General features: G+C 33.5%; 3 protein-coding genes and 1 pseudogene across 3 annotated transcripts; 3 read left to right on the top strand and 1 right to left on the bottom strand.

Moving 5' to 3' along the window:
* The first annotated feature begins 13,377 nt into the window (after window positions 1–13,377).
* Window positions 13,378–15,579, top strand: LOC139887794 (uncharacterized). Its single transcript, XM_071870852.1, has one exon. It carries the CDS (start codon window positions 13,420–13,422, stop codon window positions 15,577–15,579), a length of 2,160 nt encoding a protein of 719 aa, XP_071726953.1. The 5' UTR covers window positions 13,378–13,419.
* A 5,261-nt stretch (window positions 15,580–20,840) lies between these two features.
* LOC139863706 (uncharacterized) lies at window positions 20,841–24,716 on the top strand (annotated as a pseudogene).
* Window positions 24,717–26,656: 1,940 nt separating this feature from the next.
* On the top strand, window positions 26,657–28,975 carry LOC139887799 (uncharacterized). Its single transcript, XM_071870857.1, has one exon. It carries the CDS (start codon window positions 26,657–26,659, stop codon window positions 28,973–28,975), a length of 2,319 nt encoding a protein of 772 aa, XP_071726958.1.
* An 18,850-nt stretch (window positions 28,976–47,825) lies between these two features.
* On the bottom strand, window positions 47,826–48,514 carry LOC139887808 (uncharacterized). The gene is made up of 2 exons (XM_071870863.1): window positions 48,224–48,514; window positions 47,826–48,137 (listed from the first exon to the last, which is right to left on the bottom strand). Exons 1-2 carry the CDS (start codon window positions 48,512–48,514, stop codon window positions 47,826–47,828), a joined length of 603 nt encoding a protein of 200 aa, XP_071726964.1.
* Between the last annotated feature and the right edge of the window lie 23,575 nt (window positions 48,515–72,089).

The following is a 72,089-nucleotide window of genomic DNA, read 5'->3' on the forward strand; positions in this document are numbered from 1 at the left end:
TGATACTTTCCCATAAAACATGTGGATCTTTGATAGTGAGATACATAAGTTTTAAGGTGATATCAATATGTTTGCGAATAAAAGCAATTGATTTTAATTTATCTTGATCAGAACAAGTATTGTTTTCTTTTAAAGTTTCTAGAATACCCAATGATCCAAGATTTATTTCTATATCCATGACCCATGATGTGTAGTTTGTTCCCGATACGTCTAGGGCATCAAACTCAATCTTTGATAAGTTTGACATTTTCTATTTTCAGAAAGATGAACAACATAAATTATAATCATAATCAATTTCTAACAACATGAAATTAGAATCATTTTAAATTCATAAGTAGCAAACAACAAAATAATGGTATGATTACAAATAATAAAACCACAAAGGCAGGATAGAATATAGGTTCACCCGGTGGTATATTAGCAACAATGATGATAGTTAATATGACCAATACAATAGGAAAAATCATCCTTGTGTGAATCATCTTTACAAAAACTTTTTGAGAGTGGTAATCTGAGAAAATGAAGATTGATTTGTGAAAATGTGAAAAACGGAGATGTTTATTTTATATTTGAAAAATGTAGTCGTTGTAACGTCGTCAGTTGATGTTAACAACCGTTATGTATTCGTTATATTAATAATAATTTTAATAAAAGAATTTAATTAGTATAAATATGATTACTATAAAATACATTTAGTATAAATACGTTTAGTATAAATACGAAGATTAAGAGAATAAACATATTATGCATAAATAATAAATTTAAGAATAAACATTAGTATGCATGAAATAAATAATGATTAATTGCATATAAATGTTAGATAACATGAATATAAATGTTAGTGAAGTTAATAAGAGTTAGATTACAGAAATATAATGCAGGCGGTATAACCGACCATATATAACTTAAATAACATAAATATAAATGTTAGTGAAGTTAATAAAAGTTAGATTACAGAAATATAATTCAGGCGGTATAACTGACCATATATAACTTAAATAACATAAATATAAATGTTAGTTATGATGATAATAATATTTACCTTACTAATAAATAATAGAAGATATCGTTAAAGAATATTTTTTTTACCTTGATTATACGGAGCACTTCGTGCTGATAACGTGTTATAATTCAGTAGGCTTATAACTACCTTTAGTGACGTGTTATAATTCAGTAGGCTTATAACTACCTTTAGTGACGTGGTTTTTGACTGTGGACTATTGATAATTATTAGAAGATATAAAGAGAGAGAGAGAGAGAGAGAGAGAGAGAGAGTATATATGAAATATATATCATTCAAGCATGTTACATGATTACATTTGATAGGGTATTTATAATACATGATTTACTGTGCATTATTTGATTTATAATTAGGAGTAGCTGTCATCCATATTTACTTTATCACAACAAAACCCAAATTTGAAAAACTAATAAATAATAATGTAATAGTGTAAATAACATCACTTCAACTTCTGGGTACAAGTACAATCTCACAACAAAAACAATTCAAACTTTCAAAGATTAATAAAATTACATACTATAAAGGTGTATATGAAAAACGTAATAATTAAACGTTAACGATTATAATCTAAATGATTCAAAATATACAATTGAACCATGTTATGATTGCTTGATTATTATTTTGAATGAGCATTATAAATGATACAAATTACTATCATTGCCTTTTACATAAATAAATAACAGATTATAAGTCCTTGATAACTGTTATGGATATAGTTTAAAGATGGTATTTGGGTGTTCATTGATTAGATTTTCGGTTTATTTAATTTTGAAATTTATTAGAGCAAAACCAACTAAATGCTTTTACCCGAATATTGAACACCATTAGATGGTATTCAGATAAAACAAAGACGCTTAATAGTTAAAAGAGTATTTTAACTATAAATGATTTGTCACGTATATTTTTGTTTTTTCAGAATCATTTATCATCCAGAAGTTATAAACATACTTTGAATGTTAATACTTATCTACTGGTAAATTATTTTATCATGAGACAATAAACACCGTCTAAGTATTAATTGTTTTCAATTTGACCATAGTCGAGCAGCGTGTATTGTTTTGTTTTTTTTTTTTTTTTTTGAAAGGCAAGAATTGTATTATAGATAAAAAAAAAAATGAATTACACACTAGCAAAAAGCTAGCAAGCAAATACAACGAGACTGTGACAACCCGGAAATTTCCGACCAAATTTAAACTTTAATCTTTATATATTCCCGACACGATAAGCAAAGTTTGTAAGTTGAATCTCAAGAATTTTAAACTGTGTTCATACACTCATTTAACCTCGACCAAATTCCAATGATTCACGAACCAATATATGAACGAACATGATTATATATGTATATGTGTATATATTATAACTTGAAAACATTAACAAAGTATTAGACGTATAATACTTTATATAAACGTATTTGTTTCAAAATATATTCTAATAGTTATCAATGGAATTAAAAGATGATATCAAATAATTAAATTATTAGATACATTGAATTATAATTACAAGTCTCTGTTAAGAGGTCCACTATGATTTGAGAAATTTATTCTTTTTAACGGTATTCGGAATAATTGGTAAAGTGATTTATTAGAAGGAACAAAAGTGTCAATTAATGGGAACTAGACAAGGGCTAGTGGAGATTCCCGTTTGATTTTCAATTTATGCTTTACAATAATTATCTCGTGACTTTTGATAAGTTAAACTATTAAACTCTTATATTAATTAACGTGGAAGTAAAATTGTAGATATAGATAACTTAGAAGATGGATATTGACAAGTTAAACAGATCGACATTTTACATTAAGATGATTCCTTACGTTTGATTTTTCCTTTAGACTTAATCCTACGAGTCATGATAAAAATCGAAATTAAAACCTTGAAACCTGATATGATTCATATATGATTTTACTTTCTTAAACAGAAACGTCTTTTCGATATAATAGACTTTTATTATTAAAAACGTCTTATGACATAACAACTTCTACTATTATAACCTTTGTAATAAAATGATTTTTGAATATAAAATAATTTGGTTATTAAAATGTTTTATGAACGATTGTATATAAATGAACTATATCAATTTTAAACTTTAAAATACAAATGTTACGAAATAGTAATTCTTAATATTTAAAAGATTTCTAAATATATAAGTTTTTAATGACATTAGTTTTAAAAAACTATATTAAGTAAATAGTTCAAATTTATATTTCGAAATGAAAATATAAATATATATAACTTAGTCATAAAATGTACTGATATAAAATAATATATTTTGATAAACAACGAGTCACTGATTTATAGAAGCAAATGACCACAACGCTCAATTTTATAAGTTACATTTTTTATAAGGTAATTTATTGATGAGTAAGTCAAATTATTAATAAGGGTACACGTCGCGTAACGTAAAAGGCTAGTTTTCTAAACGTATGAAAGTGCGTTCGAAAAACCTATTATGAATATATATGATTCTACTTTTCTAAAACGTTTTATGATATAACAATTTCTATTATTTTAACCTTTAAACAAAATGATTCTTAAATATAATTAGTTTTGGAAAATAAAATTATCATATTTATTTGATTTAGTTTCAAACGTACAAAAACGTTTTCAGTTTAAAAAAAGAACTTTATTATTAAAACGTATATAACTTTTATAAATATCTAGAACCACTTTTGACAACTCATTACTTAACCAGTATGATAAAGATAACGATATTTATATTTTATTTTATTAAATATATATAACGATTTAAATTAATATTATATATATTTATATGCGTATTATACGTACATAGTTTTATACTTTTACTATACTTAAACTTTACCTTTACTTTATTTTTACTTTATTTTAACTTTAATAATTCACTTTAATAATTCATACTTTAATAATTCACTTTAATAATTCATACTTTAATAATTCACTTTAATAATTCATACTTTAATAATTCACTTTAATAATTCATACTTTAATAATTTACTTTAATAATTCATACTTTAATAATTCACTTTAATAATTCAAAAATCTATTATAAATAGAATTCAATAGGTTTCATTATTTCATAGAAACTTGAAAATATTTTTCTCTAAACTCTCTCAATCGATGTACATATATATATTTACTTGATATTATTTCAAGATATTATTAGTATACATAAAATAATACGACGGAGTGCTGTTCGAGTGATTTCGAAATTGTTTTTCGAGCGGGATAGAGATAAGGAAATTATGGGTTATAGCTATGAGGTTATGGGTATGGTTCGAGAGTATTGCTCGTGAGTCAAACTAGTATTTATCATCTCCGTTGCGTCTACGTACCTTTCCTGCAATATTGAATCTCAATATTGATACGTGAGTACTCATAATTTAATTTTTTACATACTAATAGTGTATCCCTGACTAGTGCTCGAGAATATAGGATTATGCATGCTTGTACTTTTGATATTGCCATTAGATAGGATATGTTGAATCCTGAATTAGTTACGTATGCGGTTGAGATAAGGTATAAGATATGCATGTTGTTGGAAAGCTAGCGAAAAATTAAGAACTTTTCATTTAGATATCGAACGGTTTCGATGAACGGATTTGAAGTTATAGTCAATCGAATTTTTGTATTATTATTAAAAATAATTATTATTATCGTCGTTCTAGTTTTATCTTATTATTATTATTATTATTATTATTATTATTATTATTATTATTATTTTTATTATTATTATTATTATTATCTTTATTAATAAAAGGATTTATCATTAAAATTGTTATTTTTATTATTATTACTATCGTTATTATCGTTAAAGTTATAATTAGTATTATTATTATTATTATCTAATTATTATTATTATTATTATTATTATCATTATTAATATATATATCATTATTTAAAAATGGTTATTGTTATTGTTATTATTATTATGATATTATCATTAAAATAATTATTAGTATTATCGTTAATAATGTCATAGTAATTATCATTATTAGTATTATTGTAATTAAAACTAATATTAGTAACACCTAATTATTTTGGTTACTATTATTATCATTATTATGAACACGATATAAAAGACGATTAAAAGCTATTAAACGAAACGATTAGGAAATAATAAGTAAGAGTATCTTGATGAAATTAAAATATTATAAGATATTGATTTAGATAAAATTATCGTTCTTATTATTTTTATCATTACTATTATTATTAAAAGTATCGTTAGTATTAAAACTATCATTTTAACAAAAATTATCATTTTAATGGAAATGTCATTGTTATTATAAAATACCACTATTATTATCATTTTAAATAGAATTATTATTTTAAAGATAATATTAAAAAGTGTCGTAAATATTAAAGTTATCATAACTAGAATTATCATTTTATCATAATGTCATCTTAGTAATTATAAATATTGATATTTTTATTAATAAAATAATAATAATTATTATTACAAAATAATACAACTTTTACTTACTATTATTATGAATATTATTTTATCAAATAAATATGTGATACAAACATATTTTACTACGTGTAATAAAATTTCTTTAATAATACCTATCATATTATCTTTATGATATTAAATGAACTCTATAAATCTTATTACTTAATATATATAAAAGTATATTTTATTATATAAATTTTAATATAAAATTTTATTTATTAATAAATGAATTATATTATTTACTCTAATAATTTTTTTTAAATATTTAAAAATATAAAATGACGGCATTTAAACTATATATTAATTATGTATAGATTTTGGAAATCGTTTTGAGTCAAATTGACTTTTGTTGACCTATGCATATTAGTCTCGAGCATTAGGATTATGGTACACTATGACTTGACCTAATTTGTTAGACAAACATTGATCAACACATAAATATATATAATTAATATAGGTTCGTGAATCCGAGGCCAACCCTGCACTTGTTCAATGACGTTATATGTATTTTTACTACGAAATACAGTATGGTGAGTTTCATTTGCCTTTTTTACCCTTTATATTTTTGGGCTGAGAATACATGCGCAATTTTTTATAAATGTTTTACGAAATAGACACAAGTAATTGAAACTACATTATATGGGTGAATGATTGAAGCCGAATATGCCCCTTTTGCTTGGTAACCTAAGAATTAGTAAACCGATCTACTAATTGACGCGAATCCTAAAGATAGATCTATTGGGCCTAACGAACCTCATCCAAAGTACCGGATGCTTTAGTACTTCGAATTCGTTTTTATCATGTCCGAAGGATTTCCCAGAATGATAGGGGATATTCTTATATGCATCTTGTTAATGTCGGTTACCAGGTGTTCACCATATGAATGATTTTTGTCTCTATGCATGGGACGTATATTTATGAGAACTGGAAATGAAATTCTTGTGGTCTATTAATATAATGGAAATGAATGTTTATGATAAACAAATGAACTCACCAACCTTTTGGTTGACACTTTAAAGCATGTTTATTCTCATGTGTTAAAGAAATCTTTCGCTGTGCATTTGCTCATTTTAGAGATATTACTTGGAGTCATTCATGGCATGTTTTGAAAGACGTTGCATTCGAGTCGTTGAAATTCATCAAGATTATTATGAAGTCAATTATAGTTGGATGTATTATGAAATGGTATGCATGTCATCAACTTTCATTGTAAAGAAAGTTTGTCTTTTAGAAACGAATGCAATGTTTGTAAAATGTATCATATAGAGGTCAAATACCTCGCGATGTAATCAACTATTGTGAATCGTTTATAATGTATATGAACGGGTTCTTTCAGAGACCACGAGCAAGACACACCTACAAAGCAAAATGAACTAGCATAAACCCACGATAGGACTAGACGAATCACAAAACAAAAGACGGAACTACCCAAACACACCACGACAATATAACCAAAAAACTGACCAAGATTTTCAAACAGACAACTACTAATGCACGAAAAGAATCCCAAAAATAAGCCTACTATGCATCTGAGTCCGAGTCCGAGCATAAGCATGAATAGTCTTCAACATCCTCCTTGTCCACATCATGGTTTTTCATTAAATTATCGAGAATAACCCGATCAAGCCACGCAATTTTCTCACGACATGTTTTATGTTTCAATTTTTTTCTTCCTAGAACGAAATTAATAAAATGGTTTTTAATTAGAGGCCTAAAAATCCTTTTCTTACATCAAAAACGATACACGGATCTAGACCCAAATGAATTGAACTCCTTCTCATTAACCAAACCCGCCTCTGAAATACACTCACTAGGCCCAAATGAATTGGACTCCTCATTAACAAGCCCACCATCAAAAGGGGAAAAAAGGGTTCCTGGATCATGCCTTTCTTCATGAGGCCCCACTGGATTATAATTATCAATATTGTTATTTAATCCGTTCATATCCCCAACTCGATTTTGAAAACCAAAAGGACCCCTCAAATCAGCTGCACGCGTGCTATCTTTAACCTCGGGAGCCACATGGCCGTCATTGGAATTCACGTCATTAATGCTTGCATTGGAACCAATCGACTTTTGGATTGCCTCCACCTTCTTACCATCGTCATGAGACAACACCGGAGAAGAGGCCAATATCAGCGAATCGATACCAATACTATCGACGGCCGTCCGAACTTTGATCTCATTATCAATTTGGTTCTGATTTCCTTCCAACACAAATGATCGTTGAATCCATAATATTATTCATGTCAGACACTAATTTGGGTGCCGGAATAAACTCCCATTCTTCATAATCATTTGTCGATGAAGGAAGTCATCGAGACATTAGATACTTTTTCCATATTCACTTCATCGCTGGAACATTTGTTCCCGACTAAATTTGTTGCTTCATTGATCGTCGTTGTATTGTCATTGACATAGTCTAAATGACTCTCGAACAAAACATCACCGGAGGTGTTGTGTGAATCCTCGTGGCAGAAGGATTGTTCCGATATGATTTTAGCCTTAGATTCAAACTCGACATCTTTGTGTAAACCTTGTTTATCATCTACCGGAAAGGACTTACAGTACACCTCTGTCAAGGTTCAAGATAGACTCTCTTTGCTATAAATAAAAACAAGTTTATGATTGTTCAACGAATCAGGTAGATTAAACACGAGATGTTTACCACCGACCTGAAGTTCGATACGATTAGTCACCGGAAACTAAAACTCCTTGGTGTCTTGATTGTTACCCGTGAGCGTATCTGCATAAGATCTTTCCTCCCATTTTGTTGGTTTAGATGAAACATGGTTCCATGGAGGAGTTGGGAAGTCCACATTTCTATCAGCATTCAAGGAGCTTTTTCCATCATAGCACTATGAACGATTAGCAGCCCCTTACTTTCTCTCCAACACTTTGAAAGCTCGAATCCTCTTTCTGTTTATTTGAATGGTATTTAAGACCTTAGAGAAGCTTTCATCATCACTAATGTCCTCATATCTTACGTATCCGAAGCGTTGGCCGCTCGATAATCTCTTACGAGCTAGATACACATTTGTAAGAACACCACACTCTTCGAAAACTCCCCGGCAATCGGCTCTAGACCGAGTCTCCGGGAAGTTGAAAATCATAAACGCTGAAATACGAGTATCACGCGACTTGGTACATGAATGGCCATTCGACTTTGGAATGAAGGCCACCGTTTTGTCCTTCCTCTTGTCCATCTGGATCTCAGACCTCACATTCTATGATAAAGTATGAGCTGATGAATGTGGCAGTATGAGAGAAAAATGGGTATTTTTGTGCAAGATTGTTATAACTAGCAGCGTGTATTCTGGATTTAAAAAACGGATAACTAGGCGTTCAAGTATTTTTCTTAAATTGCTAAAGTTTCATCAGATCCATCCCAAGTTATAAATTAAGTAATTGTCTATGTCAATTAGCTAAGACCTCATATATTTTTTCCTTATTAAGTCGCGTTGTCTGTATTTATATAAAATATCTGTGGAGAATAAGTGAAGATAAATAGTTAATTTTTGTCTTATGTGCTGAATAACCGTCTGAATAATTGATTAGAATGTAATTTCACACTTATTTATAAAAAAAATAGTTCGTAATTAATTATAAAAAATTGTGACTAGAATATAATTTCACGCTTTATTTAAATTTTTTCGTATTAAAACACGTCTTATCCAATAAGTGAAAAACAAACACCCTCTCCATATTAAGTTTTATTCTATTCTATTAAGTTCATTTCAAATCAAACATGGCCTAATTCTCTTTTAGTTAACGGTTAAAATTTTATATAAATATAATAATAAATAATAAACTATATTAAATATTAATGTTAATTAATTAAGATAAATTTTTTTTTTTTTTTTTAACGAGGAACCCCACTATGGGCCAGAGCACATTGGCCCCCCCACCGCAGGTAAACCCCGGGTAAACGGCAAGCCAACCCTCCACCGCTACCGGGTAAAGCATCCTCCAGCTTTGGTCATTAAATGCAGGCACCCTTTGGAGTTGAACCCGAGACCTCCACCTTCATGGGAAGTGTTGGTGGTCACCCAGGCTAGGCCTGGATGGTTAATTAAGATAAAACTTGAAAGACGGCTCATATAACAATTTAAAAGTAATGAAACCCTTTTTTCTTATATTTCTTGATAGTGACCAATGTCTTTGTTATGACTTTATCAACCTTATAATTTTTTCTTCGTATGCTATTCCATGCTTAGTTATTTCAATCTTGCATCTTGATCTAATAAAAAACAAACAAATGACATGACGTCGAAATAAGTTGTTTTTCTTAACTTTAGTAAGTTATCGATCTTCACCAGTACATGGATTTAACACCAAATACAGGCCAACACAAACCGACGACAAGTTGATTAGATGACTTTGTTATCGTCTAAATTTAGGTGATTTCTTTTTAACCCGGACCCACTTCATGTCGCATGACGAATTGAAAGGTATAATTAACCGGAAATCATTTTAAATTCTTAAAATTGCGCTAGGTCATAGTAATGTAATGATTTATACATTATGTAACCCATTATATAACAAAAGAAGAATGTGGTAGCAAGTAGAAACTAGACAATTAAGCTTAGGACATCTGGTTTTTTTTTTATCGGCGGTTAGAGTCGCTAATGGGCGTCCAAACGATATGTTGGAACCCACTCACCCGATCATTTCCCTGAACGAACCAATACAGTCATACAGCCCCTCAGAAGGAATCTCTCACGATGAATTCATATGGCATCTCGTGTGATAGAACCACCTAAGGTGAGACTTAAACACATAAATGTCTTAAACCTCCGAGGTCTATGAAATGGACGAGTTCTCACAAAAAATATATTTTTGCAGCAAATGAGAGTCGAACATCTGACCCCTTATGGGAAGTCAGGTCATAACCAATGCACCAACAAACGTTTGCGAGTGTTTAGAAGAATGAATACCGAAACATACAATTCCAGATGCCCTCAGACAGATCCACTATTGACTCTTGGTTTTGCGGTTAAGATTTATGCTTTCAATGGGGTTGAAAAACCTTTGAGTAAATACATACATGGTATTATATTAAGCGAGTGAAAACCCGCTCTAAAATAATAACCATTTAGAGAGATTTGATCAACAAATATTCAATAACTAAAATTTCACTTTAACGCAAAACCACTTTAATCAACAATTTCATCAAGTGTGTGGTGTACTGCTGTTCCACAATTTTATCTTTAGGGCCTCTATTAAAGGAAAGTTAGTTGGACTTAAATGATCATAATTTTGTCTTTTGGGCCTCAATTTAATTATAAGCCTCATCACTTAAGTTGTGATGTACCTATAATCAGTAGTTTTACGAATCTGAGAAGCCCAAAGGAATCTACTTGAAACATTCTAGTTATTTCGTTTATATTGACCGAAAATGAATCTTACGAATGTTTGTTGATGAATATTCGTTGGTGAATGTTGGTTAATCAGAGAAGTGTGTATTACTGTTTAAATATGTCCAAGTTTATAATTTTACATGGCAGATTTTTTTCGTGTTTTACATTTTCAATAACTAGTGTTGCAGTAATAAAACCAATGGATGAGATAACTCTAGTGGTTTACCAATGTTACATTCAACGAGAGGTCGAAGAGGGTCTTAACACCTTTGCTTACATTCAACGAAGCATGAACTTGAGAAGACAAGTAGAGCAGGGCGGAGGTACATGTTAGATTGTGGGGGCCTGTGACCCCATTCACTACCCCGTAAACATAGAAGCCTATAACCTTTTTAATGTAAAGTTGTAGGTTTTTATGTGACCCCATGAAATTTAGACTTAGTGACCCATGCTTACGTTTCTTAAGCCCAACAGCCACACAATTGATTTCTGAAGCCCAAATGTGTGAAAGTGTGATTTCTTTTATTTACTGGCGATGATTATTATTAGAAGCCTTATTTATTTAACTTCTATAAATTATACCCAAATTAAATTAATATATTGAAAATCGCATGCATACTTCAGCGGCCGTTGTTTTTTTATTAATAAATTATTATACTCCAAATTTTATATTGGAGAATTACTCAAGTTTCTAATCTTTCATATTCACCAGAGGTAATTATTAACAAATTTTTTATTTTATCATTTATGCTATCTGATTAATCTGCACTTTCTTAACTTTTAGGTTTTATGTTTATTAAAATTCAGATTATATCATGTTTAATTTATTCTACGTATTTGTACATTCTATAGCATGTTCTAGACTTATGCACCAACACTAAAATTGAGTAAATGTACATTATAGTCTTACAATTTTAGTATTGGATTTTATTAATGGAAGTCCCAGAAGTTAACTTTATATTGACGGTCACTAAAATGTACAACAGTCTGAGGTGACTTAACGACAACCCTTAGGGCTATCGTTAGAAAAAAATCCGTAAAGATTTTGTGACCCCAATCACTTTTAATCCTGGCTCCGCCCCTGAAGTAGAGCGGAGGACGAGCCACAGTGCTGAGACAACATCGACAAAGTGACCCGACCCCAGCCCATTTAGCTTCAACCTGCATAGCCCATTTGAACATTATAGAGCAGCATGCCATCGAAAATAGATAGACAAATATATGATGCGAGACTGTGTTCCCAGGTATCCGCAACAATAATGGACCGTTGCAGAATCTATGCAGCATGTACTAGGAAACCCAAAACGAAGAAAAAACTGGTGTATGTGAAGCAAAACAAAACACTGACATCTATCATCCAATACCAACCCTAGTTGAAACGCCCACATATACAAGAGGTTGTGAGATCCATTTCTGCCAATCAATGTTTAATTTTTTGGATCTATTTGTTATCCACTTAAAACTTTTTAGTTGAATTTCACATAGGATAGAAGCACACGTCGATTTCTTTATATTAAAAGGGGCCATGTTTCTATATTAACGGGTGTATGTGAAGCAAAAGTAATATTATATATTAATCAATTTTTATAGTCATGGATTATTTTTGCCCGAAGAATATAAATTTAAAATTGACATGATCTAAAAGATCAAGAAATACAAGTGAAACTTGTTTGAAAACATATTACAATCTAATTGAACTGTATTTGAATATAAGAGTCGGTCCCTAGGGATCTACAACATACAAATCAAACCAAACAACACCAAAACTATTAAGACATCCAAACATTCACATCTTCGCGCAACTTGAGCCAAGAAAATTGCCAGATTTAGGGCAGTACAAATTGAAGGCACATACAAGTGACATTAAAATGAATCTGTCAAACCACAACAAGACCGCAATGAAAATGTCGAGGGATGTAGTTTGTGGCTTTGCAAAAACAAATCGACAACCATTCAAACCAAATGAAGATACGTCAAATTATAAACACTAATATGGTTCGTGACGACCGTACTTATTGACTTAATTATCAGTATCACTCACCAAAAGGGTTATATTTCTTATGTTATTACGAGGGTTTATGGACGGTTTTAACGTATCGGGTGACGCTTCCTTATTTGGTAACTAATATTGCACTTACATGGCAATTAGTTTTACGCCACTTATCTTGAGTAGGAACCAAACAAAAGCGATTAAAAGGGCTTTTAGAGTTGCTACTTTTACAGGTTTATATGGTAATGGAAGTAGTAAGTTAGAGGCCTTAGATGGAGTTACCAAATGCAGGCTGCCTATTCAGGTTATTCTGTGAGTATTCTTAACCATTTTCTCAGACCATGCTATTCTAGTGATGTTCAAACCACATGATAGCTCCATATTTATTATTCTATTAAATTTAGAGGTCAAACAGAGATATTGGAAATCAAATCTATATATATATAATATTTTTTTATAGATACAATTAAAATTCATGCATCATTAAAACATAAACAATAGAAGGATTCACCCACTTACTTCAAAAGTCATACCCTCAAAGTGACTAAAAAAATATTCAATCATGTTCACCAGTGGCTGCAAGGCAGACGGATCACTGAATAACTCGAAATTCAATGATCCGATGCCATGGATCGGAATCTATGTAGCAGCAGCATCCTTTATATGTGCCATAGCTATGGCCATAGATGCTTTGCATGGTTTCAGATACAAGAAATTTTGGTTTCCATGCAAATTCTTCACTCTTAATGCCACAACTCTTACTGTTATTGCAGTTGCAATCAAATTTTCGGTCGATTTAAATGCATCGATGCCTCGACGCCAAGATCAGTTAGCGAAAGTTAGTAGTACGGCGTTCATATGTATGGTAATGGGGAACTTATTGCCTTCTATAGCTACTATGGAAGATACTGAACTTTTGATGAACACTATTGCTTTAGGGATACTTGTGGTTACTGCAATAACTAATATTTGCATACAAATGGGCACTGGTGTAATTTTTGAGTTTTGGTTGGAACATGTTTTTATTATGGTACTTATGCTTGTTTTACTTGCAATATATTGTTCTTTGACTTTAGCTGTTCCTACTACAAAGTATCATCTGAACATAACATATGAAAATAAGTTGAAAAAGGCGATTAAAGTTTGTTTCAGTCAAAAAAATTTAACGGTAGCCGATAGGTTAAAGAAAGATTTGGGTAAATATTGGATGATGGCGCATACATCGAGCCCTCAATTTGTAATAGGGCGATCTGCACCCTGTTCGGCTTCTGGGGCGTTTTGTCTTTTTAACACGCTGATATTAGCAGAAGCCATTGTTAGAACACGCCTCATGCCTTGGTCTTTTAGGTTTTGTAATGGTGATTCGGATTATAAATGGTCAACGACGTTAGTTTTGATGAGTCAAACGGTTGCAGTTGGGGTAGGTACGATTTCACCTGCTTTTAGATGGTTTATGACTATTAATTTCAGGTGTCCAATAAAGGCAGAACTAGCGTGTGGACGAGAGTTTGTTGTGGAACGATTTTGGATTAAACGGATGCTGATGTGGCAGGTGCAACCGTTTGATTTGAAAATGGGTAACCGAAAGTGTAGAAAAGTTGTTCATGGCGCGAAGTTTAAGATGTTTTGGTTTTTTATTGGTATGCAAAAAGGGTTGGTTGTTTGTTGTAAGATGATTAGATATGTATCAATCTTTTTTGTGAGCAAGTTTTTGAGGTTAAAAAGGTTATTAAAAGGCGATTATAGCGTTCGAAGATATGAATCGGAGTATACGGATATGAGTAGTTACGTGATTTATCTTGAAGGGGAAGAAGGATTAGTTGATCTAATGATGGAAAACAATCGAGACGCGACAACTCACTGGATCAAAATGGGCGAAGAGAAACAACCCGAAAATTTGGTCAAACTTTTAGAAGAGTCAAACGGGTCAACTTCTTTTAACGGGGTCCACGATTTTGATAGTGATAAAGTTCCTTCTTTGTGTAGTGGCGAACCTCCGAATTGTTGGGCACTGCCGATTGTTACGTTAACGAGCGTAGCAGTTGCGATTCCAGATATCGATAAAGAACGGGTCGAGCTATTAGTGAGAGGCGTACATGAAGGTTTAAAGTATGTTAATGAGATCGAAATGTACCTCGATCAGAAAAATGAGTTGAAACATGTGAGAAAAGCTGCAGAAATAGTTTGGGCGGGCGTTGAGCTTTATAACAAATGGGTCGATGTTGATCTTTGCAAGCTACAACTTCAAGAGACAGAATTCGACGTTATCAGTTTGCTTGCTGAAATCTCAAAGAATAAGTTCATGAAATTATTAAATGAAGACGTGACGTATATGAAAGAATGTCTAGAAATCCCGTCCCGATGGCCCGTCAAGTTATTGGCGGTAAATTCGATGTACAGAATAAGTCAAACTTTGAAGCTAATGAAACAGAACGAAACCAACGAGGCACGATTTGAGAACGTATCTCAAATGATTTGTAACATACTAACAGCAGCTTTGAGTAACCTGCAACAGGTGATTTCAAGGAAATGTCATGAAAGTAGGATTGAGGAAAGGGAGAAGAGTATTCGTAGTGCGGTTTTACTATTTGGTAAAACAAAAACGATATTAGAAGTTATTGATAAGAAGATACCTCAAGATTCGGATCATGGAAAACTTATACATATCGAGGATTGGCATCTAGTGAAGAAGAAGATGGATTCAATGGACTCCATGGCTTCTTCAACTGATGATGAAACGACGTTTTCTAGTCCATCTGATTTCTATATATCAATTAAGTAATATTGCAACTTTAATGGTTAAATGTGTTATACTGTTATGCTAGTAAAGGTGTATTTACTCCTTTTGTCTAATAAACAACATATTATTTTCATCATAGCTTGTATCCTGAAGAGTGAAGATAGATGCAATGCTGTTATGCCGAAATATCGAGTTACAACAAAACAAAACTAACAATATTAGGCGAAACACAAAGTAATAAGAGTAACAAACAAAACAATTGCAACATCACAGCGAATATACATTGTTAGGCGAATCGATATCTCGCTTATAATTTGCTGAATTAAACCAACAATCAAGTAATATGTGCAATGAATTTTTAAAACCGTGAAACCAAACAATAAACAACGTAATAATTATTGAATAGCAGAATAGCCAAAAGCAAAATATTGATACAGATATAAAATTGAATTTGAATTGGAATTGGAATTTCATTAGTAAATATAAATTGTTTCAACATACAAATGCATAAACCCTAAAACAGGCTATCATCACCTATTCTAACAGAAGAAAATTAAACCTGAAAAAAAGGCATGGTTAATTAGATTTACGATAACGTTGTTCGAGTTGTTTAGCCTTGGTTAGGGTTTGATCAACGAGGTTTTTAACATCTGGAACGTAGTAATTTTGAGCGACATAGATTCCGAACAAAGTTCCCGCAAAGAATGAGAAATTTCTGAATATTAAACCCATTTTAAACAATTGATTAGGTTTTTAAGGAAACGTCAACAATGTGTAAATTCGTGGGTTTGATTGAAAACTTGTTGAAGAGAAAACGATGGAAGATGTTAAAATGTAAAATTAGGAATGTTGACTTTGACCTCTGTTTCTTGGGGCGGAAGAAGGTTTTAAACTTTTTATCGCTTACATTTCCCTAAAATGTTAAAATCAATGTGCAATCCATATGTATGAGAATTTTTTCGTTTTTGGGCACCATCAAATTTTATCATCCACCATCATTTGATTCTGTTATTCCAAATTATTCTTTAATAAACTATAACAAAATTATTATATATAAGTTATCATTAAGGGTAAATGAGTATATCTGGATGCCAGGTTGCAAAATTCGCTATTGGGGAACTAATCAGTCGGAATTTTAAAAAGATTAATCGGATTATAATGTATACATTTAAATATTAAATTTCAAAAATTATATGTGTAAATATAGAAAAAAACCATAAATATATAAATAAACTTTAACATAATTGTCTAAAAGTGTTCATTTTCCTTAAAAAAAAAAAAAAACTATAAAATTCTAGTGCGAATTCATGTTAAAATGTTAATCATTTTTTTACTTTAACCGACTTTGATTACCAAATTCGATTTTGACCTATCAATTGACATTGGCCGTTTAATTAAACAGATTTTTAAAAATCGGAACGGATTGCTCTTAAAAATGATTAATCGAAGATTAATCGGCGAATAATAGGGTTTTTTACAACACTGTCTGGATGGATCTAGTAAAACTCATGGTGGAAATATCAACCCCCTTTTACCATCATTCTTCATGTTAGTTTGGTTATTTCACATAGTTTTTGTTGTATTGTGGTGTTGTTTTGGATAGTTTTGTATTTGTTTGTATTTTAATTCGTATGCTTTTTCGTTTTCGTGTTAGCTCAGTTTGAGTTAACGTTTTTTTAATTTTTCTAGTTGGTCAACTCTTGTTGAGCCTTTAATGGTCATTTGATTTTATTGGTTTCTAAGATCTTTTTTTTTTTTTTTTTTTTTATTATTATTATGTAGGCATGCTGAATTTTAATAATATTTGTTATTTAAGCTAAAAAGAATTATTATTTTTTTTTTTTAAAGCAGCATAATATATATATGAAAAAACTCAAAAGTACAATACAACACCACCCCATGAACAAAGAAGGGGGGAACTCAAAGAAGGAGCAGAACACCTAACATAAACTCACATGCTAATTACATAAACTCTAATGCTAATTAACAAGAAGTTAAGTAACAAATCAAATGACTACGGATTGAGGATTGTGAAGCCATGAATGTCAATCAATAGTATTTGCTTTGCTCCTTTTCGCAATCCATTCAAATGTTTTTGTTTGTATTTCGCACAATGCCACGGGAGTAGTCCAACACTTTTTATTGAAAACCATTTGATTCCTATTACTCCAAATAAGATATCCACATGACCACAAAACCGCTTGCCAAATTTTCGCACCGATATCCGACATCGCAATACTAGAGTTACCAAGGAAAATCAAGATAATGATTGCATTTAAAGTTATTGCAACAACCAGTCTCAAACCGTTTTATGGTCTTATGGAAAAAAAAATTTATGAATTCTTTTTATAAATTTAGCTAAAATTATAATAGTGACTAGCTAATATTTTCTAATTATAAAAGTTGAAACTAAGAAATATCAAGCAAGTTCGTTGATTTAAATATAGAGGGTGAATTGGATATAATATTAGAGACACCATTGCATACTTGTCTCAGTGGTATCCCAACATCTTGTGTGTGAGGCTTGGAGTTTAGGTCATGAGTTCGAGGCTCGCTTTGCTCATCCTATTAATCAATCCGCCTTAAAGATGGAGCTCCAGATTAACCCTAGGGGTTTTCTCCCGAATCCATTCAGGATTCAAACCCGGTCAGCCGTCCGCCTGTACCTCGGATGGTTTAAGGATCGGGTTCCTGTAATGTGATTCGGGTTTTCTCCCGAAAGTGCGTGCGTACGTGGCAAATGAGAGTATTCGATACCGACTAATTGCCTTTCAAGAAAAGAGGTACATAACCTCTCGAGATGTGACAAACATTCAACTTATGCCTCTCTCAATGTATGAATCATGCGCAATGATTATGTTTTGATCTAACGAGGACATCAGAGAACAACTTGTCCAATATCGAATATTCGTTCGACTATAAATTAAAAGTTGTAACTAACTAATATTTGTTAATCATAACTTTTGTTGAAACCTAATTATATTCAATATGTTCATTGATTTAGCTTTAAAGGGTATTACAGTTGCCTTTAGATAAATTAGTTTCTGAAAAAATAACTATTAAATAATCAATTCAATATACACTACATAGGTAACAAATCATTCCTTTACACATAAAATTTTTGTCACATCTCATTTGAGACTGTCGTATAACAGTTTGTACTAATTAACAAATGTCACTTTATATTCAATATATAAGTGCTATTAAAGTGTTATCGAAGATGAGGATCTAAAAAAATATAGTTATGTAATTAAATATCATTACATTCTTATATCTTAAATATCAAATAAAATTTATTTAACATAAATAAAATTTACTTCAAATCATGTAACAAAGTCTTAATCAACTATAGCTAACACTCAAAAGTAGCTCAAATAATGTATGACTAACTAATAATCTTGGAGATTAAACATTTATATATGCTAATACATATATGGATTTGATTTTGCTAACAACGGCCTCTATGACTTTCATTAACGAGTTTTAAACAATTATACATAGCAGTTACTTATTAATCAAATAGTGACGGTTATATTTTTTTTCCTTTAGTTTATATTTTACTTTCCTCTTTAAACCCATATAAAACACAAATATATATATATATATATATATATATATATATATATATATATATATATATATATATATATATATATATATATATATATATGTGTGTGTGTGTGTGTGTGTGTGTGTGTGTGTGTGTGTGTGTGTGCGCGCGTGCGCGCGCGCGTGTGCGTGTAGGGTAACATTCTTGTGAAAACGTTCTGATTTTATATGTATATTTTTTTGAACGGCGAAAGAGAAACTTTATAAAAAAAACTAGCAACAAGCTAGAACAAAATATAGTACAACAAGAACAAAAAAATAAGGAAAATTACATACAAGCCATTGGATAATCCACACGTCCCAGCTGATCCTATGTTTTGATGTTCTAGCACCAATCCAAGAGAAAGAATGAGCATATATACTATCGAGGATCCGATTCCTTTTGAATGTTTTATCGCCAAGAGTATTAGAGTCTGTTCCCCAGTTTTTTTTATAAAAGAAATGAAATGAAAGGAAGAGGAATGAAGGGAAGGGATTTCAAATCCTTCCAATTTGGAAAAAAGAGATGAATAGTAAAATATCCATCCATTCCCTTTCTTTTCTTTCTTGTCAAAACTTAGAAACGCATTTGTGATTTTGATTTCTTTCCAAATCAATTCCTCTCCAAATAACATCTCTGGAACAGAGCCTTATTGTTGCGAAAGTTCCAAAGAGTCCAATGTTTTGTTAACACAATCCTAGGTTTTGTGATGTTTTTGTCGTTTGCTGTTGGGGGTGTAGGGCAGATCCTGCCCCTTGTATTGTATTCGTTTTTTCATGATATAAAACTAGTATGATATGCCCGCGCGATGCAGCGGGGTTTTTCGGGTTGCATATTCATATTTATAGTAACGTTATGTATGTACATAATTAAATACGCGTTGATGCGGGTGTGTTTGGATGCACGTGGTTAGTACTTAATGGCCTACACGTTTTTAACGTCATGAAAAAACCGAGTAAAAAAGGGGGACGAAACCATCGATATGATGTAGTTAGTTTGAGTTGTTTATGAAGTATATGTGTGTATATATATGTATGAAAGATAACCCAAAATGTTTAGCATTTTTTTAAAAAACGTCCGTTTCGCGTATAGTTAGTTGCGTTGTGTTTGTAGAATTATTTCGAGTTGAACGGTGGTGTCGGAAAAAATTAACTCGTGTCGAGTGGGAAGATACGGCCCGTTAAAATATTGAGTGGAGTTTGTTTAAAGTTTTTTAATAAAATAATAAGTTTACGTGTTATACCCATGAAGAAGTTGCAGATTGGACCATAGTTTAGAGGGCGAATCTGTAATTTTTTGTTAGGTGTCGTGTGAAAAGCTGGAAATGGCCAATACGATCGAAAATCTGACCACAATTAGTGTGTAGAAGAAATTAAATTAATAATTAATTAATTAATAATTAATTAATAATTAATTAATTAATTAATTAACTAATTAATAATAATTAATAATTAATAATTAACAATTAATAATTAACAATTAATTAATAACTCAATTTTGATAATAATAATAAATAAATAATAAATAATAAATAAATAAATAAAAGATCGGTCTTTCACCCCGTAACTTTGAAGCCAACTCTATATATCTCCAACCGAAATCCAAACCGGTCTATGCACATTCGACCAATTGAAGATCGAAAATAACACGAATTGAGTCACGGGGCAGGCAGTGAATGAACGCATGCGCAACATCAAACATCAAACATCAAATACTCTCTCTCTCTCTAATAAGATTCAACGGACAAATCCTCAAACCGTATCAATCAATCAGTTCTTCATTCTGATATATACAATATACAATTATGAGTGACATGAGTATCGAGCCATTTAACAAGTAAATATCTTTTTTTTTCTCAATCATCCTTTATAATTTCAATAAAACATTAGGGTTTAACTAATGTTTTAATACATACGATCGATTAATTGATCATAGATTGGTGAAGTTGGCGGCTAGGGCTTTTTATGATGATATTACAACAAAAGGAGATAATCAACCCAAATCAGGAAAAAGCGATAATAGAGGAATTGCTGTTGTTGTTCTTGATGCCCTAACAAGGTTTTTTTTTTTTTTTTCATTTAATTTTCTGTTCTCATATATTCCAAAATTGAAATTTTATAGTAATTGATTATTACACTTATGCAATGTAAAGTTAGATTTTTGATGTGAAATATTGGTGTTTTGTTTATGATCACCTATTAATCGCTCCTGCCACACGTAAAATTTTGATTTTTTTTTTCACGTGAAGTACTGCTTTTAAGTGGAGCCATAAACTCTATTTTGTCTGTGCATTGGGCTTTCTATAGTGTTCTGTGATTGCATAAAGATAACCAAACCTAGCCATCTTATTGTTTATATCAAGTGACTCAGTTGATGGTATTAATAGAAGCATTGCAATATAATAGTGATGTTCAGTACCTCGATAAGATGAACTAAGTACTGATGATAAGTATTATTTTGAAGGAACGTTAATATAATTAATAGCATACATGAACTAGAGGTGTTAAATGAGAAGCTCCCTTTGCTTTTCACGAAACGTTTTGCTAACGTTAAATAGTTTTTTTAGCTTGCTTGACTGATTTTTCTACTTGTAATCTTTTGATTACCGTGTTTCTCCTTTTGTTATCATTCTAGCATTTTTGCTCTGTTATTGTAGATGTCAATGGGTACGAGAAGAAGATTTGGCAAAAGATTTAAAGTTGCACTTAAAACAACTTAGAAGAACGTTGCGGTTTTTTGAAGAAGAAAAGCTAGTCACCAGGGATCATAGAAAAGAGGTTATCTTCATATGTGGACAACATATTTAATAATGCAAATTACATATTTTTTTTATTTACTGTATTTTCGTTTATGTTTATTACAGACCGTAAAGGGTGCATGTGCAAAAGCCTATAGTGCTGCAATTGCAGCCACTGCTGAAAATCTTAATGGAAGAGAAGGCGAAGAAAAGATCAAACTGCAGACTCATTCTTATTGTTGTCTTGATTATGCACAGGTTAATCTTTTTTTAAAAAAAATATCACATCTGCCTTTAATTCTGTTATAAAGATTATAAAGAAAGATGATAGCTTTGTTATAATTAATGATGAACTTGTGGCAGATACACGATGTTGTGAGATACAGACTGCACCGGATGAAAAAGAAGTTAAAAGATGAATTAGACAACAAAAATACAGTACAGGAATACGTGTGCCCGAAGTGTGGAAAAAGGTTTGATTATTTTATTGCTTTATTTATACATGGAAGTGTTTATTTATATTCATTAAGAATCGAAGTTGAAGAAGTTAATTTTTTTTTTTTTGTCCAGATATAATGTGTGGGATGCTATTCGATTGAAATCTGATGAAGACGCCTCTTTTCATTGTGAAAGTTGCAAGACAGAATTAGTAGCAGAAAGTGACAAATTAGCTTCTCAAGATATCGGAGATGGTGACGATAACGCACGAAGAAGACGTCGTGAGAAATTGCGGGATTTGCTTCAGAAGTTGGAGGTATCTTTATTGTAAGAGTATGTGTTCTGCTGTGAAAAAAGAAAATCTATTATTGGTCAATAACTTAATTGCTTTTAGAATGCAAATCTAAGGGGTTGTTTAGCTTTTTTTGTATTAAGTTATGTTTCCATTTGCCTCTGTTTGGGAAGGGGTGTCGAAGGGGTGTCTGATTCTATGTCTCTTAGAAACAGACCAAATTTCTGATTAAGTGACAAAGAAACTACAGTTTTACTTACTGAATTAAGAACTGTACAGTGGAAAGTAAAAAGTACCTCTTAATGTCTACCAAATCTTGTAACTGGTTTAGTTATCTGATTCGAAGTCAGTTCAATTGATTTGGTGTTAAAAAATGCAGGTAGAACTGAAACCTTTGACAGATCTGCTTAGCAGAGTAAAAGACCTTGATGCCCCTGATTATGGAACTCTTCAAGCATGGGAACTTAGAGCGAGTACGGTTGCACGTGTGTCTAATTCTGATGATCCAAATGCTAATGATTCTTCTAGAACCGGACAGAGTGGAACATTTATGCCATTTCTTGGAGAGACACAAGTAAATCCTTTTTTTTTTTTTTTTTCCTTTTTATAGATAGTTAAGATTTTCTTGTACTTGTTTATATATAAGAAGTATTAAATACGATCACAAAATTTGTTTTATTACAATGAAAGTGTAACCTCATTTATTATAGTGATTTAGGAGGTTTTATGTGGTGAAGACACATCAATCGGTTTTCTGATTCACCGGACCTGCTTTTTTTCTAGTTGAATCTGTTAGCTTAACTGTTTGATCTATTAGATATCAAACATAACCCAAATCAACCTATGTATGTGTCAAAATGGCCACATATACGAACAGGGTCAAACATGTTGAACTGCGCATGCCAAATTATGCCGTAAAGGTAGTCTTTATTATTATACAGTAACACATTGTATAATAGCTGGCTAAACATATGAAAAACTTGTAACAAATTTTCCAGCTTAATAATATCTAGAAGATCCATTAATGGTAAGGGGAGTAAAAATTAAAACAAATGAAACAGGTTTAGTATATACGTAATACAATGGATTAGAAACAATGATACCATTAAATGAGCAGTATTGCATTATTAAAACCCTTGTATTAGTTAATTAGTTATAAAATAATATAATATATAATATATAATAATATATAAATCATGTTAACAGGTTGAAGTGTCATTTTCTGGTGTGGAGGAAAAAGGAGAGATCAAATCCGAAAATTCGCCGATGCAAGTTTTCCCGCCTTGGTTGATTAAAGAAGAAATGAACCTTACAAACGATCAGCGCGGTATAAAACAAGAATCAAATACGGAGGAAACATCTGCTGCATCTATCGATCAGAAAGATGAGAAAAAGACTCTTCAGGCTAGTCCGATAATTAGATTGGTTACTTTTTTTTTTTTATAATTATCATGTACATTATACTCGTTGAAGAATTCGCATATAAGGCTGCTTTACTCCTCCAGAGGCAAAAAGAGCAAGAAGAAGTCACTCAAAGGGAGCAAAGCTTCATCATCTAATAATAATAATAACTCTGATGATGTCGAACACTCAAATTCTAGAAAACGCAAACATGATGATGATGATGATGATGTTGAATGGGAAGAGACTCCTACTGCAGGTATATATATATATATATATATATATATATATATATATATATATATAGTTTTATCTTTTTAAGAAGTGGCTTTCTGGGATAATAGTATATTTTATTTCTTGTTTTGGTTTTTGCAGTTGGGGGTTTTACGGTGGACTTGAACGTTGAAGCAGCGGAGCAGCCTTCACGAGACGATGAAGATGACGATGGTGGCATTGAATGGGAAGAGGGTGTGTCATTTTACTCGAACATCTTATTGAAGGATGCGTGAGGGAAAACGAGAAGGTAGGCATCGTATAAATATAAAAAATGTTTTGTTGCAGAGCGAGATATAGAAAGGATGTACTACTGGTAGTAAATTGGATTTGGATATATAAATTATTATTCTTGTGCTGGGAACAATATCCAAGGTACTCATCATTCATTTTTAGCAGCAAGTTAAACATTAAGAATATATATGCATTCGGATTGAATAATGTCTATTTTGTTCCTCCTCTTCATACTTCCTGCAACTGCTTCTGGAATCATTTGGGAGATGATCATCTTTCCGTAATACCTTCGCACAGAAGGAACATAAAAACATCTAATAACAGACTTGAACTTAAGGGCCTGTTTACTTACCACTTAATGGTCTGTTTCGGTATTTTTTTCACTAATATGAAAATTGGTCTGTTTCCAGGAGACATGGAATCAGACACTCCTCTATAATAGAAGACAAATGGAAACAAAGTCAAATTACAAAAAAAATAAAAAATAAATAAAAAAAATATCATAGCTCCTTGCTCATGAACCAAAACAAGAAGATCTTTAAATATATCGCGATTTGATTTTGAATTTACTGTATTCCTTGTTCTCGTTCTTCAATAAATGCCTTGTCGAATGCCATCTCATTGTCCAATAACAAAACCTCTGCAAACAAAGGCAGTTAAGAACACACCATACGTTGAGAAGAGACACTCGTATGGTTGACTTAAGTCAAAGTCGAAGACCAGAAAACAAAAGCTAACCTTCTAGATTCCACTAGAAGAGCACGCTTATCCATATCACTGGCTGCATCGCTGTACATATAAGATCAGGACTAAACTCCGTATTTGTACACTTTAAATACATATTCACAATGAAAAAAATATAATAAACCCAATTACGTAGCTATTAGTTACCGGTAACGTACCTTGATGGAAGAACAGCTCGAGGAACAAAAGGAGTGTATATCTTCACCGATTGGCCAATATGTAGTCTCATCTTGTGCCTATCAAATGCGTACAATAATAAAACGTGTACAATAATATCTTGACATTTGGGGAAAAAAACGCATAACTTGCCCATCTAAAGTGGTTACATGTTTTCAACAAGTCCGAATACAACTAGAGCTTAAGCTTCAATGATATCAGATCCCCAAATCGACTTTTAAGATTATATGAACTCACTATATTCATTTTCCACATATCGACTCTTAAGATACAATCGTTTACTAGCTCATGATGTTCCACATCAATCAATCAATAGTTCAATACCTATAACAACTCAAATCTTATAAACTTAGCTACGTTTGATCAATTTCAGATAGTAGCTCTTAATACTTTCTTTAGTTAACGCAAAAATACACTTGTAACGTTAAATTTTGAAAATCAACATACAATTTAAATTATGATTTTTGTTTCGACAATCCAATTCCCAAGCCTATATAATTAGCTACTTCATAAATAATTCTAGCTTTCATAATTCAATTATACATCAGATACGCCTACTATCTGCAAATTACACATGAAATAGTTAACATTTCAACAAAATGATAATCTAACTATTCAGCACATACTTATACAACACGCAATTCAGATTAACAACAACAGTGTTAATCTGGAAGATTCCAGAAGCAATAGCTTGAGTCGGATCTTGATCGCGTGATTATTGCTTTGTTTGATCTGTTTATTGTTATGTCAGGACTCAGGATAACTTGTGATCGTATGATTCTTGTTTGGACTCGTAATTCTTAAAACCCTTTCATTTTAACTTGAGGCTCGGACTTAAAACATCTTACAAGAAACAATTATGTTTGGACTCGTAACTTGTGGTATGAATTATGTTTTTTCATGTCATCGTAACCGTAAACTAGACAACAAAATTAAATCAATTTAGTCAATAAATAAAAACAAATAATTTGAATTTGTGTTATATTGACTAAATTTGAACACGTTCCAATAATTTGGCCAATTTGTTAGGTAGCCCATCTCCATCATCCAAAGACCAATTGGCTAGTAAATTAATCACTTGATAGTATAACAACCACACAATAATGAACTTATAATTGCTTGGAAACTAGCTGAAAATTTCATTTTGTCGGTTATATAACTTCAAGAGCAACATAAACAATATTCTTCCCAAAACCAATATTCTTGATCTTCTTCCCCTGACTAAAACCAAACCATGGGTTCAGAAGACATATACGGATATGTCCAAGTTTTAAAAGACCTAGAATCTTACAATAACGTTTCAACAGATTCAATATCCTCCTTATGGCGTTACGCGTTGTTAGTATATCAATCAGATCAACAAAACAGGTATAGCAAACCTATGCCATGGATTGGGATCTATATCGCGTTAGCTTCTTTGGTTTGTGTTTTTGCTATGGTATTTGATTTGTTACATGGTTTGCAAAACAGAAAACTATGGTTTCCATGTAAATATTTCACTTTAAATGCTGCTTCTCTCACCGTATTAGCTGTTGTAGTAAAACTACCTATGGATCTAAACAATATTATGCCTGGTAACGTGGATCAAGCTGCAAAGCAAGAAAGTATGGCGTTTATGTGCACGATGATGGCTAACTTATTGCCTTCATTAGCAACTATGGAAACCAAAGAACTTGTATCAAACATCATAGCCTTGTCTGTTTTAGTAATCACTTTGGTTGTGAATGTTTGCATTCAAATAAATACCGGCGTTTTTTCCTACTCAAGTGGTAATTTGTTCTCTGAAATCGCTTCCAAAATTAACGCCGAACGATCGTCTGAATTAATTGTAGATAAAAGTGATAGCAGCGTTACAGAAATAATTTATGTAGTTACCTTACTCATACTACTGATAATACATATATGTTCGTCTTTGGCGATTTTAAAGTCCAAACAGATAATTGAATCGAAATACCAAGTAGGTCATGAAACATGTTTGAAGGAATTAAATCACGTGCTGCAACTGCAACCACCAAATGTTGAGAAGCTAAAACAACACGTGAGAAATTACTGGATTATGGCGGGAACTGGAAGCCCCCAATTCGTGACAGCTTGCTTCGCTACAACGTTTGCTTCCGGGGTAATTTCGGTTATAAACTTATTCTTTCAGATTCTAACTATGATTTGGGTTAGTCAAACTATAATGGAATATAAGTCAGATTATAAATGGTCGATGTTAGTTATTCTTGTTATACAATTTATCGGGGTTGTAGTGGGTACTATTGCCCCGGTTTTTAGATGTTTTTCGGCCTTGAGCTTTAAGTTGTCGACGAAATGGGTTTGGAGCCATATGAAGGTGTTTAAAGTGGAGGGATTTTGGACTAAAAAGTTAACAGAGTGGAAACATAGTAGTATGATATTTGCGTTACGTAGCCGAAAGTTTAAGGTTGTTGTTCATAATATAAAAACCCTAATTCTGAGCATTTGTATAGGGTTTCAGATCGTTGTTGTGGTAGCATGCAAGATAATTGGGTTGGTCCCAATTTTCTTTGTAATTTGCGTTTGGTACTGTATTCTTTCATGGAACTGGTTGCAATTCATTGTAAGTGACTCGAGTATTACGATGGCGCAAAGGCCCGAACAAGTAGAAAATTATGAAGATCTTAGTTGTTATGTGTTGCAACTTCAAGACGATTTAGAGTTTGCGGAGAAAACAATAAAAGGCCTTACAAAATCTGTAAATACTCTGTTCCAAAAGGCTGAAAAGCGACAACCTATCAATCTAATGAAGCTTCTAGAAAAATCGAGAAGTTTTGAAGGAATTATAAAGTTTGACAATCATCTCGTTCCGCCATTATTTGTTAACGAAGAATATATTAATAGTTGGAGCTTGTCGTTGGTAACCTTAACAACCATTGCCATCGCTCTTCCAAACATCCAAAACGACATAGTTAATAAATTTTTGATTGGTGTGAGTGAAGGTCTTTCATATGTCACACTTGTTGAAGAGACTCTCAATAATACAAATGACTACGTTAATCTTCAAAAAGCCGCTAAGACATTGTGGCTAGAAGTGGAAGTCTACAATGAATGGTTAGGAAACAAGGTCCGAAAACTTGTGTCTCAAGAATCGTCAGCAGGGCAAACATTGCTAGTGCTTAAGAATGCAGCTAAAAACATGGTGGAAAGTATAAATGTTGGAACCAAAATTCATAATTCGAGCTACGAGGCTATTTGTGCCAATTCAATGTACCATATAAGTGAATCGATTTTGCTTTCGTACAATACGAACATTGAGGAGGTTAGCCAAGAGGAACTGTTTACGGAATTATCGTCAATGATTTCAGACATATTGGCTGCTTGTCTAACCAACTTGCCACAAGTTATAGCAATGAAATGCCACACAAATGCCATAGAGAACAGGGAGACAAGTGTCCATGTTGCGGCCCAGCTGCTCGGTGAGACTAGGCAGATCATATGTTCCCTTCAAGATCGTGACGCTCCAAACTTGAATATAAATGAATTGGCGTTTGTTGAGAATTGGCGTACATATTTCAGACATCCATTTCCCTGATGTTCTTTAAGTGAGCTAACTATTTATGCTCTTTGGCCTAGAAAGCATCATTTTTATATATGTTTTTTGTTGTTATATTTAAACATCGATACTAGTGTAGATTTGCAGAATCAAGCTAAAGAGTATCATTTCTTGGGCATAACCAACACCTCTTATGTAACTTTCCTTTATTTCAGACTCGATTAACAAAATATGATTTTTTTGTAACCGTAGAAAAGTTTATGTATGGTTGATGATATATTCAAACTAATTTGTGTCCAGTCTTTTGGACTAAATTCGTGGAAGATAGAGGCTATAAGACCACTCCCAACCGGAGCTTCATTGGGGTGTCTTTTTACAACAAAAAACGACGTGATAAGAACACTAATGTCATCCTCGTCCCTTTCAAGCCTATATGCTGAGTTTGTCTTTATAGAAAAGAATGAAGACGGAATTTCAGGTCCCATTTGAATTATTTAATTAGTTTTTGGTGGTCCATACTTCAAAACTCGATGGGTTCTATTTCATAAATATTATTATTATTATTATTGTATGGTAATTGATAATATAGAATGAGTGGGTCCCAGTGAATATGAAGAAGTATTTTATGGTTGGTAATGTTCAGTCTTTTTTGTTCTTTTTACAGAAATGTAGAGGTGACGCTGATGTGGAATTGAGTCTTTTTAAAGAAGCATGTCATAGTTGAGAGTGGTCGAATATAGGGTCTGTCATAAATTTACATATATGATCCAAAGTGAATGGCACTCTCCGTGTAGCATCCATCCATATTCAAATAATAAAAAGAATAAAAATTACACTATTTTTAGTTTGTTATATAAAATTAATATCCTCAAACATTTTTGTCATGTGAACTATTGCTTAAAAATTTTATATATATATATATATATATATATATATATATATATATATATATATATATATATATATATATACTATGAATTACATTATACGGAGTATTTATTTTCATTTACTATATATATTGTTTATATTAAAATTTTTAGTATTTTATATTTTATCAGTATTTTAATATTATAATAATACGTAAAATAAAGTTAAACATAAAACTTAAACGCAAAAACGTAAAAACATCTGCGTTGTTACGTGAACGCAAAAATGTAAACGTAAAACGTAAAAGTTAAAAACGTAAACATAAAAATCAAAAAAACTAAACGTAAACAGAAAACGAAAAGCGACAACGAAAACGTAAACGTAAACGCAAAAAGTAAAAACGTAAATATAAACGTAAAAAATAAAAAAAAACATAAAATGAAAAACGAAAAAGTAAAAACGTAAACGTAAACGCAACACGTATACTTTTTTTAATATTCTTAATATTATTTTTATTAATTAATATTATTTAAATTTACATTGTAATTATGAGGTTATCATTACCTTATTATATATAATAATTTAAATTTAATTAATTCTTTTCATATTGTGTAATTATTAATTCATTTCTACTTATAACCTATAAAATTATAAGTTTTTATTCAAAAAAGTGAAAGCTTGGTCTAAGTACATAAAATCATTAATTTTTTATAGTGTTAGGAAGAGGGGATCGCTGGACGTTGGGAGATATAAATTTGAGAGAAAAACAACTCTATTACTCACAAGAATAGATTTACAGAGTATTACAAAACTCTTACAAAAAAAAACTCTCAAGCTCACACACACTCTCTAGGTTGTGATTACACTTCTCTGAATGATTTGGGATGATTTACAATTGAGGTTTGCACCTCTATTTATAGTAAAAATTCTATGGCGGTGGAAGGGTGTGAACGGAGATGGTGGGCGGCCGTCATCGTGTTCATCTTTGCTTCTTCTACATGGTGTTCAAAGAAGGCTACTTTGAACATCTAGAAGGTGAGCTTCTAGATTGTAGGCTGGAAACTTTCAATTCTCCCCCTCCAGCCGAATCCACGAACATTCCAGTTATGTCTCTGCATAACTCCAACTTCTCTCGAGTCACCACCTTTGTTAACATATCCGCAGGATTCTCCTTTGTATGGATCTTCACTAGTCTCAACAGTTGTCGATTAATTACCTCGCGTATCTAATGATAGCGAATATCAATATGTTTTGTACGGGAATGGTACATGGAGTTCTTGCTCAAATCTAGAGCACTCTGACTGTCACAATGTACCTTGTACTCCTTTTGCTTGATTCCAAATTCTTGGAGATAACGCTTTAACCACAACATTTCTTTTCCAGCTTCTGCGGCAGCAATATACTCTGCTTCAGTTGTGGATAATGCAACACACCTCTGTAGTCTTGACTGCCATGAAACAGCTCCCCCTGCAAAAGTGTAAATGAATCCTGAAGTAGATTTCCTACTATCAGGATCTCCGGCCATATCCGCATCTGTATAGCCTTCCAAGATTGGATCAGCTCCCCCGTAACAAAGACATAGATTCTTTGTACCTTTAAGATATCTGAGAATCCATTTTACTGCATCCCAATGCTCTTTCCCGGGATTCGAGAGAAAACGACTCACCGTTCCCACTGCATGAGCAATATCGGGCCTTGTACACACCATCGCATACATCAAAATTCCAACTGCTGAAGAATATGGTACTGACGACATCTCCCCGATCTCTTCCTTGGATGAGGGACAAGAACTCTTGTTTAACTTGAAATGGTTAGCTAATGGAATGCTAACAGGTTTGGCATTGTTCATATTGAAACGTGAAAGCACTCGTTCAATATACTTTGAAAGGATCCGAAACTAATCATCCGGACGATGTCCATATTGATTACAAACGAATTACAACAGTTGATAACATCGCGGGGTACTTGACCTCTATATGATACATTTTACAAACGTTGCATTTATTCTTAAAAGGCAATCTATCTTTACATCGAGAATTGACATATTCACCTAACATTTCATAATAACCAAATGACCTAATCTGTCCATTACTTAACAATAGTCTCTAATGAACTTCAATGACTCGAATGCAACGTCCTTGTATCATGGCTTAAAGGGTCCCAAGTAGTATCCTTAACATGAGCTAATGCACAGCGGAAGACTTAATTCGTACCTGAGAATAACATGCTTTAAAATGTCAACATAAAGTTGGTGAGATATATAGGTTTGATGCTAGCAGTGTTATAACAATGGACCACAAGATTTCATATTCATAAGCGTTTAAATAAAAATATTCTAAGTGGTTGAGCACTTGGTAACCATACTTAACATTTAATCACGTCGCATATTCCCTTTAATATGAAATCTTACTACACCGTACCAAGGTGTAGTCACAAAACGAAGTACTGTGCAACCGTTGAATACTGGTCGTCCAGTCCGGTTGGGGTTGTCAGGCCCGATAGATCTATCAACAGGATTCGCGTTTACAATACCGCTGTAAATAGTAGTTACCAAGCTATAGGGAAGTATGCCAGTGGTACAACTCAACGTAGAATATATTTTTCAGTTACTTGTGTCCATATCGTAAAACATAAAATGCATGTATTCTCATCCCGAAATATTTAAAGTTTAAAAGTGGGACTATATACTCACCTAATGTATTTTGTAGTAAAATACATATAACACCATTGATAACTTATAAGGTTGGCCTTCGATTCACGAACCTATTTTATTATATATATTTACATATTGATCAATATCTATCTAACAATTAAAGTTAATTTACAGTGTATCACAATCCTAATGCTCGAGACTGATATGCAACGGTTAACAAAATAATTTTGACTCAAAATGATTTTCAAAAGTTTATACCTGATTCAATATCGTCATGTTATATTTTTAAATATTTCCACAAAACTTATTATGTAAATAATATAACTTATTTATTGTTAAATAAAAAATATATCAAAATGATAATAATAATAATAATACTAATCAAATAATAATAACAATTTTAAAGACGACGTAAAAATAGAAATATTCACTTTAATAATTTGTACAAAAGTTCAGTTGGCTATAACTTCAAATCCGTCCGTCGAATCCATTTGACATCTAAATGAAAAGTTTATAGTTTTTCGCCACCTTTCCAAAAACGTATATATCATATACCTTTACTTAGCCACAAGCTTAATTAATTCAGATTCTATCTTAAATTATATTTTGACAAAAATAAATACACGAACATGCACAATCCTAAATTCTCGAGTACTAGTCAGGGATACACTAAAAATAAATAAAAGTTAAGTTTAGAGTGCTCACGTATCAATATTGAGATTCAATATTGTAGGAAAGGTTTATAAACGCCACAGGGATAATAAACACAAATTTTACTCACGAGCAAAACCCCCGATCCATACCCATAACTTCCATAGCTATCACCCATAATCTCATAAATTTTGTCCCACTCATGACACCAGTTTTTGGAAACACTTGGGCGGAACCCCGTCATACCATTTTGTGTATAATTAATATTAATAACACTCATAATCTAAAATTGATGTTAATAATAATAATACTAAGATTATCAATCTTAATAATAATATTAATAATTTTTAAAATTTAATAATTAAGATAAATATGGTAAATAATACGTAGTAATATAGATAATTAATAATATTTAGGTGTGAGTGTGTGCAAGTGTTTGATGAAATGATATTCTTATTACGGAGTATATATGGTATCATGAAGACAGAAGTGAAAAAAAAAAAAAAAAAAAAAAAAATAATAATAATAAAATAAATAAAAAATAAAAATGGTTAAGCTCATCTGTAAACTCGTGTTATATTTATAAGTCTGAAATGGGTCCTACGTCCCTGCGACTTGTGGTTGTCCAAAAAAAACCAGCTGTCACCCATTTGATCTCTTGTGCCAACATGAGTATATATATATTATTTTAATATATTTAATTTTATTAATTAATTAAATAATATATTATATTTACCTTAAGAGTAAAAATATAATTTTTACAAAAATCACTTTTACTTTTTCACATGACTAAAGTCCCGGTTCCGGTTTTTCAAATACAGTTTCGTATGCTGAGAAAACGGACCTTTTACGTTTAGTGATTCGTACCTTTATCAAAATTTAACCTTAAATTTATGGAAAACTAACCCACTCAAAATGTAACTTAATCTTTTGAGTGTTGTGGTAATTTACTTGTATAAATCCAAGTCCCGTTGTTTTTCAAAGTATATTTTTAAATCGAAAACGTTTTATTTTAAGTTAAATATTATATTTAAAAAAATATATTTGATGAACACGTTTTATTTAAATATTTATTTTTATTAAAATCACGGACCGTTAACACTTACAATTTGTCAAAAGGTTTCTAGAAAAGTTCCGACTTTTAATTAACGTTAAAATCTTTATTTTTATAAAAACAACTCGTTATCAAATTGACAAAAACATATCCAGATATTTATAAATCTTATTATCTTTTACCCTCGCCGATAAATATAATATTCTTATATCGAAACCTATTATATCTAGTACTTTGTTATCGTTAACTATAAATAAATATATAACATATAAACACATAAACGTTCGTGAATCGTCAGGCTTGGTCAAAAGGGTAACTAATCATCCAGATATAGATTTGAGGCTTTCTAGACTCAACATTAGGGTTTTTGCTTATCGTGTCGGAAACATATAGAGTTTAGGGTTTAAATTTGGTCGGAAATTTCCGGGTCGTTACAGTACCCACCCGTTAAAGAAATTTCGTCCCCAAAATTTGTTAGAGGTCGTCATGGATAACAATAGGAATGCTTTCATGACGAATATGAGGTGATAACGGAGTTTTATCATTATTGATATATATAGATAAAACATTTCGATTATGTGAAGCGTACTAGCGAAGCTATCACAAAAGAGAGTGAAATGAGTAAATATAGAATTGTTGTAACCGATGACGTGATTATGATCGATTTCCGAAATTTAAGGGTTTTAAGGAAAATCTTATGTAATAAGATTTAGTTTTGCGGCAATCAGGATCTTCTTTGATTTAACGCGGCAATCTGTTTTGATTTCTTTGTCGAATATTTCACTATAAATTTTCCTCCTTCCCTTTCTTACTTCCCACACCTTCTATTCTTTTTCTTTAGTTCCTACTTTAAGACATTCGCTAAAATGCTCCATCCCATTCTAATCCTTGTTATATTTCTAACTTTCATATCTTTCATTCTTCTTTTTCATCTATCACCAGAAGAATCTATTCTCTTTTATCCTTTCCTTGGAATTATAATGTTTTTAATTCTCCCGTGCCTTTACGTTGCAATACGTATTGATATGCACGGTTTGTAGTTTCAGGGTTGTTGTTAGGTTTTATATCTTCCCTTATATTTCGATGTTCCTACTCCTGTCCCTTAAAATCATTGTCATCCACAGTTAATGCACTCTCTTATTTGCTGTGGTTTATGTTCCTATTTCTATTCTGAGGTTTTGTCCCTTCGTTTCTTCTTCCCGTCCTCGAACCAAGCGAGTAATGGTTCAGAGTTCGTATGTATAAAATTTGGAATGAACATAGCTAATGTTATCAGAAAGAAATGGTAATGGCACGATTTTGATTGATCAAATTACCAGGATATTTCGGGAAATTAGAACTATCAGGGTGATAAGTTCTAATATGTTTGGAGATTGGATAGAATGTAAGAGCCGTGTAACATGGCACATGATGATGGTACTGTGAATCATCACGTTCCATTAGAAACTTAACATGAGTTACTGTAATATAATGAAGTTGATCAAGTTTCATTATATTATACTAATTCATATATCAGTTCCCAACACTACTTCAAAACATTCATATTTTAAACTCGGAGGTTTCAGAATTTAGAAACTAACACAGTTTCTTTTTATAACGCAGATATTATGGAGAGATACATGATCGCAGATAGGAATATTTGTGAAAATACCTCCAGAGATATGGAGGTTATGTATAACGGAAGATATGAAGATATCTTATAATATCTAAGATAAGATGATGATGAAGAATATCATCTTGAAAGGTTTAGAATAAGGAGTGGGGTTCTTACTAATAGTTTCAGCTGGTACTGAATCATTTGGATTCTTTGAAAGTAGATTCAGTTCTTGAGATTTATCTACATCCTCCTTCATACTTTGCTCAATCCGTTTTTCAGTTCCAACCCTCTTCTTTTTCTGAGCTTTACCAACACACTGTACTTCATCATCAAACTTTTGACTGTTATAGTCGTTTACAGTTTTTGCTGCTTTATTAGCATTTCAAGAACTACTTCATAGTTCAAGACGTTTTTCAGAAACTTCACATTCGATGTATGAAATTCTTAGAGATAGATGTTTTAGGTACGACGGGAAAAATTTTGCGAGATTTTCAAAATACTGATTGTGGATTCTTCCGAATAGATAACAAACTGCTGGGACATCTGATGATGATTTTGTGGAATATAAAAGGTTTTTCGATAATGACAGCGAAAGGACAAGGTATAAATATCTAGGTTATAGTAGGAGTAGTTTCACTGAGAAGTCGAAGTGGAGCTGTGACAAAATTAGCTTCTTGAAAAGGAATTGTAGGGTTGTTTTTGCTAATAAATGGCAAAGGATTCAACACGGTATGTGTTAAACTATGAATTTGGATTCGAGAGTTTTTCAGGTGCGTAAATCTTTCTTCCGTAGATGAAGTGCGGTGGGTTCAACTTCTCGATCGAGGTGTTTTCAAGAATCATGAAAAGTTGTGAATGCGAATTGTAATTGTCAAGATTCGAATGAGGTTTAGGATGAAATCAAGTGGCAAACTTGAAGAATTGTTTAGTTTCATATATGATAATCGATATTTTAATTCATTTTAATTGTCCAAAGTTAGCAGTTCAATAGTCCGAATGTCCAATGGTTCAATAGATTCACATATAAGTTAGATATATATAATATTCGAATTAAATAATACGTATCGTAACCCGTGTACCGGTCTCGGTGTCGACCACAACTCAAAGTATATATATATTTTGGAATCAACTCCGACCCTGTATAGCCAACTCCCTCCTTCACATATAGAGTGTCTATGGTTGTTCCGAAATATATATATAGATGGGTCAATATGATAAGTCGAAACCTTGTATACGTGTCCCGTTATTTAAATGCGTAAATTAAATAAATAAATATCATGACCCATGCACCGTGTTGTCTCAGAATTAATCCGACGTATTGCGTACATGTGTCCCGACTTAAAATTGCATAAAAATAAATAACAGAAATTAAATGACGATAAATAAAAGTGCGAGAATGTAAATTGCGATAAATTAAATGTTAATTAGTTAGCTGGGAACAGTTAGCCGGAACAGTTAGCGTGAAATCCTATCACAATTTCAATTAATTAAATCGTTTGTTTCTAACACTTTTTATTTTTGTCCAATGTTTTCTTCGTTTTGCCACTTGTTGGATTCTGATGGTTCAAAATCCAAATATGAAATTTGAATAGAAATGGTTATTCTGTGGTGAACGGATACGTATATCGGTAGTTGTAAGTAGGATAGTAAATGATCATTGAATCAGATTCGAAGAATGTACAGTGTAACTTATTAATGTGAATTCTAAATATTCCTCGGGTATTACCCACCCGTTAAAATATTTTCATCATTAACAGTTTGTACGAAAGAATTTTTAATTACAATCTTTATGAAAATATACTTGCGTATATATTTTCATCGGATGTAATCATGGATTTAATGAGTCAAGAAGATATTAAACTCATTTGATTTATCGTTAATACTAGATTACATAATTTCTGAAACTTTAGAAATTACATAATCGTCTTGTTGAACAAAAATAAACGAGGTAAAACGATACGTAGGCGAAGATAATTGATGTAGAACGATATGTAGAACGAAGATCATATTCGAAGTATATATGGTATTATTGAGGCGTGTGATGTTGGTATCCGAGGTACGGATTGTGATGTTGAGAGTTACGGCGCGGTTATGGTTTAGGGATGATAAGAGTATTGTCGACGTCGATGAGGGTGGTACTGATTATGCTGCTGGTGCTGCTGCTGGTGTTCGTAGCCTTCGCACCAGTTTCTCTAAGGCCGTCACACGAGCGCGTAGTTTGTTAACTTCTTCTAATACTACAGGATAATTGACGATTGAAGCGAGCGATTGAATAGAATTCGAAATATGGGATAGTATGTGATCGTGTTGAGATACTCGGAAAAAGGAAGAGAAGATGGTTTCTCGAACAGGTTCGTCGGTAAGTGTTTCAGGTTTATCGCCAAAAGGATAATTTAGTGGATGGAAATGTTCCTCGATGTGAAATGATTTTCGGATGTCGTATAATATTCTAACTATATAGAATATCTATATATATTACCAAAGATTTCATAGACTTCAAAGGAATTTACGGCATATGTCAGGCAAATCTAGGATGCGCTAAGATATGAATTTTTGTCTATACACTATCGATGCACTAAATGTAGTAAGACGTGTCTAGACTAAAGAATGATAAGCAGGAAATTTTCTAAGGATGATAAGCAGATGATTTCCGACTAAAAATGATAAGCAAAACTTTTTAATAGGCAGACACGGTCAAAGTCCAGACTCACTAATGTATCCTAACAACTACCAGTTAGACACACTAATGGGTAACCTGGTTCGCTAAGACCATCGCTCTGATACCAACTGAAAGGATCCGAAACTAATCATCCGGACGATGTCCATATTGATTACAAACGAATTACAACAGTTGATAACATCGCGGGGTACTTGACCTCTATATGATACATTTTACAAACGTTGCATTTATTCTTAAAAGGCAATCTATCTTTACATCGAGAATTGACATATTCACCTAACATTTCATAATAACCAAATGACCTAATCTGTCCATTACTTAACAATAGTCTCTAATGAACTTCAATGACTCGAATGCAACGTCCTTGTATCATGGCTTAAAGGGTCCCAAGTAGTATCCTTAACATGAGCTAATGCACAGCGGAAGACTTAATTCGTACCTGAGAATAACATGCTTTAAAATGTCAACATAAAGTTGGTGAGATATATAGGTTTGATGCTAGCAGTGTTATAACAATGGACCACAAGATTTCATATTCATAAGCGTTTAAATAAAAATATTCTAAGTGGTTGAGCACTTGGTAACCATACTTAACATTTAATCACGTCGCATATTCCCTTTAATATGAAATCTTACTACACCGTACCAAGGTGTAGTCACAAAACGAAGTACTGTGCAACCGTTGAATACTGGTCGTCCAGTCCGGTTGGGGTTGTCAGGCCCGATAGATCTATCAACAGGATTCGCGTTTACAATACCGCTGTAAATAGTAGTTACCAAGCTATAGGGAAGTATGCCAGTGGTACAACTCAACGTAGAATATATTTTTCAGTTACTTGTGTCCATATCGTAAAACATAAAATGCATGTATTCTCATCCCGAAATATTTAAAGTTTAAAAGTGGGACTATATACTCACCTAATGTATTTTGTAGTAAAATACATATAACACCATTGATAACTTATAAGGTTGGCCTTCGATTCACGAACCTATTTTATTATATATATTTACATATTGATCAATATCTATCTAACAATTAAAGTTAATTTACAGTGTATCACAATCCTAATGCTCGAGACTGATATGCAACGGTTAACAAAATAATTTTGACTCAAAATGATTTTCAAAAGTTTATACCTGATTCAATATCGTCATGTTATATTTTTAAATATTTCCACAAAACTTATTATGTAAATAATATAACTTATTTATTGTTAAATAAAAAATATATCAAAATGATAATAATAATAATAATACTAATCAAATAATAATAACAATTTTAAAGACGACGTAAAAATAGAAATATTCACTTTAATAATTTGTACAAAAGTTCAGTTGGCTATAACTTCAAATCCGTCCGTCGAATCCATTTGACATCTAAATGAAAAGTTTATAGTTTTTCGCCACCTTTCCAAAAACGTATATATCATATACCTTTACTTAGCCACAAGCTTAATTAATTCAGATTCTATCTTAAATTATATTTTGACAAAAATAAATACACGAACATGCACAATCCTAAATTCTCGAGTACTAGTCAGGGATACACTAAAAATAAATAAAAGTTAAGTTTAGAGTGCTCACGTATCAATATTGAGATTCAATATTGTAGGAAAGGTTTATAAACGCCACAGGGATAATAAACACAAATTTTACTCACGAGCAAAACCCCCGATCCATACCCATAACTTCCATAGCTATCACCCATAATCTCATAAATTTTGTCCCACTCATGACACCAGTTTTTGGAAACACTTGGGCGGAACCCCGTCATACCATTTTGTGTATAATTAATATTAATAACACTCATAATCTAAAATTGATGTTAATAATAATAATACTAAGATTATCAATCTTAATAATAATATTAATAATTTTTAAAATTTAATAATTAAGATAAATATGGTAAATAATACGTAGTAATATAGATAATTAATAATATTTAGGTGTGAGTGTGTGCAAGTGTTTGATGAAATGATATTCTTATTACGGAGTATATATGGTATCATGAAGACAGAAGTGAAAACAAAAAAAAAAAAAAAAATAAAAATAAAAAAAAAATAAAAAATAAAAATGGTTAAGCTCATCTGTAAACTCGTGTTATATTTATAAGTCTGAAATGGGTCCTACGTCCCTGCGACTTGTGGTTGTCCAAAAAAAACCAGCTGTCACCCATTTGATCTCTTGTGCCAACATGAGTATATATATATTATTTTAATATATTTAATTTTATTAATTAATTAAATAATATATTATATTTACCTTAAGAGTAAAAATATAATTTTTACAAAAATCACTTTTACTTTTTCACATGACTAAAGTCCCGGTTCCGGTTTTTCAAATACAGTTTCGTATGCTGAGAAAACGGACCTTTTACGTTTAGTGATTCGTACCTTTATCAAAATTTAACCTTAAATTTATGGAAAACTAACCCACTCAAAATGTAACTTAATCTTTTGAGTGTTGTGGTAATTTACTTGTATAAATCCAAGTCCCGTTGTTTTTCAAAGTATATTTTTAAATCGAAAACGTTTTATTTTAAGTTAAATATTATATTTAAAAAAATATATTTGATGAACACGTTTTATTTAAATATTTATTTTTATTAAAATCACGGACCGTTAACACTTACAATTTGTCAAAAGGTTTCTAGAAAAGTTCCGACTTTTAATTAACGTTAAAATCTTTATTTTTATAAAAACAACTCGTTATCAAATTGACAAAAACATATCCAGATATTTATAAATCTTATTATCTTTTACCCTCGCCGATAAATATAATATTCTTATATCGAAACCTATTATATCTAGTACTTTGTTATCATTAACTATAAATAAATATATAACATATAAACACATAAACGTTCGTGAATCGTCAGGCTTGGTCAAAAGGGTAACTAATCATCCAGATATAGATTTGAGGCTTTCTAGACTCAACATTAGGGTTTTTGCTTATCGTGTCGGAAACATATAGAGTTTAGGGTTTAAATTTGGTCGGAAATTTCCGGGTCGTTACATACTTCTCCTGAGATAGCCATAACCTTTTATTCTTCCTATCTCGGGTTATCTGCATTTCCAAAATCTGTTGAGCCTGTCCTAAGTCTTTCATGTCAAAAGACTTAGAGAGTTCCTTCTTCAGCTGGTTGATCTTCGTTACGTCTTTCCCTACGATCAAAATATCGTCTACATAAAGTAGAAGAGCAACGAAATCTCCTTCAGAAAACTTCTGAATGTAGACACACTCATCTGCTGCAGTTTTCTTGTACCCGTGACTCACCATGCACGAGTCAAACTTCTTGTACCACTGCCTAGGTGCCTGCTTTAAACCGTACAAACTTTTCTTCAGCTTGCATACGAGGTTATCTCCTGAAACCTCAAAACCTTCTGGCTGCTCCATGTAAATTTCTTCATGTAAATCTCCATGAAGAAAAGCTGTCTTTACATCCATCTGTTCAAGCTCCAAGTTCATACTTGCGACCAATCCAAGTATGACTCTAATTGAAGTCATCTTGACTACTGGTGAAAATATCTCGTCAAAATCAATCCCTTTCTTCTGTTGGAATCCTTTGACTACAAGTCGTGCTTTGTATTTCACCACTTTTCCACTACCATCCTTTTTCAGCTTGAACACCCATTTATTTTTCAGTGCCTTCTTCCCGCGTGGAAGTTCTACAATCTCATAAGTTTGATTTTTCTGCAGAGAATCCATCTCATCCTGCATTGCGAGCAACCATTTTTCTTTATTCTTATGAGTTAATGCTTCATGAAAACTCTCCGATTCTCCATCTTCAGTAAGTAGAAGGTACTCGGATTCTGGATATCTACTCGATGGAATCCGACCTCGTTCAGATCTACAAACTTCTGGAACATTCTGAGGACATCCACCATCATCTTGACCTTGTGATGGTGCTGGAACGTCTGGCAGATGGGGTTGTGGCTCCCCCTGCTCAGCACCGTCATTTTCCTCATTATCTTCTACTTCTGGCATTTCTTCTTGCATTGAAAATTCATTTCTCATGAATGATTCCGTTGTTGCCTCTGGCACCTGAGCAGCAACATTTGACTTCTGAGATATTGTGGGCTTTTCAATATCTTCTATTGTCTGGCTTTCATGGAACATCACGTCCCTACTTCTGATCACCTTTTTCTCCTTTGGATCCCATAATCTGTATCCAAATTCTTCATCTCCATAGCCTATGAATATGCATGGAGTGGTCCTTGCATCCAGCTTCTGCCTGAGCTCCTTGGATACATGTGCGTATGCCAAACATCCAAATACTCTTAAGTGAGAGTATGATGGATCCTTTCCAGACCAAAGTTTCTCCGGAACTTCAAAATTCAGTGGTACTGATGGAGATCGGTTGATCAAATAACAAGCGGCTCTGACTGCTTCTCCCCAGAATGGCTTTGGTAGCTTAGCCATACTGAGCATGCTCCGAACACGTTCCATGATTGTTCGGTTCATTCTTTCTGCTATACCATTATGTTGAGGGGTACGTGGGACCGTCTTCTCATGTCGGATGCCATTTGATCTGCAATAGGCATTGAACTGCCTGGAAGAGTATTCACCGTCGTTGTCGGATCGAAGACACTTTAACTTCTTTCCTGTCTCACGTTCTACCATGACATGGAACTGTTTGAAGTAATCGAACACCTGGTCCTTCGTCCGTAAGAAATATACCCACACCTTTCGAGAAGTATCATCGATAAACGTCAGAAAGTATCGATTGCCGCCAATTGATTCAACCTCCAAGGGACCGCAAACATCAGAGTGTACCAGACTGAGTAACTCTGATTTTTTCGTTGAAGAGGAATTAAACGAGACTCTATGCTGCTTACCAAACAGACAATGATTGCAAGGATCTAGTGCAGCATCCTTGTCTACATTGATAAACTCCTTCTTTATTAGGGTAGACAACCCTTTCTCACTCATGTGACCGAGTCTCTGGTGCCATAAATTTTGTGAAGCCTCCTTTTCTGCAACATTAATACTGTCTGTGCAGATCTTCACATGAGTCTTGTACAGTGTGCCACAAATGTGTCCCCGAGCGAATATCATAGCGCCTCTTGACAATTTCCATGTGCCTCTATTGAAATGACTATCATAGCCCTGTTTATCGAGAGCTACCACAGAAAGTAGATTCAGCCGAAGATCTGGCACATGGCGGACATCCTTCAAAGTAATTGTGCTCCCGGAACTTGTCTTTATCCTGACATCTCCAATTCCGACAATCTCAGCGGAACTGGAATTTCCCATCTTCATAACTCCAAAGTCACCAGCTTTGTATGTTGTGAAGTATTCCTTGTATGGAGTCACGTGGTAGGAAGCTGCAGTATCTACCACCCATTCTGTTTCTTCTCGTGAGACGTGAAGGCATGTCTCATCATGGGTTGAACAATAAGCTACATCACCAGAGATAGCAACTAATGTTTCTCCACCCTTATTCTTCGGCTGTGAACTGCTTTGACCTTGTTCCTCTTTTAATCTATAGCAGTTCTTCTTCATATGTCCCTCTAATCCACAATGATGACATTTATATGTTGGTTTTCTGCCATCAGCTGACCTGCCCCTGCTCTTACTTCTGCCTCTCCATTTATTTTTGCTACTCATTCGCTGTCTCCCCCGATTCTCTGTGACAAAGGCATGGGTCTGATCTGTGCCCATGTCCTTTCTCCTTGCCTCTTCACTGAATAGGGCATCCTTGACCATTGACATGGTAAGTTTGCCATTCGGTGCTGAGTTGCTGAGTGTTACTACCAGCGTTTCCCAACTATCGGGAAGGGAACTAAGTAGCAGTAGCGCCTGAACTTCATCGCCAAGCGGCATCTCTACAGACGATAACTGGTTGACCAAGCTCTGGAACTCACTGGTATGCTCGGCAACTGAAGTTCCACTTTTGAGCTTCATGTTGACTAAACGCCTCATCAGCAGGGCTTTATTCCGAGCAGTCTTGGCTTGATACATGTCCTCCAACTTTTTCCAGAGGACATATGCGTCTGTCTCTTGTGCAACATGGTGGAAGACACTATGATCAATCCATTGACGGATCTGACCAATAGTTTTTCGGTTTGATTTCTTCCACTCTTTCTCTTTGGCAGAATCAGGGTTTATACCCTTCAATTCAATAGGATCGAACAAATCCTTACAGCTGAGGAGATCTTCCATCCGAGGTTTCCACAGCGTGTAGTTTGTTGCTGTGAGCATAATCATAGCTCCGGAAGATGATGTTGACTCTTCTGTGGACATTATCACCTTAAAAATAATTTTTCAACACAAACGGGGTTGAATTGTAGAAAACAGAGATCACCGTTACGTCCGGAACGGTTGAAAATGGTGGAATAGACACTTCGCGGCTTAAATTCCACTTACGGGGCAAAATTATAATTTTTATAAACTTCAGGGACCAAAAAAATGAAATTCTAAAAATTTCAGGGACCAAATTGTAAAATTTCAGTACCGCTACAGTACCGCTATAGTACTGCTACAGTACTGCTACAGTGACATGCTACAGTACCGCCAGCTGCTACAGTGAATTGCTACAGTGATCGTCTTCTCCGGCGAAAATTCCGGCACCGGTCGTCTTCTCCGGAGAGATTCCGGCGAGTTGACCAAACTTTGACCGCGTTTTCTGGGCTCGTTATAACTCCGTTTAAGTCGCCGTTTTTTGCGTTGGACTCGGTTCGACGAGACGAATCTAATGGTACACTCAAAATTGGATTTTGAGAAAACTTCAGAAGACCCAAAAACTCAACCAACGTCTCTAACCAAGCTCTTGATACCACTTGTTAGGAAGAGGGGATCGCCTGGACGTTGGGAGATATAAATTTGAGAGAAAAACAACTCTATTACTCACAAGAATAGATTTACAGAGTATTACAAAACTCTTACAAAAAAAAAAACTCTCAAGCTCACACACACTCTCTAGGTTGTGATTACACTTCTCTGAATGATTTGGGATGATTTACAATTGAGGTTTGCACCTCTATTTATAGTAAAAATTCTATGGCGGTGGAAGGGTGTGAACGGAGATGGTGGACGGCCGTCATCGTGTTCATCTTTGCTTCTTCTACATGGTGTTCAAAGAAGACTACTTTGAACATCTAGAAGGTGAGCTTCTAGATTGTAGGCTGGAAACTTTCATATAGATCCACCAATATTTAATGTCTACTTTCAAAAATACCCTCCAATAAATTCTATCATGAATATTGTGCAAGACATGATATAAGGATATGTTATTCAATTTAAGTGGATCTATTAAAAAGAAGGTTGGAAATATCAATTCCTTTGATGTATGGTATATATGTATATTTTGATATATAGTTCCCAACGTATGCTTGTTATTTCAAAAAGCAGAAGTAGAACAATAAGTCGAAATAGAAACATTGCAAATTATGTTTCTCTCTACTATTTTACTTATTTCAACTTTATTAGCTACTATTATTATCCATACCGCTCTATTTCATGATCCATTTATCTTAGTAAATAGTACTCCTTCCGTCTCATAAAAAGAGTCTACATTACTATTTATATATGTTTCAAAATAAATGTCTCTTCCTCAAAATGACACTAAAAAGTCACTGAAAATTCAATACTACCCTATTTATATATGGAAGTCAGCAACAAATTTACTCACAACTTCTTCTCTCACTTACTTTGTTAAGGAAACTAATTAATATGATATCATATTAAGTGAAGGACAATATAGACCTTTTAACAACATATCTTAAATCAAACATTTTTTTATTGAGGGACACTTTTTATGAGACGGATGGAGTATCTATTAACTTTTATTAATAATATCCACATAAGTGACTTCTTAGAATTTTTCCTTAATACTAATATTAATTCACTAAAAGAAGTAAAACAATTACTTATATTATCGAGAATATATTTACTTCTTAAATTTATATAATTATACTCTTTCAAGCTTTGGTTGAATTTAACAACATAAAACATATAACTGAAAGATTGATCAAATTCTTCATTCTCATATACTCCGTATTCTATTCTATTGGTCCTTTTATTCTCCATGTTAGACGATAATAAAGTTCGAGTTTGTTTGTGAGCTTAAGGTCCATTATAGTGATTAGGATTTTAAAGTATCCATTGTAATCTATCAATACATGACGATAATAAAACCCGTAGGTATTATGCTTTATTCATCGGGTATTTATAGATTACAATAGATACTCTAAAACCCGAATTGCTATAATGTACCCTAAGCCCACATACAAACTTGGAACCTAGTCAAGCTATGCGGCTCATTTTCACGCCGATCACAATTTATTATTTTATTTAATTAGACATTAAACATTAAAAAGAAATAACAAGAAAGAAAAATAGAAATCGAAGGTGTAGTAGTGTTGGTTACGTATAAAGTAGAGAGGGATTGTAACGCTTTTGGTGTGGTCGATTGGGGTATTTATTTTTTTATTTTATTCAAGATATAAAAAAGGATCATGTTTTGGTCACATGAAGGGAATAATGGCTGTATAAAAAGATTTTTTCCTAACAAAAGTAGAGTATTGCAAATAAGTTAAAAGGAACAACTGCCAGTAGAAAAACTAGAAGAAAAAATATATAAAAAAGAAGAAGAGAAATAACTTTAAGGAGATAAGATGTAGGAAAACTAAGTGGACGGCTTGAATGTTTGATAGCTATAAGGTACAGAAAAAGAAAAATGATAAGTTTACGTAAGAAATGTTGCAGTTTAGTACTTGACGATGACGACAAGGTGAGAGTTAAGGTGTTTTGACTGGGTAGTATGGAGAATGCGGCTCACGAGGGCCGACTAAGTCTCGGGATCAGACCCGCTCTTGATACCATGTAAGAGAATAGAACCCGTAGGTATTATGTTTTATTCATCGAGTATTTATAGGTTACAATGGATACTCTAAAACCCTAATTACTATAACTGACCCTTAGCCCACATACAAACTCGGAATTTATTATCGTCTGACGTCTAACATCCAACCCAACGATATGATATCACCTTTTGATGTTCATGCAATTCCTTAAATTTGATAAAAACCCATTCAATTGAAAACTAGTTTTGTAAGTCATTAACTGTGCCTTCTCATTAAGTTTTGTAAGTCATTAACTGTGCCTTCTCATTAAACTATCATTGGGTATTTATACAATAGTGTTGGATTGCCCAACGAGCAATCGATTCCAACTAGGAAAGAAAATCGTATTCGAATTACAATACTTGCCCTATACAATACTTTCCTAGTCTAATTATAATCTAGGCTATTAAGTTTGTTTTTATTTTTTGAAAAGCAAGGACTTTTTATTGATCACAACCAAATTGTACAATGTTCATAATTACAACACGAAACAAAATTACAACTCAAAGTATAAGGTTGCAAAGTAAGCAACTAAAATGCTCTAAACTAACTCGAAAGGTAAGAGTGCGGGTTGCTCAACCAAGTAAGCCAATCGAACTTTTTTTCCTCTTGATCTAAGTGAAATCCATTCAAAGGACTTGACTGAGATTTCGTTAAGAGAAACCGGAGCACTCCACGAAGTTCCACGAAAATTTTTATTATTACGATTCTTCCAAATGTAGTAAGCACTTATCCACTCGATAGCATGCCAAATTTTCTTCCCGAATGTAGACATCGAGACCCCGGAATTGCCTCTAAGGATCTCGTTAAAACTAAGATTCGAAAATGCACCCAAACCCCACCATTGAAAAACCTGATTCCAAATGTCATGTGCATACGAGCAAAAGACCATAGTATGATCCCTATTTCCAAGTCGTCGTCACAAAGGGGACATCTAACACAATGAAGATCGATACCCCTTTTGACCAACTCAATCCGCATCTGTAGTCTTTTTTTCATCAATCGCCACACGAAAATTTCAATCTTTTTAGGTACCAAGTTGTTACGCAAGGTACTTATTGGATTATTACCCGAAGCAAGAATTAAGTCATCACATAAGCCCGATAGTTTTTTGACTGTGAACGGTTTTTCACCATCCAAAGCCCATTCCCATGTATCTTTCTCCTCGCCTAGCTGGACGTTCGCAATCATCAGTAGCAATGATTCAAGCCCACCTAAACCTCGACCCATTGGTTGATGGGCCCAGGCCCAGTTGAACCTGCCTCCTTGTTGTTATCGCATACTAACAATAAGGTTTTATTTCTCTTTCTAATCAATATAGTTGTGACGACCCGGAAATTTCTGACCAAATTTAAACTTGATCTTTATATGATTTCGACACGATAAGCAAAGTCTGTAAGGTTGAGTCTCAAAATTTTAAACTGTTCAATTGACCATCGACCGTTCTCAACGATTCACGAACAACTATTTGTAAATAGATATGTTTATATTTAAATAAATATATATAATTTGAAATATAATTTATGATGTAATTGTTAGAAATTAATTATGTAAAAATAATAATTATTATTTAAAACATATCTAGATATATAAATAAAGTGTATTATAAAATAAATATTAAATGATTGTAATACTTGTTTGATGTTTCGATTGATTTTAAGCAAGTTAAATTCAAACTTATGTAATTTTAAAATAAACGGTGATAAGAAAATGAGTTCTATAAATTTTAGACTTACTAAAAATGTATTTAGGATTTAGTTATTAAATTTTAACACTTTTTATATTTTACTCAGAATTGGGAGTGAATAATTAATGTAATATTTATTTAATAGTTAATGACCAAATTTTATACCATAATGACCCAAATAAATATACTTAACTTAAAATTTTGGAATTTTTCTGAAAGACTTTTATCATCCACTGTTTAACAACGGGGAACGAATTACACTGTGTGTAAACTGTCGGCATATCTAATTGGTGTTTGAATTGTGCACGTTTAATTGTTGAGTCTTTATATTATCTTAATACTATATTCTACAACTTTCTTTTATATCTATAATATATATCTATCTATATATATAATACAGACATACATGATATACATTAATAAACACTGCACCACCATTCGAGAACCACCAATCACCACTTGAATCCGCCACTTCACCTTGGCATCATCATGAACAACCTCGTGTTCATCACCACCGTACACGGCCACCATGCTTCATCACCTTTTACCTCCATCCGTCACCCACCACAACCTTTCTTATTCGAATCATCCACACCCACTTCACCTCCAACACACCAATCATCACCACCATCGTGAACTATCACCACCTCGATTTACCACCCTCATTTCATCGTTTGATCACCAACCCCGCCACCATCGAACTTCATTAAATCACCACATCAAACCATCATAACCATCACCTTTTGTTTTCTGATTCGTTTAATAACCGAGAACCAACTCAGTCAATACCACTCGATCATCACTTCAGCACCCACCGGTTACATCTGTTTTCGTTTCTATCATTGGCGAACGAAAACACCAACCAAGAACCTTTTGTTATTCGTTGATATCATTGAGTTACATGTTACTCGACATGTTGCTTGCTGCTGCAACTACAATGGTTACTGCAACTACTACTTAATATTTATGTTATTCGAGTACACCCATTTTCACGTTGTGATGACCCGTCCTAATCCACCTGGACGAAGTCTTCAACAACTGATTCCATTACGAGGTACACACCTCTATATGTCTTGAACGACTCCATGTAATATCTTTAAAATGAGCAAATGCACAGCAAAAGACTTAATTCGTACCTGAGAATAAACATGCTTAAAAGTGTCAACCAAAAGGTTGGTGAGTTCATAGGTTTATCATAACAATCATTTCAATATATTAATAGACCACAAGATTTCCATTTATAAATATATGTACACTCGCAAGTGTATAAAACCGTTCTGCTTATGTTGAGGCCTCAGTAACTAACCTTAACAATAATATAATAAGTCATCTTTGTAAAGATGGATATATACACTCGCAAGTGTATAAGTAATCCTCGAAGTACTAAACATCCGCCCACTAACTCTTATGTCTAGTGCAGCCTACAGGATGGGGGTGTTAAGCCCGATAGATCTATCTTTAGGATTCGCGCTCACATGCTCTTATAACATGTAACTAAATTACCTAGCACATCAATCCGCAGAATTATCATTTTTGATCACTTGTCTCTATTTCGTAAAGCATTTATAAAATATTGCATGTATTCTCGGCCCAAAATATATATATTGCAAAAGCAATTAAAAAGGGAGCAAATGAAACTCACAATACTGTATTTTGTAGTAAAAATACATATGACGGCATTGAACAAGTGTAGGGTTAGCCTCGGATTCACGAACCTATATCATGTATATATATCAAAACATTATAATATAAATCAACTAAGTTTATATATATTCTGTTATGTATTAAGATTAATATTCTTATGTATAATTTCATTAATACTTATAATACGTTATGATACTTATTTGATATTTAATTAATGTTACACCAATAATATTAGTTAAAACAAAATTTTATGTAATATTAGTATACTTTATATATTTTTATATAAATATCCTTTGTTTGCAAAGTTAATAATTTTTTAATAATACTAGCTTAAGGATAATGATAATAGTGATAGTAATAATAGTAATAATAAAAATGAAAATTTTAAAAATGACAATTTTAATAAAGATAATAACTTTAATAATAATATTATATGATAGTTTTAATAATAAAAATGCTACAATAATAATAATACTAATAAAATAATAATAATAATTATAATGTTAATAATAATAATAATGATGTTAATAATACTTGTGATAATAATAATGTTAATGATACTAATAATAATAATAATAATAATAATAATAATAATAATAATAATAATAATAATAATAATAATAATAATAATAATAATAATAATACTTTTACTAATAATAATACTAATAATAATAAAAATTATAAATTACTACCTTAAGAGTATAAGCTCCAAAAATAAAACTGTCCTTGCCAAGACTCAAACCCGCGACCTCTCGTTTAAACCAAACACTCAACCAATGAACCATTCATTTGTATTTGATTTAATTCGCCAGAATATTTATTTAGTATGTAACAACTGTTATATTTTTATTTTACTTCTATCATCACTTAATCTAACCATTATTATCACGATCATTACCATCTACCCGTCATCGCTTGTGGCTATTAGAGTTCGTCATCCGCAATTCGAATAGCAAAAATCACGAAATGAATAAACATATACAATTTTCAACACTATAGTTAAGCTCGTTTTTACTTTGGCCCAACAGGGATTTAGTAAATGGGATCACGGCCCAGCAAGATACAATTATGGCCCAAGTTGTTTCATAAACCCAATAGATATTAATGGCCCATAATCAGCCCGAAGTAAAGAATGAGGAAACTATTTTAGTTAAATCGTGGAATTTGGAATCCAATACATCTCCATCGTGAACCTGTAAGACCCTAATCAGTTTGTACAGCAGTGTAAATATGTTACATAGAGTGTAGGTGATGTTGTGCAGTTAAACAGAAGTCACTGAGTGAGCTGAGCCTAGTGCGCGCCGCGCACACTAAAGGGAGCGCGCCGCGCACCCTTACTGTAGCCGGGTTCCAGCTTTTTAAATCAGATATTTTGATGGGCATTTTGGTAAATTCACTTATGAACGGGTTAAAGACAGATAGGTCAGTTTGTGGAGCACCATTACTCCATTATCAACAACCTTATCACTTTAACTTTAATTCTAGAGAGAGATTGTGATTTTTGAGAGAGAAAGCATAAATCCAAGAGGAAGGAGCTTGTTTTGGGTTAAAGTTCAAGCATTAAAGTCGTTCATCTTATCTCTAGCTTCGTTGTGGTAGTTGTGGTATGTTCTAATTTTATTTTCCTTACTTTGATTTAGTGTAAGGGTTAGGGTTTGAGTAAATGATGAACACAAAACCCATTATTGGTGATTTTGGGTGTTCTTGGGTAAAATTAAGTCTTGAATACTAATTGGTGACTAGTCTAGGGTTTCAAAGTATTAAATGATGTTTATGAACCCTAATTGGTGAGTTAATTGCTAACACACCTAGTTATTTAGTAAATGGTTGTTGGTTAGTTAGTGGATGACCCGAAATGGGTGTGTTGTCTTAAAATGGTTATTTGGGTAATAAATTGACCTAGTTTGGAAAGATGGGTATGAATTACCCTAATTATGTATTAGTTGGTGTTGTTGGACCTTAATCACTAGCTTTTAAGTGATTAGTGGTGGTCTTGACTTTAATTGGGCGGTTTTGGTATAAATGGGCGATTTAATACATTAAGTCATTAAATGCTCATGTGTAAGTGTTAGTATTGAGTCCACTTAGCTTGTGTGTTGATCAAGTACTTATTATATTAGGTACTTTGCTTTGAAGCTTGTGGAGGTTGAAATCGTCATCTAATTGTTAAGGTGAGTGGAATAATTATATGCGTATGTATATAATGTATCTATTTGTTGTAGCGTGAAAGGTGTAGTGTCGAGGTGTTAAGACACCACGTTTCACGTGAAGGGTGTAGCATCGAGGTGTTAAGATGCCACTCGGGTGTAGCATCGAGGTGTTAAGATGCCACCTAGGAGTGTAGTGTTGAGGTGTTAAGACACCACTCCGTAAAATAATGAGTGTTGCATCGAGGTGTTAAGATGCCACTCGGGGTGATGTGCCGAGGTGTTAAGGTGCCACCCTAGGGGTTAGTGGTGCGAGGTGTTAAGTGCCCTAATGGATGTTATGAACACCGATGGCGTTTTCGCGAGCGCCGTTCCCTTGTACTATTGGTCGACCATGGTTACTTGTGTTGTAAGCATATTATATCATTTCGAGTTATATTATTATGCGGTTGTTGCTAGCTTGTGATATTAGAGATTATAGCTTGTTAATGTGACGATAAGCTAATTGTGTTGCTAGCATGTTTGCGGTTTGTGTAAGTGTATGCAAGTAGGTATAATTATATATGTATTCATATAATTATTGCATTCACTAAGCTTTGCTTACCCTCTCGTTGTTTACCATTTTATAGGTTCGGTTTTGGACAAGGGTAAGGGCATCGTATTGGACTAGAGATCCCGCTTGATGCTAGGGGACGCTTTTGGCTTTAGTAGCTCTTGGAGTTTGACCGGTAGTTGGGTAGTTTAATCCCAAACGCCATGCTCATTGTGTAGTTTGGAACTTAAACTTTTTGGTGGTCGAAACTCTAAACTTGTATTAAACTTGTATTTTGGGTCGTGTGGGTCTCGCTTGTAAAACATCATTTTTATGTTTGATTCGTGTTAGTTTTACATATATGAGTTTGTTGTGAAAAGCGTTCGGTCTAAAAATGTCGGGAAGTGGTCCATCTTTTTGTGTGTTAAAAACAGTTCGGGCAGAAGCTGGAGTGCTCTGTGCGCGCCGCGCACTACAGGGGATGCGCGCCGCGCACTCCCCTGTCCAGCAGCTTTTAATTTTTTTTTTTTGGGACTGTTTATGGTCGGTTATCGGGTTGGGTTGTTACAAGTGATATCAGAGCATGGTCTAAGGGATTTAGGCGACTTGAGATAGGTGCCTAGACTTAGACCTTATTGTGTGAGCGCTTTATGCGGGACTTGTAGGACTCTGGGTCTAATCGGGAATTGTTAGTGCATTGGTTCATGAGAATTAACCGTGTGCTAATTGTTTGTGTTGTGTTTAGCAAGCATCAAGTGAGATAGGCGTTGTACTAGCGAGTTAATGCGACGTGCTCGCGTAGTAATGACTAGCTACCATTATTACGGGCGCAAGTCGTGTTAAACAAGCAATGTACGGCGATTGTTGAGCGAGATGGAGTAGTGTGGCATATATGTATATACACATGTAATTGTCCTTTCGTTTTTGTGGTTTAACCTATTTCGTTTTATAGAATGAAGACGAGAAACGGTCCCGATCATGATAACGGAAGTACAAGCGAGGACGCCGAGTTTTCGGCCAAGGTTGAGGCTGTCTTTAAAAAGTTAAAAGCGGATTTTCTTACGGACGTCCGAAAGGTCTTTCAAGATTCGGTCGATGGGTAGGTGACCGATTTGATAAATGAACGAATGAAGGCCACAATCGAAGAGGCCCTTGATGCTAGAAACCTTTATCCTCGCGGTGAAGGAGGTGAAGGAAGGCGGGACTTCTATTATAAGAATTTCAAGGACACTCAACCCCCGATGTTTAATGGGATGCGAGATCCTTTGAAGAGTACATGTTGGATCTCCGATATCGAGGGAGCTTTCCGTACCGCGGAATGCCCTCCTGAGAAGAAAACAAGGTTTGGTTCAAGCATGTTGCGGGAGGAAGCTAAGTTGTGGTGGGACGATAAGATCAACTTATATGGCGAAGAACAATGTATGAACTTGACATGGGAGGAGTTTAAGAAGGAATTCTTCAAAGAATACCGAACTTCTTCCGATCTTGATAGAATCCGGGACGAGTTGCACCATTTGCAACAAGGTTCAATGGACTTGGTCACACTCAAGTCTACCTTTTTGGTAAAAACTCGTTTTTGTCCGGAATATGTGGGTGACGATCACAAGCTAATGAAAGATTTCTACCGTACTTTGAATGATGAGTACAAGGGTAATATTAGTCGGGGAATGGCTAAGACTTTTGAAGAACTATTCGAGTTGGCTCGGGGTTTTGAACCGGAGGTTCCAAGGAAGAGTGATTTCACTTTTTCAAAGAGAAAGTTTGAAGGTTTTAGTTACTCTAACTCTTCAAACAAGAAGAACAAGAACAAGAACAAGAAGGGTTCCGAAAGTTTCAATAGCGTGAAGAAGGGCGCTACCGATGGTTTTTCTTATGCGTGCTACAATTGTGGGCAACCGGGTCATATGGCTCGTGAATGTCCGAAACCATTTTTCGGAAACAAAATCACTTGTTTTAATTGCGGAAAAGAAGGGCATAAGAAGTCGGAGTGTCCCGACTTTGGTCAATGATAATGTTAAGCGGTTAGAGAAGGCGGCGGGTACGGCAAGGGGTCGAAATTATTTGATGACCAATGATGAAGCCAAGCAATCAAACGAAGTCGTCTCAGGTACTTTCGTGGTTAATTCTAATCCGGCAAGAATTCTATTTGATAGCGGTGCAAATTTGTCGTTTGTGTCTCCTAAATTTGTGCCTAAACTTGATAGACCGTTAACTAAGTTAAGTCGTTCGGTAGAAGTCAAAATAGCGGACTGCAAGATGGTGCTAGTGGTTGATGTGTGTGAAAATTGTGATGTTGTTTTCGGTGCCGAAACCTTTAAAATTGATCTCATTCCAATGACCTTGGGCGATTTTGATATTGTCGTTGGTATGGATTGGCTCGATCGTTATAGAGCCGATATTGCATGTCATGATAAGTTTATTCGTGTGAAGACCCCAAGTGGGGGAGAGTTGATTATTCATGGTGATAAGCGAAGGAGACCGGTGCCGATATGCACTTTTGAACGGGCACGTCGTCTCGTTGTTACCGGTGGCATGGCTTTCCTTGCTCATGTTGTTGATACTCGCAATGAGCCACCACCCATTCGTGAAATTCCGGTGGTTAATGAATTTGAAGACATTTTTCCGGATGAGTTACCGGGTGTTCCGGCGGAAAGACAAGTTGAATTTCGCATTGAGTTGGTTCCGGGGGCTACCCCCATTGCTAAAACTCCTTATCGTTTAGCGCCGACGGAAATGCAAGAGTTGTTAAATCAAACCCAAGAGCTACTTGAAAAGGGTTTCATTCGACCGAGTGCTTCACCATGGGGCGCTCCGGTTTTATTCGTGAAAAAGAAGGATGGTAGTATGCGGATGTGCATCGATTACCGGGAGTTGAATAAAGTGACGATCAAGAATCGTTATCCGTTACCTAGGATTGACGATTTGTTTGATCAACTTCAAGGTGCAACGTATTTCTCGAAAATCGACCTACGGTCCGGCTATCACCAAATGCGGGTTCGTGAGGAAGACATTGAGAAAACGGCCTTTTGAACGCGTTATGGGCATTTTGAGTTTGTTGTGATGCCTTTCGGTCTTACGAATGCACCGGCGGCATTCATGGATCTTATGAACCGAGTGTGCCAACCTATGTTGGACAAGTCGGTAATAGTGTTCATTGACGACATACTAGTCTACTCGAAAAGTATGAACGAACATGAACATCATTTGCGTGAAGTATTGAAGACGCTACGAAAGGAGAAGTTGTATGCAAAGTTCTCCAAATGTGAATTTTGGCTAAGGGAATTTCAATTCCTTGGTCATATTGTGAACGAAAACGGTATTCAAGTAGATCCGGGGAAGATCGAGACGGTGAAGAGTTGGGGACGACCGACTACGCCTACAGAAATCCGAAGTTTTCTCGGATTGGCCGGTTATTATCGTCGGTTTATCCAAGATTTTTCTAAGATCGCTTCTTCGTTGACGAAATTGACAAGGAAGAATGCGAGGTTTGTTTGGGAGAACGAGCAAGAAATTGCTTTTCAATTGTTAAAAGAGAAGTTGTGTCAAACTCCGGTGTTAGTGTTACCGGAAGGTGTTGAAGACATGGTGGTTTATTGTGATGCTTCCTTAAATGGTCTCGGGTGTGTTCTAATGCAAAGAGGTAAAGTCATCGCTTATGCCTCTCGACAATTAAAGGAACATGAAACGAGGTATCCGACTCATGATCTTGAGTTGGCGGCGGTTGTGCATGCGTTGAAAATTTGGTGCCATTACTTGTATGGTGTCAAGTGTACGATTTATTCAGATCATAAGAGTTTGAAACATCTCTTTAATCAACGAGATTTGAATTATCGCCAACGTAGGTGGATGGATGTGGTGAAAGACTATGATTATGAGATACTTTATCATCCGGGTAAGGCGAACGTTGTCGCGGATGCGTTGAGTCGAAAGAGTCAACATCCGGCGATACGAGTTGGATCGTTACGTTTGATTATTACCAACGATTTTCTTGAAAAGCTTGGTGAGATTCAAATAGAGGCTTATGTTCACAACAAGCATACGGAGCGAATCGTGGGCCAATCGGAGTTTATTACTATGGGTCCGCGTGGTTTGTTGTCTTTCCAAGGAAGGGTGTGGGTGCCTAAGATGGGTGATTACCGACGAGTGCTACTTGATGAAGCACATAAGTCAAAATATTCCATTCATCCGGGCGCGACGAAAATGTATCTTGACTTGAAGAAAGATTATTGGTGGCCGGGCATGAAGCGTGATGTTGTGAAGTATGTTGAGCAATGCATCACGTGTTTGCAAGTAAAAGCCGAACACCAAAAGCCGTATGGTAAATTGCAACCGTTAGAAATTCCGAAATGGAAATGGGAGCACATTACCATGGATTTCATAACAAAGTTACCTAAGACGGCGAGAACCCAATTTGATACGATTTGGGTGATAGTTGACCGGTTGACGAAAAGTGCTTTGTTTCTTCCCATTAAAGAAGCAATATCGTCGGAGGCCTTGGCTAAGTTGTTTAACAAGGAAGTGGTCTCTCGACACGGGGTTCCTATATCTATTGTTTCGGATAGAGATACTCGTTTTACATCTCGGTTTTGGGAAAAGTTTCACGAAGATATGGGTACGCGATTGAAATTGAGCACGGCGTATCCTCCTCAAACGGACGGTCAAACCGAACGTACGAATCAAACTTTGGAAGATATGTTACGGGCATGCATTATTGATTTCGGTGGTAGTTGGGATGAGCATTTGCCTTTGGTAGAATTCTCGTATAATAATAGTTATCATACTAGTATCGGGATGCCACCTTATGAGATGCTTTACGGGCGGAGGTGTCGAACTCCCATTTGTTGGGGAGAAGTGGGTCAAAGAGAAATCGGGAGTACCGATTTGGTTTTAGAGACGAATAATAAGAATGATATTATTCGGGAACATTTGAGAAAGGCTCAAGATAGACAAAAGTCGTATGCCGACAAACGTAGACGAACGATCGAATTTCAAGAAGGCGATATGGTGATGCTTAAGGTTTCGCCATGGAAGGGTATTATTCGATTTCGAAAACGGGGAAAGTTAGCTCCTCGGTTTATTGGTCCCTTGAAAGTTTTAGCTCGTGTTGGTGAAGTCGCGTATCGTTTGGAATTACCCGAAGAACTTGCGGGGATCCATAATACCTTTCATGTTTCCCATCTCCGTAAGTGTCTTGCGGATGATTCATCTTGGGCGTCGTTAGACGAGATTGAGCTAAATAACAAGTTGGAGTATGTTGAGGAGCCGGTTGCTATACTCGATGAAAAGGTTAAGAAATTGAGAAATAAAGAGGTGAGGACTTTTAAAGTCCAATGGCGTCGAAGTATAGGTTCCGAGTTTATTGGGAGCCCGAAGAGTTCGTGTTGGTATATCTTCCCTCTTGTCATGCGGCTTGGATTGCGAGGACGCAATCCGAATAAGTGGGGGAGAGTTGTAAGACCCTAATCAGTTTGTACAGCAGTGTAAATATGTTACATAGAGTGTAGGTGATGTTGTGCAGTTAAACAGAAGTCACTGAGTGAGCTGAGCCTAGTGCGCGCCGCGCACCCTTAATGTAGCCGGGTTCCAGCTTTTTAAATCAGATATTTTGATGGGCATTTTGGTAAATTCACTTATGGAAGGGTTAAAGACATATAGGTCAGTTTGTGGAGCACCATTACTCCATTATCAACAACCTTATCACTTTAACTTTAATTCTAGAGAGAGATTGTGATTTTTGAGAGAGAAAGCTTAAATCCAAGAGGAAGGAGCTTGTTTTGGGTTAAAGTTCAAGCATTAAAGTCGTTCATCTTATCTCTAGCTTCGTTGTGGTAGTTGTGGTATGTTCTAATTTTATTTTCCTTACTTTGATTTAGTGTAAGGGTTAGGGTTTGAGTAAATGATGAACACAAAACCCATTATTGGTGATTTTGGGTGTTCTTGGGTAAAATTGAGTCTTGAATACTAATTGGTGACTAGTCTAGGGTTTCAAAGTATTAAATGATGTTTATGAACCCTAATTGGTGAGTTAATTGCTAACACACCTAGTTATTTAGTAAATGGGTGTTGGTTAGTTAGTGGATGACCCAAAATGGGTGTGTTGTCTTAAAATGGTTATTTGGGTAATAAATTGACCTAGTTTGGAAAGATGGGTATGAATTACCCTAATTATGTATTAGTTGGTGTTGTTGGACCTTAATCACTAGCTTTTAAGTGATTAGTGGTGGTCTTGACTTTAATTGGACGGTTTTGGTATAAATGGGCGATTTAATACATTAAGTCATTAAATGCTCATGTGTAAGTGTTAGTATTGAGTCCACTTAGCTTGTGTGTTGATCAAGTACTTATTATATTAGGTACTTTGCTTTGAAGCTTGTGGAGGTTGAAATCGTCATCTAATTGTTAAGGTGAGTGGAATAATTATATGCGTATGTATATAATGTATCTATTTGTTGTAGCGTGAAAGGTGTATTGTCGAGGTGTTAAGATACCACGTTTCACGTGAAGGGTGTAGCATCGAGGTGTTAAGATGCCACTCGGGTGTAGCATCGAGGTGTTAAGATGCCACCTAGGAGTGTAGTGTCGAGGTGTTAAGACACCACTCTGTAAAATAATGAGTGTTGCATCGAGGTGTTAAGATGCCACTCAGGGTGATGTGCCGAGGTGTTAAGGTGCCACCCTAGGGGTTAGTAGTGCGAGGTGTTAAGTGCCCTAATGGATGTTATGAACACCGATGGCGTTTTCGCGAGCGCCGTTCCCTTGTACTATTGGTCGACCATGGTTACTTGTGTTGTAAGCATATTATATCATTTCGAGTTATATTATTATGCGGTTGTTGCTAGCTTGTGGTATTGGAGATTATAGCTTGTTAATGTGACGATAAGCTAACTGTGTTGCTAGCATGTTTGCGGTTTATGTAAGTTTATGCAAGTAGGTATAATTATATATGTATTCGTATAATTATTGCATTCACTAAGCTTTGCTTACCCTCTCGTTGTTTACCATTTTATAGGTTCGGTTTTGGACAAGGGTAAGGGCATCGTATTGGACTAGAGATCCCGCTTGATGCTAGGGGACGCTTTTGGCTTTAGTAGCTCTTGGAGTTTGACCGGTAGTTGGGTAGTTTAATCCCAAATGCCATGCTCATTGTGTAGTTTGGAACTTAAACTTTTTGGTGGTCGAAACTCTAAACTTGTATTAAACTTGTATTTTGGGTCGTGTGGGCCCCGCTTGTAAAACATCATTTTTATGTTTGATTCGTGTTAGTTTTACATATATGAGTTTGTTGTGAAAAGCGTTCGGTCTAAAAATGTCGGGAAGTGGTCCATCTTTTTGTGTGTTAAAAACAGTTCGGACAGAAGCTGGAGTGCTCTGTGCGCGCCGCGCACTACAGGGGATGCGCGCCGCGCACTCCCCTGTCCAGCAGTTTTTTTTTTTTTTTTTGGGAATGTTTATGGTCGGTTATCGGGTTGGGTTGTTACAGAACCCCACGTCCCACTTACTAATATCATCATCATCGTTAGTTTTCGAATAATTATAAAATAGTAGTAATCACAGGAAGTCACGATCATTATCCTATATAACTTGCATCATCTTCTTCGCGGTTTAAATCATCGCAGAAATATAAATTGTTTTCGAATAAACAACAAAAGTAACTTCGAACAGGAACAAGATAAGCATGTGTGGTGGCGATGAACAAATAAACAGAAAAGAAGAGAAATAAACGCATCAGTAGTATTAATGGTGTTCTTTAATGGTGGTGATTGTTTTGGTGTTATGTGTCGATGGTGATGGCGGTTATGGTGACTGTTTAAGGTGACGATAGTGATTGTCATGAACGTATAGCAGTAGTAGACACAACAGAAAATCTTAATCGAAAATATAGAAACAACCTGGGTCTTGTTTGTTTGAGTTTGCAGGACGAAGTAGATGGTGGTTAAAAGGTTGGTTTAATGGTGATGATAAGGTGGGTGTTGTGATGAATCATGATGATTTTATGGTGTTTGTTTTATGTCGATGGTTACTAGCTTTCGATGGTGATGGTGATCAAAGAGGAGATAAAGTGGTGGTGCTATGGTGATATGGATTTCAAGGTGGTTGTACATGGGTGAAGATGGTTGATGGTGGTTTTAGAGTGGTGGTCTGGTGGTACTCATGGTGTCGTGTAGGTGGTGGTTAATATGGTTGAAGTGGTGAAAGTTTGTGGGTGAGGAAGAAGAAGATCAAGTATTATGCGTAAATCTATATGTATAAGTGTCGTGTATATATATAGATTATAGATATGTATGAAACCAAAAATAGAAACAATATAGTGAAGTTGATGCTCTTGCATTTTTCATAGAGAAGGAATAAGTGGTACAAGTGGGTGGTGATTTTTGAAGATTGCAGAGAACAAAAAAAAATGATTGTGATGAGTTTGGTTTTGGTATCTCCAAGTGTATGTAAATATATCGCTATATATAAAATTATATATATAATAGAATTTTAATTATAATAATAATAATAATTATCACATGATGCACAGTTTAATAATTAACAGTCTTCAAAAAGGAATGTTGTGCCGACACTTCTTTTAAATTAGGGACAGGTAGTTCGTACTCCGTTGTTAGTCAGTGGCGGATAAAAGTCTTCGGAAAAAAAAATCTCAAATTTTTAGATTAACTATATTTATTTATTTTGGTCATTATGGTATATAATTCGAGCATTAACTTGTTAAATAAAAATTACCTCAACTGTCCCTCTCATTTATGGGTGAAAAAAAAAATGTTAAAATTTATTTATTTGCTTCTAAATGTGTTTTTAATAAGCCAAAAATTTATATAGCTCATTTTTGGATCACCGTTTATTTTAAAATCACATAAGTTTGTTTATAACTTGTTTATTATCAATCGAATGATAATTCAGTGATATTATCATTTTTCAAATAAATTCGAAACTATGTATATATATTCAATACACATTATATAGATACATTTAAGTTATAATATCACATATTACTTTATTAATTCAATTAACTAAACTTTGTAATATTACAAATTACCATTATATATATATATAATATATATTTAAAATATATATATTTCTATTTATAAATAAATGTTCGTGAATCCTCGGGAATAGTCGATGGTCAATTGAATATATGAAATACTTCAAAACTTTTGAGACTTAGTTTAACAGTCTTTGCTTATTGTGTCAGAATCATATAAAGATTAAGTTTAAATTTGGTCGAAAATTTCCGGGTCGTCACAGTACCTACCCGTTAAAGAAATTTCATCCCGAAATTTGAGTGAGGTGATCATGGTTAACAATAAAAATGTTTTCATGATTAATTTGAGTTGATAAATAGAGTTTTATCATTATTGAGTAATATAGATAAAACTATTTGATTTCGCGAAGAGTACGAGTGAAGCTATTACAAAATAATGAACTGAGTAAATGCATATTCGTCTTAACCGGTGACGTAGTCACGGTTGATTTTCCGGAATTCAAGGGATTTAGAGAAAATCTTTGAAATCTAAATAAGATTTGATTCTTCGAAAAAAATAAAAATAAAAATTAAAATATATTTAATTAAATGCGATGATCTGCCTCGATTGCTCGGTCCGGTATTTCGCTATAAATCAACCTCTTCCGTTCCCTTTATTTTCATCATCCCTATAACTTCTTCCTTAATCTATTCTTCCAAGGATTGTGTAAATGCTTAATCCAGTTTTAATTCTAAGCATTATTCTGGTTATTACAACAATAATCCTTCTCTTTCCCTTCTCTTTCAATTGCCTCCAGAGGAATCTGTTTTCTTTTATTATGCCTTAGGGATTATTGTCTTTCCAATTCTCCCGTGTCTTTATTTTGCTATTCACATTGATATACACGGGTTGTAATTTATGGGTTTGTGGTCGGCTTTGTATTTTTCTTTATATTTCGGAGCTCCATGCTCTTGTTTTCTCTTCCCAACTTCAAGTCAAGCGAATAATCGTCCAGAATTTGTAGATATAGAGTTTCGAATGATTATATTGTTCAAGTAGGAAGGAACGTGACAGCACGATTTGATTTTCAAATTTATCAACATCACGGAAGATAGAACCATCATGAATACATTTTCTTGATATGTCCTGTGACGATCGCTCCAAATACATATGGACGAACACGTCATTCATTGATTTCATTGCGAGGTATTTGACCTCTATATGATACGTTTTGTAAACATTGCATTCTTTTCAAAAGGTACACAATAAATGAATATCAATTTCTAAGGTTTTCAACGTTTGATGATTTCTACATATAGACAATCACCATAAATAATAGTTTACCATAATACATCCGTTGACAATGAAGTCAAAATAAGATACACGGTGATGATTTTGTGAATGCAAAGTTTTCTTGAATAAATCATGTATGACTCCATGCACATAGCTTGTATCACATATAAGCAAACAGCGGAAGACTTCTAGAAACCTGAGAATAAACATGCTTAAAAGTGTCAACACAAAGGTTGGTGAGTTCATAGTTTTAATGTTGTGCATAATCTGTATATAAAGGTGAATCACAAGTTTTCAGGTGTTTCATCCAGAAACGTTTATCAAAATATTATACGAAATTGAGCACCCTGGTAACTAAACTTAACATATATATATTTTATACCCTTTGTATAATCATCTTAATAATACACGCAAACCAACGTGTACGCTTCTCAAATAGCATACGTCCGTTAAAAGGCTAGTGCTCTAGCTCGGACGGGGATATCAAGCCCTATGGATCCATATACTACTTCTCGCGCCCACCAGTTCTTATAACCGGCAGTTACTAGTTACCAAAACTAAGGGATTTTCGGTTCAAACTCAGTATAGAATTTAGTATGTACTTGTGTCCATTGTTTAAAATAATGTGCATGTATTCTCAGCCCAAAAATATATATTGCAAAAGCATTTAAAAAGGGAGCAAATGAAACTCACCTTAGCAGCACATAAGGTCATTCATCAAAAAGTGACCGTAACTCGGAATGCAAGATTAACCGTAGATCTCAACCTAGAGAACATATGTTGGTCAATACATGTCTAATAAACTAGGTTGGGTTATAGTGTATCACAATCCTAATGCTCGAAATCGACATACAAAAGTTATCAAAAGTCATTTCAAAAAGTCAATTTTGACAATTGTTCAACAAAACGAGACGTGCCTTATATAAGGATTCATTTACTTGGCTAGTAGTATTTTATCAATCTCATAAACAGGTTGTTTAAATATTAATTGCAGATTCAAAAGCAATTCCAATTAACGTCAATTATAATTCAGTTGACCATATCTTTTGATTTGTTCATCGAAATTACGCGATTTCTAAATGAAAAGTTATTGATTTTTCGCCAGCTTTCCGAAAACATGTATATCATATACCTTTTACCAGTAATATATGTATTTAATTCGTGATTCATTATAAACTGTTTAACGACGAAATTTAGCATACAAGCATGTATAAATATATACTCGAGCACTAGACATGTATACACTATTAATATATAAAAGATAAGATATGAATGCTCACGTATCAATATTGAGATTCAATATTGCAGGAAAGTACGTAGACGCAACAGAGATGATAAATACTAGGTTTGACTTGCGAACAATACCCATGAACATTACCCATAACCTCCATAGCTATAACCCATAATTTTCTTAGTTCTATCCCATTTGAAGCTTGTTTTGAAAGTGACACGCTCATGACCTCGTCGTAATATTTTATGTATAATATTACTAAAAATATTAAGATTAATAATAATAATAATCTTAATAATAATATAATAATAATAATAATAATAATAATAATAATAATAATAATAATAATAATAATAATAATAATAATTATAATAAATAAATACTTAGGGAGTAATATAAGTGTAAAAAAACTCGAGCAGAAACCTGGTATTTATAGCCATAATTCCTGATTCTGATGCCCATGCGATCGCTTGAGTTTTATGCCTATTTCTCATGCGATCACATGGCCGTCAGATCCAGCTCACATATTTTTTGTTTTCTTGTTTGTCGACATAATTAAATATAATATATATAATTTAAATAATTAATTATATATTATATTAAATTCATGTGCATAGTTGACTTGTAATTTTCATTCCGATGACTCGTACGTTGTCACTCGACTTATGTCCCGGTTCCGGTTTCTCGAACGCATTTTCGTACGCTTAGAAAACTCGCAATTTACGTTTTGTGACTCGTACCTTTGTCAAAATATAGTCTTAAATTATCAATAAACTATATCATTCTAAGTGTATCTTAAACTTTCGAGTGTTTTGGTCATTTACTTCTATAAATCATTTTCTTGCTATTTGTTAATATATATAATAACAAATCGTTTTATGACCAAGTTAATATATATTTTCAACATTCATAAACACGTTTTAAATATACGTCGCAAGTTATTCATACAATTAATATTCCAACTTTTCATATATATTCAAATAAATATTTAAACCAATAAGTTTAATGTACGGTATCAAACAATTAATACATTGTTACGTTTTCAAGTTATAGTATATATATATATATGTATCTATATACATATAATTGTTCGCGAATCGTCAAGAACAACCGAAAGGTATTTGAATATATGAAAGTAGTTCAAAAATTTTGAGATTCAGTTTTACAGACTTTGCTTATCGTGTCAGAAATGTTAATCATACAAAGATTAAGTTTAAATTTGGTCAGAAATTTCCGGGTCATCACAGTACCTACCCGTTAAAGAAATTTCGTCCCGAAATTTGAGTAAGGTCGTCATGACTAACAATAAAAATGTTTTGATGACGTATATGTGTTGATAAATAGAGTTTTATCACCGTTGAATAATATGGATAAAACAAACCGATTATTCGAAGCGTATGAGAGAAGTTATAGTAAAAGAGTGAAATGAAGAATAGAGATTCGTTTTAACTCTTGACATATTAACGATTGATTTCCGTAATTTAAGGAATAGAAAATCTTCATAATCTAAATAAGATTTGATTCTTCGAAATTTAAGGAAATTAAGATTTCTTTTGATTAAATGCGTAATTTGCCTCGATTGCTATGTTTGATATTTCGCTATAAATTGACCTCTTCTGTTTCATTGTTTTCATCACTCTTACATCTTCTTCCTAATTTCCTATTTTCAAAAGATTGTGAAAAATGCTTCATCCAGTTCTGATTCTTGATATACTCCTAACTTTCATATCTGTCATTCTTCTTTTTCATCTACCACCGGAGGAAGTTATTTTCTTCTACCATTACCTTGGGGTTATAGTGTTTTTCATTCTCCCGTGTCTTTATATTGCTATACGCATTGATATACACGGTTTGTAATTTCTGGGTGGGTTGCTGGGTTTTATATCTTCCCTTATATTTCGATGTCTCTGCTTCTGTCTTTCCATAATCATTGACATCCACAGTTAATACTCTCTCCAATTTACTGTGATTTATATATACTCCCATTGATATTTTGAAGCTTCATGCTTTTGTTTTATCTTCCCAACTTTAAATCAAGCGAATAATGGTCCAGAATTCGTAGGTATGAATTTCGGAATGAACATAATTAATGTTCTAAAAAAGAAACGGTAATAGCACAATCTGACATGTCAAATTACCAGAATACCTCGAAAAAGACCGAATCATTAAGAAAATATTTTCTTGATAGTTTAGAGGTTAAATAGAATGAAAGAGTTATGTAACATGGTTTATAATGACGGTATGATCTGTGAACCTTTATCACGTTCCATTAGAAACTCAGCATAACTTACTGTAATATAATCACGTTGATCAAGTGTCATTATATTATACTAACTCATGCTTCAGTTCCCAACACCTCTTCAAAAATATTCATATTTTAAACTCGAAGGTTTCAGAATTTAGAAACTAAAATAGTTTCTTTTATGATGTTACACAGATATCGCAAGGAGAAAATTGATTTCCGATAATAATGATTATGGAATTATCTCCAGAAATATGGAGAATATTTATAATAAAAGATACGATGATATCTTAGAATTTCTAATATCATAGGATGATGAAGAATATTGTCCGCAAGGGTTTAGATTCGAAAGCAAGGTATTCGTTAATGGCTTCAGCAGATACTGAATCATTTGGATTCTTTGAAGGCAGGTTTCGTCCTTGTGATTTATCCACAGCCTCCTTCATACTTTGCTCAATCCGTTTTCCAGTTCCAAACTTTCTCTTTTCTGAGCTTTTCCAGCCCACTATCCTTTATCATCAAACTTTTTACTGTTAAGGTCGTTTACAGTTTTTGCTGCTTCATCAGCATTTTTCAAGATTTCGAGAACTAGTTCGCGGTTTAAGGTGTTTTTCAGAAACTTCACATTCAAAGTCTGTAAGTCTTGGAGGTAGACTTTATATGTATATATATAACTGTTGGCATAAAATTGCTACGAGATTCAAAATACTGATTGCTAATTCCCGATGAGTATGGCAATTCTCGTTACAAGATGCGGATGAGTAAATGATAGGGTTCTGATAAATATAACAATTTTTCAGAAAATCCTAGATCATTATGGTTGCTGATAAGTTTACTGCTAATGTGGTGGAATATGAAAGGTTCTCCAGTAACAATGATGAAGGGGTAATCGTTATAATAAGGCTTATTCGAATGAACAATTGAGGGTTATTTGCTGAAGTAGTGACAAAACTGTCTATTTTGAAAAGGGATTGAAAAGTTATTTTAGTTAATACATGTCAAAGGGTCTGATATGGATACGTGTTAAACTATGACTTTAGTTTCGAGGGGTTTTCAGGTACAAGACCGCGGTTAACATGTGGTTGGATCATCATCTCGATGATTCATTATTTGAAGTGTCTTCAGGAATTTCGAGGGATTTGAACATAGATTGTAATTGTTAATATTTTTATGATGTTCTAGCATTTTGAATGATACAAATACTTTTTTGGGTTCTCTGAATAGAAATGATGTTCTAGCACAGTTTTGAAGTCAAAGTATAGCATTTGAAAGATGTAAGAATCTAAGAGTGATGTTTTCTGTTAAATCTTGGCTTGGATTTTGATTTTTCAAAATCAGAATATGTAATTGAATTTGTATGGAAACGATTGTATATCTCTGTGAGCATAGTTAATAATTTTTGAATCAAAGTTGAAGAATGTACAGTATAACATATTAATTGTGAACTTATATATTTCCCGAGTATTACCTACCCGTTAAAGATTTCACAATTAATACTTTGTACAAAAGAATTTTTTTTTTTTATTACCGTCTTTATGAAAATATATGTATGTATATCTTCTTCAGATGTAATACAGATTTGATGAGTTAATATCATATTAAGCTCATTTGATTTTTGAATTGAATGAATAATCTCTAAAACATTAAGGATTACATAATCTTCGCGGAGTATTTCACTAATGAAATCAATACTTCATTATTTATTCTTATTTCTCGGTGAAGGATGTTGATGCTCGTGGAATTCTTATGAACTTCATAAGATATAAATGATGTTTTCTAGAAAGTTTCGAGTACATCGAAGATAAAAGGGTAAAATCAAACATGTAATTGATTAATACACTAAGTTCATTATGAAATATAATTCATTGAGTTGAAACAGAGATTGTAGTTAACGATGGTTAAGTCATTAACGAAGGATGTACATCATAGAATATTAGTAATATGAATTAACCGAGTAGTATTTACCCTTTTTCAATTCATATATAATAGCTTAGTACGAAAAGATTTATGATAGTTTTAAAATTTATATATATAAGATATACATATAAATTCTTTAGAGGAATTAAGTTATTACTTCATAATTCATTGATACAATATATTCGTTGTTGACTCGTAATGATGTCCACAGTGCTTTCTTGAACTAACGGAGCTTGTGATGTTAGAGGTGCTGCTGATTCTGACGATGTTGACAGCACTGACTGTGCTGGTGAGGCTAAGGGTACTGTTGATGTTGTTGGTAAAACAAGTCTAGCTTGTATCTTACACCATTCGGATAAGGGTTTCTACTCTATCTGATTTAGGGTTAAGGCTAGATAATCTCTAAACTTTAGAAATTACATAATCACCGTAGAATGTTTCTCCGATGAAGTTATGAATCCATACTTCATCGTTTGTCGTTGCTGGTACTTCTTGGTACATATGGTGCGTATGATGTTGATATCCGAGGTACAGATTGTGATGTTGAGGTGTGTGATGCGGATGTGGTTGTTGGTGGTGGTAATGATCCTGTTGGTGTGGATGATGGTGGTACCGGTTATGCTGCGGGTGCTGCTGCTGGTGTTCGTAACCCTTGCACCATATTCTCTAAAGCCACTACCCGAGCACGAAGCTCGTTGACTTCTTCTATTATACCGGGATGATTGGTGGTTCGGACGATTGGATAAATAAGATTTATAATATGGGATAGTATATAATCATGATGAGATACTCTGGAAATGAGAGAGAAAATAGTATTACGAATAGGTTCGCCGGTAAGTGCTTCAGGTTCTTCGCCAAGAGGTGAATGTGGTGGATGGAAGGGATCACCTTCTTCTTGTCTCCAATGATTAAGTAGGCTATGAACCCATCCCCAATTCATCCAGAATAGGTGATGGCTGATTGGTTGATCCATTCCGGTTACACTTTCTTCAGAGTTCAGGTGAATATCTATATCGGAATAGCTGTCTGAATTTAAGGAATTTGAACTAGATACGGGATCCATCTTGTATAATTAGAGAGATGATTTTTGATATGAAATAAATTATAGAATTTAGATTGGTACTCTTCAATACATAATTTACATACGTATATATAATACCAAAATCCCGTAAATTACGGAGAAATTTTTGAAAGATGGCAGTCAAAGTTTACTGTAATATATATGCCAAGATATGAATTTTATCTATACACTATCTATGCAATCAATGCAATAACACGCGTTTAGACTTAAGATGATAGACAGGTAATTTCTGACAAGAAATGATAAGCAAAACTTTTGACATGCAGACACAGTCAAAGTCCAGACTTACTAATGCATCCTAACAACTATCAGTTAGACACACTTATGCAAGACCTGGTTCACTAGGACCAACGCTCTGATACCAACTATGACGATCGCTCCAAATACATATGGACGAACACGTCATTCATTGATTTCATTGCGAGGTATTTGACCTCTATATGATACGTTTTGTAAACATTGCATTCTTTTCAAAAGGTACACAATAAATGAATATCAATTTCTAAGGTTTTCAACGTTTGATGATTTCTACATATAGACAATCACCATAAATAATAGTTTACCATAATACATCCGTTGACAATGAAGTCAAAATAAGATAAACGGTGATGATTTTGTGAATGCAAAGTTTTCTTGAATAAAGCTTGTATGACTCCATGCACATAGCTTGTATCACATATAAGCAAACAGCGGAAGACTTATAGAAACCTGAGAATAAACAAAGGTTGGTGAGTTCATAGTTTTAATGTTGCGCATAATCTGTATATAAAGGTGAATCACAAGTTTTCAGTTGTTTCATCCAGAAACGTTTATCAAAATATTCTACGAAATTGAGCACCCTGGTAACTAAACTTAACGTATATATATTTTATACCCTTTGTATAATCATCTTAATAATACACGCAAACCAACGTGTACGCTTCTCAAATAGCATAAGTCCGTTAAAAGGCTAGTGCTCTAGCTCGGACGGGGATATCAAGCACTATGGATCCATATACTACTACTCGCGCCCACCAGTTCTTATAACCGACAGTTACTAGTTACCAAAGCTAAGGGATTTTCGGTTCAAACTTAGTATAGAATTTAGTATGTACTTGTGTCCATTGTTTAAAATAAAGTGCATGTATTCTCAGCCCAAAAATATATATTGCAAAAACATTTAAAAAGGGAGCAAATGAAACTCACCTTAGCAGCACATAAGGTCATTCATCAAAAAGTGACCGTAACTCGGAATGCAAGATTAACCGTAGATCTCAACCTAGAGAACATATGTTGGTCAATACATGTCTAATAAACTAGGTTGGGTTATAGTGTATCACAATCCTAATGCTCGAGATTGACATACAAAAGTTATCAAAAGTCATTTCAAAAAGTCAATTTTGACAATTGTTCAACAAAACGAGACGTGCCTTATATAAGGATTCATTTACTTGGCTAGTAGTATTTTATCAATCTCATAAATAGGTTGTTTAAATATTAATTGCAGATTCAAAAGCAATTCTAATTAACATCAATTATAATTCAGTTGACCATATCTTTTGATTCGTTCATCGAAATTACGCGATTTCTAAATGAAAAGTTATTGATTTTTCGCCAGCTTTCCGAAAACATGTATATCATATACCTTTTACCAGTAATATATGTATTTAATTCGTGATTCATTATAAACTGTTTAACGACGAAATTTAGCATACAAGCATGTATAAATATATACTCGAGCACTAGACATGTATACACTATTAATATATAACAGATAAGATATGAATGCTCACGTATCAATATTGAGATTCAATATTGCAGAAAAGTACGTAGACGCAACAGAGATGATAAATACTAGGTTTGACTTGCGAACAATACCCATGAACATTACCCATAACCTCCATAGCTATAACCCATAATTTCCTTAGTTCTATCCCGTTTGAAGCTTGTTTTGAAAGTGACACGCTCATGACCTCGTCGTAATATTTTATGTATAATATTACTAAAAATATTAAGATTAATAATAATAATAATCTTAATAATAATAATAATATAATAATAATAATAATAATAATAATAATAATAATAA

This window comes from Rutidosis leptorrhynchoides, chromosome 1, assembly GCF_046630445.1.
Source record: "Rutidosis leptorrhynchoides isolate AG116_Rl617_1_P2 chromosome 1, CSIRO_AGI_Rlap_v1, whole genome shotgun sequence".
Taxonomy (NCBI): Eukaryota; Viridiplantae; Streptophyta; class Magnoliopsida; order Asterales; family Asteraceae; genus Rutidosis; species Rutidosis leptorrhynchoides.

Excerpts from the sequence above, each read along its gene's own strand:
- LOC139887794 (XM_071870852.1), top strand. The coding sequence starts at position 13,420 with ATGCCATGGATCGGAATCTATGTAGCAGCAGCATCCTTTATATGTGCC.
- LOC139887808 (XM_071870863.1), bottom strand. The coding sequence starts at position 48,514 with ATGGGTCGAGGTTTAGGTGGGCTTGAATCATTGCTACTGATGATTGCG. Across the intron at positions 48,138-48,223 it reads GGGGTATCGATCTTCATTGT|GTTTTTCAATGGTGGGGTTT; the intron begins GTTAGATGTCCC and ends ATTTGGAATCAG.
- LOC139887799 (XM_071870857.1), top strand. The coding sequence starts at position 26,657 with ATGGGTTCAGAAGACATATACGGATATGTCCAAGTTTTAAAAGACCTA.